Raw genomic sequence first — 71,193 nt, 5'->3', positions numbered from 1 at the left:
GGTTTGATTTTGTTTTATCTGTTCCTTTGCTTGGTTTCTGTATATTACACATATGAATCATATCATCTGTTATTTGTGGTTCTCCTGATTTATTTCACTTAGCATGGTTTTACCCATTTCCGTCCATGTTGTTGTAAATTCAAGATTTCCTCATTTTTCACAGCTGAGTAGTATTGCATTGTATACGTGCCACAATAGTTCCACTCATCTCTTGTGCACATAAATTGTTTCCATAATTTGGCTATTGTAAATATTGCTGCAATGAACACAGAGTGCCTAGATCCCTTGAAATGAGCTTTTGCATTTTTTTGATAAAACCCAACGAGTGGAATGCTGTGACGTCTGGCAGAGGCAGACCTCTGGGACCTCTGATATTTTGAGGAAACTCCATACTGCTTTCTGTAGGGGCTGCATCAATTCCCACAACAGTATATGAAGGTTCCTTTCCCCCCACACCTTGCCAACATTTGTTGTCTCTGGACTTTTTAATATGAGCCACTTCACAGGTGCGAGGTGGTGTCTCATTGTGGTTCTGCATCCCCTGATGACGTGTGATGGGAGCATTTTCCATGTGCCTGTGGCCATCTGTATCTTCTTTGGAGAAGTGTCCACTTAGCTCCTCTCCCCATTTTTGATTGGGTTGTTTTCTGGTCATTGAGTTTTATGTATTATTCGTATATCTTGGATATATGATATGCAAGTTATTTCTTCCTCCCCATCGGGTGTCTTTACATGTAATGACAGTTTCCTTCCCTGGGCAGGAGCTTGCAGTTTCATGTGGCTCCACTGGTCTATTGTTGCTTCTGTTTCCTTGGAGCACAGAAGATATCGAGGGCAGTGAGTCTACTGTGTAGGACACAATATGGTATCCATGTCATTGTACATTTGTCTAAAACCCACAGCACGGACACCACCAAGAGTGACCCCAACCTGCAGCCACAAGCCGTGAGAGATAATGATGTGCAGGTTCATCATGTGGCGGACATGCCGCTCTGTGCTTAGCATGTGATTAGGATACAATCCGTGAAGTGTTATGCAGGTGAAGGGATTTTAGTAGGATTTAATTTTCAAAGTATTATTTCATGAGCACAGAAGAAAATTTTAAACGCAAGATTTTACGTAGCTAAATGAATAACACCCCCTTCCCACCACAGCCCTACAGTGAGTCAGATCATCTGTTCAAAACCAGTTAGCAATTTATCATTTCTCTTTCCAGAAAAATATATCTATGCCTGTATCTAGTCACTAGTGTATACTACTGTATGAGTACAAGAGTGTAAGACACAGAGTGGGAGAGATGATTGCAAATCAAATCATGTATCTGATAAAGGACTTGTATCTAGAATTGATATTGTAAATGAAGCGACCCCTCATCACTGCTGGCAGGATAGGATGACCCAGTCACGAGGGAGGATCTGACAGTCTCTTTTAAAGCCAAACACAGACTGACCATACAGTCCAGTGAGCACTGTCCCTGCTATTTACCCAACTAATCTGAAAACTTGTATTTGCAAGAGAAACAAAACCAAAAAACCCTGCATGGAAGTAAATGTTTATAGCAGAACCCCCACGAAGTGTGAGCCGCCCATAGTGATTCCTTCCAAAGACAACAGTAACTAAAGACAGGAAAAATGAAAGTGCATGTGTGTGCACCTGATGTGCTGCTGGAGAACGACCTCAAATGGAGGCCATTGTGCCTGAGCAGCTCTGCTCACAGATGTCATCAGCAGAGGAAAGTTTGAGGAACTGTCAGCCAGAGGCACTAAGGAGACGTGGTTGGAACTTCATGTGGTGTCCCTGGGTGGGATGTCGGAGCATGAAAAGAGCATTAGGGAAATTGATGAAATCCAAATACAGCGCAGAGTTTAGTGAAAGTACATCCATATTTCTTCCTCAGCTGCTCAAATGCACTGTGGTCACATGAGATGTAAACAACTTGGAAATGATGTGGATTATATAGGAGTTCTACTAGCTTTGCCATTTTTCTGTACATCTAACAGTATTTTTTAATGTTGTTTAAAATTTAAATTTTAAATTAAAATGGTATTTTAAAAATAGCTTTCAACAAGTTTTAGGTTGTAGGAGGAGAAATGATGAACTGCCCAGTTTCCCCAGGTATTGCTTTCAAGGGACTGGAGACAGGGGTTCTGGGGAGAAAAGCTGGACACCTCACACACAGGGCAGGCTCCGGAGTCTCCTCTCCTCTGAGCCCTGTTTCTCTGACTCCTCACAGAGCATCTCAGCCCCAGGACGCCGCACTCCAGGACCCCCAACTCTGCCCACCTCAGCCCCCGCCCCGTCCTGGCGGCACCACCAGAATCCGGAGCAGCGCGGCAGCGCCCCCGTGTGGCCACAGGCCTGAGCACAGGAGACCAGAGCTGCCCTTTCTCCTGCTCAGCCAGGCCCTCCCCAGGCTCCCTGGCCCCCCAGCGGCAGGACAAGGTCCACTGTCAGGTTAGGGGTCCTCAAATTTCACCCTTACTGAGTAACTATGGGTACAGGCCTCAGGGAAGAGCCAGGTGTCTAGGTCCTAACAGTTGCTCCCCCAGTTCTGGGTCCCCATTTTATACAGGTTTGCTCATCTCCTTGGATGGGAACCTGAACTCCAGAGTCCCTGTTATTCATTCCTGCTTCTAGGGAAGGAAGTGCCTCTTCCAGAGAGTCAGCCCTAAATTCTCCATCCCTAGGGTGAGGGGAGGGGCCAAGTAATAGACTCTCAGACTCTGTTCTAGACCTTCTGAGTCTTTATGAGTGTCCTGGTGACTCCTGAGCTCACTGAAGTGGGGGATCCCTGGTCTCTGTGTCTTCTCCATGTGGGGTCAGACTGTGCAGTTGGCTCTGGGGGGCATCTGCTCAGATTGCTCATCATTGTGGAATCTGGGGTTCAATTCTCCTTTCTCTTGCTTAGTCATCTTTTTCTGGGTGCCCCTTACATGCTCAAGACTTTAAATATCTTATCATCAAATCACCTCCCAGGTTCTATTTCTTAACTTAGGCATGTCACCTGTACCCCAGACTTGTCTGTCCAACTGCCAACATCACTTTCAATTCTTTTTTTTTTTTTTTAATAATAAATTTTATTTTTATATTCCCCATACAATTGCAGCCCCCCCATTCTGACCCCAATCCCTCCCCTCCCACCCCCGCCCCTAAAAGTGTCTCTGGTTCGTAGTTTTTTGTTGATTTTGCTTTTCACTTTCTTATAGTTATTCGTTTCCTGGTCCCTTATTTAAGTTTTCTAGATTCCTGCTATGAGTGAGACCATCCGGTATTTTTCTTTTTCTTTTTGGCTTATTTCGCTGAGCATGATCCCTTCCAGTGCCATCCATGTTGCTGCAAATTGCATGTGTTTATCTTTTTTGAATGCTGAGTAATATTCCATGGTATATATGTAACACATCTTCTTGATCCAGTCATCTATTTTTGGGCATTTGGGTTGTTTCCAAAGCTTAGCTATTGTAAACAATGCTGCTATAAACATAGGGGTGCAGGTGTTCTTTGGAATGGATGTTTCTGTGTCCTTTGGGTAAATACCTAGGAGTGGAATTGCTGGATCATATGGAAGCTCTATGTTTAGTAGGTCCAGAAATCTCCACACAGCTCTCCACAGTGGTTGGACCAGTTTGCACTCCCACCAACAGTGCAGAAGAGTTCCTTTTTCTCCACACCCTCGCCAACATTTGTTGTTGCTAGTTTTTTAAATATGTGCCATTCTCACTGGTGTAAGATGGTATCTCATGGTAGTTTTGATTTGCATTTCCCTGATTACAAGTGATGTTGAACATTTTTTCATATGCCTGTTGGCCATTTGCATTTCCTCTTCAGAGAAGTTTCTTTTTAGCTCTTCTGCCCATTTTTTGACTGGATTCTTTTCTTTGTTGTTGTTAAGTCTCATCAGCTCTTTGCAGATTTTTGTGATCAGTCCTTTATCATTAGTGTTGGGTGCAAAAATGTTCTCCCAGTTGGTGGGGTTTCTCTTTGTTTTTGTTATTGTCTCTTTTGCTGTGCAGAAGCTCTTTAATTTGATGTAGTCCCAGCTGTTTATCTTCGCCTTCACTATCACTGCTTTGGGTGATGTGTCTGTAAAGATGTCTTTGATGTGCAAATCACACGCCTATATTTCCTTCTATATATTTTATGGTTTCAGGTCTTATGTCTAGCTCTTTAATCCTTTTGAGTTGATTTTTGTGTATGGTGTGAGGTAGTGGTCAAGCTTCATTCTTTTGCATGTAGCGACCCAGTTTTCCCAGCACCATTTATTGAACAAACTTTCTTTGCTCCAATGCATAGTCTTTGCTCCTTTGTCAAAGATTAGTTGACCATAAATCTGTGGGTTTATTTCTGGATTTTCTATTCGATTCCATTGGTCTGTATGTCTGTTCTTGTTCCAATACCATGCAGTTTTGATGATTATGGCTTTGTAGTAGAGTTTGAAGTCTGGGAGTGTGATGCCTCCATTCCTTCTTTTTTTTTCAGGAGAGCTTTGGCTATTCGGGGTTTTTTGTGATTCCATATGAATTTCATCAATAATTGTTCTATTTCTTTGAAGAATGACTTTGAAATTTTGATTGGAATAGCATTGAATCTGTATATTGCTTTTGGAAGGATGGCCATTTTAATAATGTTTATTCTTCCAATCCATGAGCAGGGGATGTCTTTCCATTTCTTTGTGTCTTCTTCTATTTCTTTTAACAGTGTTTTATAGTTTTCTTTGTATAGGTCCTTTACCTCTTTTGTTAGATTTATTCCCAAATATTTGATTTTTTTTGTTTCAATAAAAAAAGGGATGTTTTTTTGATTTCTTCTTCTTCAGATTTATTGTTTGTGTATAGGAAGGCTACTGACTTTTGCGTGTTGATTTTGTATCCTGCCACTTTACTGAACTGATTGATGAGTTGAATTAGTTTTTTGTGTGGACTTTTTGGGGTTCTCTATGTATATTATCATATCATCTGCAAATAGTGATAGTTTGACTTCTTCTTTTCCTATTTGGATTCCTTGGATGTCTTTCTCTTGTCTTATTGCTCTGGCTAGGACTTCCAGTATTATATTGAAAAGCAGTGGTGAGAGTGGACATCCTTGTCTTGTTCCAGATCTTAATGGAATTGCTTTCAGCTTTTCACCATTGAGAATGATACTGGCTGTTGGCTTGTCATAGATGGCCTTTATGATGTTGAGGTATGTTCCTTGTATCCCAAGAATTTCAAGGGCTTTTATCATGAATGGGTGTTGCACTTTGTCGAAAGCTTTCTCAGCATCTATTGATATTATCACATGGTTTTTATATTTCTTTTTGTTGATGTGTTGGATAACGTTGATTGATTTCGGATGTTAAACCATCCTTGTGTCCCTGGAATGAATCCTACTTGGTCGTGGTGAATTATCTTATGGATGCATTGTTGGATTCTGATAGCTAAAATTTTATTGAGGATTTTTGCATCAGTGTTCATTAGGGAGATTGGCCTGTAGTTTTCCTTTTTTGTGTTGTCCTTGTTTGGTTTTGGTATTAGTGTAATGTTGGCTTCATAGAACGTGTTTGGTATTGTCCCTTCCTTCTCAATTTTTTGGAAGAGTTTGTGAAGGATAGGCACTAATTCGTCTCTGAATGTTTGGTAGAATTCATTTGTAAATCCATCAGGTCCTGGGCTTTTGTTTTTGGGGAGGTTTTTGATTACCATTTCAATTTCGCTGCTTGTAATTGGTCTGTTTAGGTGTTCTATTTCTTCTTTATCTAGCTTTGGGTGATTGTAGAGTTGTAGGAATTTGTCCATCTCCTCTAGATTGTTAAACTTGTTTCCATATAACTGTTCATAGTAGTTACTGATTATTCTTTTGATTTCTGCTGTGTCCGTTGTGATTTCTCCTCTTTCATTGATGATCCTGTTTATTTGTGCTTTCTCCCTTTTTTCCTTTGTGAGCCTGGCTAGGGGTTTGTCTATTTTATTGATTTTTTCAAAGAACCAGCTCTTGGTTTCATTGATCTTTTGGATTGTTTTTTTTAGTTTCAATTTCATTTATTTCTGCTTTTGTTTTATTATTTCTTTTCTTCTACTGGTTTTGGGGTTTTTTTGTTGTTCTTTTTCTAGATCTTTGAGCTTCGAGATTAGGTTGTTTCTTTGAGTTCTTTCTTGTTTCTTGACGTGAGCTTCTATTGCTATATATTTTCCTCTTATTACTGCTTTTGCTGCATCCCATACATTTAGGATATTGGTGTCCTCCTTGTCGTTCAATTCAAAGAATTTTTTAATTTCTTCTTTGATCTCCTCATTAGTCCAGTGGTCTTCCAGTAGTGTGGTTTTTAATCTCCATGAGGTAGGAAAGTTCCTTGCCTTCTTTTTATGGTTTATTTCTAGTTTGATGCCTTCATGGTCAGAAAAGATGGTTGATATGATTTCAATCTTGGTGTATCTGTTGATGTTTGTCTTGTGCCCCAGTATGTGATCGATCCTGGAGAATGATCCGTGTGCGCTTGAGAAAAATGTGTACTCCGTTTTTTTGGGGTTTAGTGTTCTATAGATGTCTGTTAAGCCCAATTGCACTAGGTCCTTATTTAGAGCTTTGGTTTCTTTACTTATTTTTTGTCTTGTTGATCTATCCATTGTTGATAGTGGTGTGTTGAAGTCTCCACTACGTATGTGTTTTCTCTGATGTCTGTTTTCAGAGAGGGTAACAGTTGTCTGATATATTTTGGTGCTCCTTCGTTTGGTGAGTATATGTTAATGAGTGTTATTTCTTCTTGAAGTATTGTCCCCTTGATCATAATGTAGTGACCATTGGGGTCTCTTTTTATCTTTTTGAGTTTGAAATCTGTTTTATCTGATATAAGTATAGCTGTTCCTGCTTTCTTTTTTGGTCCATTTGCTTGTAGGATTGTTTTCCATCCTTTAACTTTGAGCCTATTTTTATCTTTTGTAGCTAAATGTGTTTCCTGGAGACAGCAAAAGGTTGGGTTTTGTTTCTTAATCCAGGCTGCAACTCTGTGTCTTTTTATTGAAGAGTTTAGTCCATTTACATTTAGAGTTAATATTGATATGTTAGCATCTGTATTTGCCATTGTGTTTGTCTTTCCTTTGATTTTATTTATTTATTCTTTTAATAACTTTTTTTTTTTTTTGGCCTTCTTTCATTGTTATTCGTCCCTCTGAGGTTCTGGCTTTAAGACTCCTTGTAGTATTTTTTGGAGTGGGGGTTTAGTTGCAATGAAATTCCGGAGTTTCTGTTTGTCTGGGAAGGTCCATACTCTTTCTTCAAAGAGAAAGGAGAGCTTTGCGGGATAGAGAATTCTTGGTTGGCATCTGTTTTCTTGGAGTCTGTTGACTATGTCCCTCCATTCTCTCCTTGCCCGTAGTGTTTCTTTGGAGTAGTCTGATGTCAGCCTGATTGGCTTTCCTTTGAATGTTATCTGTTTTTCCCTCTTGCCAGCTTCATTATTTTTTCCTTGTCCTGGATTCTTGGGAGCTTTACTATTATGTGTCTTGCTGTATTTTTCCTTTCATCGTGGAAGTTTGGTGTTCTTCTTGCTTCTTGTATATCAATTTTCAGCTCCTTCTTCACATTTGGGAAGTTCTCTTCAATTATCTCTTTGAATATTTTCTCTGTTCCTACATCTCTCTCCTCTCCTTCTGGTATTCCTATAACTCTTATATTTCCTTTCCTCATGGAGTCAGATAGTTCCCGAAGTCTTTCTTCATTCTTTTTCCTTCGTACTTCTCTTTCCTTTTCTGTTTTGGTTCTTTTTATTTCTGTGTCTTCAAGATTACTTATTCGTTCTTCCATTTCATCTATTCTGCTTTCATTGCTTTTCCCAGAATTCTTTAGTTCTTCCATTAATTCTTTGATTTCCTGCATTTCTTTTACTTCCCTCTTTAGGGACTCAATTTCATTCTTCTGACCATTGTTTTCCCTCTCTAGGGACTCAATTGCATTCTTCTGATCGTTGATTATTTTTCCCTTATCATTGTTTTCCTTTATGACTTCTGTCAGTTTTTTAATCACGGCAATTTTAAATTCTCTTTCTGGAAGGCTCAGAAGTTCTTCCAAGTTACTGTCGTTGCAATCTGGGGGCTGCTTTTCTTTTTGTGGTGTGCTTTTTCCCTGGGGAGTTGCTAGGTTGCGTGTGGTTCTTCTCCTCCCTACTGTCTGTTTTCTAATTTGCCGTATGCGTTGGGACACTGTGTAGTTGGGACTGGCCGGCATCTTGGGTGAGCTTCTCTGCTCTCCTCTGGTTCCTCCAGGAGTCATCTGTCAGTTTCAAGCAGTCTTTACTGGAGAAAGGTCCCTGTTCTAAAATGCCGATGTGGGGACACACTCCCCTGTGCGCCTGGTCTGCCCCGGCGGTGGGTTCCTGCTCCCCCTCTGGGCTTGGACTGCAGGCCAGAGGGGGTCTGGCGTGGGCGAACTTCCCCGCTCACCTCTGGCTCCTGAGGAAGCCTTCTGCAGGTAGTCTTTACTGAAGAAATGTCCCTGTTCTAAGATGGTGATGTGGGACACACTCCCTGTGCGTCCGGTCTCAGGCACACTCTTCTGCGCGCCTGGTCTGCCCCGGCTGTGGGTGCTCGCTCCCCCTGTGGGCTCAGACTACTGGTCGGAAGGGGCCCGGCGTGGGCTAACTCCCCAGCTGGCCACTGGCTCCTCTAGGCGCCTCTGCTGGCTTCAAGTCGCTAGGTGGCACCAGAGATCTCTCCTGGAGCCCTTGGGGAGCTGATTTTCCACCCCGTGGGACAGGGAATAGAGCGGGAATGGTAGTGTAAACCTCAATGGCTTTGGGGTGCTGTGTCTGCCTTGTGCCCCACCATCGTGGGGAACCCACGCCCCTAGTTTCGTGCCCCGGGTGTCAGTTCCAAAGCCCTCAGTTCCAGGACTCAGGCTGTAGCCCAGTTCAGTGGCGCGGGAATGGCGCCTTTTGAATCCCGCTCCCGTGCCTGGGCGCCTGGGCCTGCTCACTCAGTGAGGGCCTCCGCGCGTCTCCCCGCAATCCTAGGTTGCAGGCGCAGGGACCTGGGCAGCTGCGATCTGGATCCGCGTTTGCTTTTCAACTGCACTGCTTTTCCGCGCGCGATCCCGATCCGCACTTGGTTTTCCAGCGCGCCGCTGTTCCGCGCAATCCTGACCGCGATCCGTGCCTGTTTTTCCAGCGCGCCCGCCTTTCCGCGCAGGCTTACCGGGCAGCCCGGGGCTGTGTGCTGGTGCTGGTCTCCTCCCCGGGGGCGGGGCTCTCTTCAATGGCCCCCGGAGCCGTTCGCTCACCTCCGCGGCGGATCCTGCGGGGTTCTCCACAGCTCCCGTTCACGGGGTGTGGTGGCTGAAATAGTTCCTTTCCACTCACAGTCCCGCTTGCTGCGTCGTTTGTTCTTGTTGGCCGTTTTGGTTTGTTGTTTCCCTCCTCTCTGCGGGTCGGAGAGTGCCGCCTCTGTGGGCGGGGGAGGGGAGCAGGGTTCTGCGCTTTCCTCCCTTCTCGTCCTCTTTTATGGCCACTTTCTTCTTTGGGCAGTTCGCTGGAGTCACCCGTTTATCTTCCGTGTCCCAGTTCTCACTGGGACCTGCCGCTTTCCCTCCCTATTAACTTTTTTTAATGGGAGATCTTACTCGCAGCGTCTCCTCGCCGCCATGTTGCTCCGCCCCCCCACTTTCAATTCTAATAGAGCTCATTCAACTTCCTAAATTGAATTCCTGGGATGCCCACATATGGGTCTTCTGGGGTCTTCCCCATGTCACTGAGGCTCCACCTCTCTGCCTGCACAGTCTGAAACACTGAGTGTCATCCTTGACCCCTTTCTCACAGCCCAGCAGTAGGAAACACTGTAAATTCCATGTCTAAATACGCACAGTCCTGTCACTTCCTATTATATCCCTGCTCAGCCCCCAACGAAGCCACCAACCTCTCTGGCCTGGGACCTGCACTGGTTTCCTCCATTTCTCTTCCCACCTCTCACCCTTCCATGCTGCACAGCAGCCAGACTGAGGCTACCAGAGAGAAGTCCCATAGGTGTGTATCTGTTCAGAAGTTCTTGTCACCCCACATCTTACTCAGAGAGTCAAACCCTCCCAACATCCTCAAGGCCTGCATGATCTGGGTGCACAGATCCCATCTCAAATGGCCTCTGCTGCAGCAGCTGGCCTCTGTGCTCATGTCAGTCACACAGACACATTCCTGCTCAGGCATCTGCACTGGAGGTTGTCCTGTCTGGACTGAATTCCCTGCACATCACATCCCTGTGGGTAACGTGTCCATTAAACTTTTTCTCAAAGGTCACTTTAGTGAGACCCACGCTGACCATCCTGGGAAAATAAACGAACGAGTCAGTGTCCCCACACACTGACTTGGTCACCTTCCCACATTCCCTACCCACTTCTAACCAGACACGAGTGGTTGACTGTTTGATTTACAGTCCATAATCCTCAGTCTTCCCTCCCCATTAGGACACACTCTCCACAGGCTGCAAGTTGTGCATGTTTTTAGTTCGTTGAGTTTTCCTAGTTGCATAAACAGTCACACATCTTGTGCAACAGTAATCAGTTGTGTCATCAGTGTAGAGCACCTCCTGTTCTAGAGACAGTGTTTTTACTAATGGGCACATTACATAGTTCTTTTGAAAAGAGGTTCCTAGGGGTTTTTTGTTCTTGTTAAGATTTATTTTTGCGTAGAACTTGGGTATAGGTCAGAAGTGTGGGGGTGGGTGTGGTGAAAGGATAAACCAGAGACAGAGTGGGGAGCAGAACAGGCGGATTTACTGAAATACACTGCTAAGGGGAGCAGCAGGAGAAATAGGAGACCTCTGCTGGGCCATATGTGGGTTATTTCCCTGGCTAGGGATTGAACTGGGAGTGCAGAGGTGATAGCACTGAGACTTAACCCCTGGGCCACCAGGGAGGCCTGGGTTCCTAAGCTTATGAGTCCTATTTTTCAGTCAACTATGAAGGTAACTGACTCCATCAACCCATGGGTCTCGATTAGCACCAGCACTGGGGTTACTACATTTAAGGGCAGGGTTACAGGGAGATATTGTAGGGAAAAACATAAATCTATTAGGAACTTCTCTAAATCCATCAGGATATTATCAAATCCTCCTCTCTAGTAATACCAAGATTTTGTTCTTTCAAAAAGAGTTGGAAAAGATGGAACTAATAATGTAGAAAACATTCCTAAAATGAGGCCAAAAAGTAGATGAGTCTGGAAATTTATCAGACTTCTATGTGCAGGGGCCCCCCTGGGCCTTGTGGGGACGACAGGTGCCTCTTGCTGCTATCAGAGACAGGGACTAACAGCACATGAGGCCTGGTCTCTAAACATGAAAATGAACAGGCATAAAGCAAAATAAAAACCAAAGAATCAAAATAGAAATAGAGAGAAATTTGAGGGCAGAAGGCTAGACCCTAAGCTGAGCCTGGGCTGACCGGGCCACACAAGCACTCCCTGCCCAGACATGAGCACAAGGCCAGGTGGGGTCTGAGTCCCTGTGATCACAGGCCCTGCTGGGACAGGTGCTCCTGAAGGACAAGGACAAAGGAGCAGAGAGATGACCCCTGAGGAGTGACCACGTCAAAGCCCACAATGCACTGAGCACTGACTGGACACAGGCCTCATCCCCCTCAGCTCCTCACAGCCTCTCCTGTCCCCACCTGCAGACTCAGCACAGCAAACACGTGATTGTGAAAGGTTCCCATTTATTTCATCTCAAATTTCAGGAATCATTTTTATTAGCCCTCAAACCCATCAGACAAGTTCACAGAAAGTAATTTCAGAACTCAATTATTATTTCCAGAAGGAAGTAGTTACTGTTCTTGAGGAAAACACAAAGACAGGGGTAGATGCAGACTAAGCTGCCTTTGCTGGAACAGGAAAATCATCAAGGAGAGACACAGGTCAGTGTGGGGAGGGGTCTGGTGGGCAGGGCTGGGCCAGTCTCCCCACCTCCTCACATTATCTCATAAGAACAGAGACACATTCTGATGCCTTTTGCAGCAAAAGAAACCGGCATATCTTGAAGTTACAAAGTGGGGATGAGAAGACATCCTGCATCACTCAGTCCCCACAAGGCAGCTGCTCACACTGTGTAGGAAAAGGATCATAAAAAATTTCAAGAAACACATAAATGTTGACATTCTCCATAGTCCACTGCATCCTCAGAATGTCCCTCTCAAAGCTTCCCCATAACCTGGTGGCATCCTCTCTGCCCCAGCTCCTCCCCCCAGCTCCTCCTACCTCAGGCCCCCAGGGTCTCACCTTTAGCAGCTATGAGAGACACATCAAAGCCCTGGGAACTGTGGCCACCTGGGGGAGAACAAAACAGAACCTGGTCAGAGCCATGAGAGATGAGCACACAGGAGGGACTGATGGGGGTGACTCCACATGGGCTCCATTTACACTGTCTCCAGGGGCTCAGGGACCAAACCCCTGATCCACACTTACCTGCAGCCTGAGTGTAGCTTCCTCCTTGTCCACCTGAGGGAAGAAACATTATATTGAGACCAGGGAGGAATCAGGCCATTAAATCCTAAAGGCATCTCCTAGTCCTGGGCCACAGGGAAGTTTCCAGAAAAGTGACTGGACACTTAGGGCAAGACCAGGATAGATGAAGAGAGGAGATGAGAGGGGACTGGACCAACTGCATCCTGGGGTTTGCCCTTAGCAGAGACCTTCCCCTGTGCCATTTGCTGGAATCAGGGCCCCATCACCAGAATTATCAAGGTGAACAACTTGTGATTCATTTTCAAAAATGCTTTACAAAAGAGGGTTAACAATAAGCTCCAGACTGGGAAACACAAGTGTGTGGGTGGTACTTCCCCTTACCAGGCAGGGCAAGTTCTATCTGTGGCCTGAAAGTCCCTAGTAGACAAGATGCCCCACTCCTTTCCCCACCTGAGCGCTTCTTCCTCCACATCACAGCTGCAGCCACCGCAGCTCCAGTGAGCACAGCTCCAAGGACAACCAGGCCAGCAACGATGCCCACAGTGGGGATGGAGGACTGAAGAGGGGGCTCTGGAGGGGAAGGGAAAGTGAGACCCTGAGCCCCAGGCCTCCATCTGATGCTCTAAAGGTCTCCAGAGGGGCTCCTGATGCTCCTGAGAAGCTCTGTGCCCACCCCCCTCCTTACCCCAAGTCAGGACTCGGGTCTCCAGCAGCTCCTCATGCTGCACATGGCACGTGTATCTCTGCTCCTCTCCAGAAGGCACCACCACAGCCGCCCACTTCTGGAAGTTTCTGTCCCCCCCAGGCCTGGTCTCCACCAGCACCGTGTCCTGAGTCAGGTCCTCCCCATCTCGCTGCCAGGTCAGGGTGATGTCCGCAGGGTAGAAGCCCAGGGCCCAGCACCTCAAGGTGACCTCATGGTCAGAGGTGGGGTGGTGGGTCACCTGTGTCTTTGGGGCCTCTGAGGAGAAGGGTGAGAACTTACACACTTTGGTTTTTCCCCTCATGGACCTGAAAAAAACTCCTATGACCAGCCTCAGAATGGACAGGGCAGTGGGGTTAGAAGAGGAAGCACAAAATCTAGAAAGCCTGGTCTGGGATAATCTCTTATTCCTTAGATCTAGAATTAGGGCGACAGCTCTGGATAGGAGGAGGCAGTTCTCTAAGGAGGAGAGCACAGACGTTTGGGGACAGACCTAGTCACTCAGAAAAGCAGGAGTCAGATTCCCTGCTCTGTCTCTGGTGAATCCCGTTGTCCTCCACACCTCTGGCCTGTACCCCAGTTCTTGTATGTATAAATAAATAAATCTTAAAAAAAGAAAAGAAAAGAAAAATGTCCTCCGACCAGTAACAAGACCCTGAGAGAGACACTGATGGTTCCCAAGAGGGCGGCTGGTGAAAAGGATCTAGTGAAGGGAGATTCCAGGGCTGGTCTCCCCTCATGCTCAGGAGACACTGGATTCCTTAACTGTTCTGAGGAAAGGTGGGGTCCTCTGGGGAGTCAGGAAACCCAGGGGCTCCTCCTCCCCTGACCAGAGAGGGGGCGCTGCTGTGACCCTGACTCCACCCTCCCCGCGGTGCCGGCCTGAGGTGGGTGGGGAGACGTCGCGGCCCCTCTCACCTGAGCGCTGCAGCGTCTCCTTCCCGCGCTCCAAGTCTCTGCGCAGCCCCTCCACGCACCTGCCCTCCAGGTAGTGCCTGACGCGCTCCGCCTCTCCTTCCTCCTCCCACTTGCGCCGGGTGATCTGCGCTGCTGTGTCCGCCGCGGTCCAGGAGCGCAGGTCCCCGCTCAGGGCCATGTAATCGGCGCCGTCGTAGGCGACCTGACTGTACCCGCGGAGGAGGCGCCCGTCGGGCCCCACGTCGCAGCCAGACATCCCCTGGAGGGTGTGAGAGCCTGTCCCCGCCCGTCACCCCGCGTCACCCCGCGGTCACCCCGCCCGCCCCCCCCCCCGGAATAAACCGAAACTGACGCGGGAACCCCGCGGGGAACGTCCCGGGGCTCGTCCCGGGTCGAGGGTCCGGCGAGTCCCCCTGCCTCGGGGGACGCTCGGGCCCGGGGTCTGGGGTCCCCGCCCGCCCGCGGGGTGGGGTCGTGAGCGCCCCGGGCCCGCCCCGCTCACCTGCCGCGCTCTGGTTGTAGTAGCGGAGCGCGCTGCCCAGGTTCGCTCGGAACGTCTGTGCGGCGCCCTTCGCCTTCCTAGTCTGCCGCGCCCAGTACCCCGGCCCCTCCTGCGCCATCCAGGGCGCCCGCGGCTTCACCCTCCCCCCGGGGGAGTCGCTGTCGAACCGCCCGAACTGCGTGTCGTCCACGTAGCCCACGGCGATGAAGCGGGGCTCCCCGGGGCCGGGCCGGGACATCGCGGTGTGGAAATACCTCAGGGAGTGGGAGCCTGGGGCGGGAGGGAGACCCGGGCTGGGGAGACTGAGCGGGAGGGGAGGGGGCGAGGGGGGTCCTGAGATTTTAAGGGGTGGCGGGACAAGAAGGGCCGAGACTCAGGGGACAAAAGCAGGCGGGAGGCTGGGAGGGACAGAAAGGGGTCAGGACAAGGTGGGGTGACGGGGCACAAAAAGGCCAGCGATGGCGGGGACGCGACTTTCCCGGGGTCCTGCACCCCCGCCCGGGGTTCCTCTACTTCCCCCTCCACACTGACCTTTTTCCTCCCGAGCCCGCACTCACCTGCCCAGGTCTCTGTCAGCGCCAGAGCCCAGGAGAGCAGCAGCAGGAGAGTTGGGGGCATCACCTGTGTCCCAGAGGTGGCTGAGCATTTGAATCTTGGCGGGTCAGTGGAGACTTGTAACTTGGAGCCAGGGTGATGCTGATTGGCTGCTCTGGACCCTCCAGGCAATGGGGAGGGAGAACTGGGGTGAGTCACCCTATCCAGGAATGAGGACCCAAGGCAGCTTGTGAGAGAGAAGAGAAACTGTGGGGAGATGGGGAATATCCAACAGTAACCTTCCCTGCCCCAGACACAGCCCTGGGTGCTGAGACCCTGAGAACCACACCTGATACCTGGGACTTTGCTGCCCCCTCCTCTCCTGCTTCAAGGCCTTTGTCACACCATGACCCTGAGGCCAGGCCAGGGGACTGGATCAGATTTTCAAGCATTTTGCTTTCAGGATCTCTGCACAGTTATACAAATTAGCGAGAGCCTGAACATAATTTTAGGAGGTTGTAGCTCTCAGTATTTACTACACTAGGAATAAAACCAATTTAAAGATATTTTTATTTAATTTAGAACAGTATTAATAACCCATTGTATGTTCACAAAGTGTCTTAAAGAAATAGAGGTATTTATGTAAATAATCACGGTAAATAGTGGATCTTTTACAGCTTATATTTTTGCAATTGTCTTTCTTCTCTGTGTCATTAGAAGCATGTTGGATTGTCATATTTTCTCCTGTGTTTACTTTTTGTTTTGGTTGGTCAATGAAAAACTATACAGTCTCTCTGAAATATGTGAGAATAGCATTTTAAGTACCCTTCAGGTAATTGTGAATATTCAAATTTGTTTCACTTCAACAATAAATTGAACCACTGGTGTAGCGGTGGTTTTTCAAATGTTATTTGCAAAATGAAGGGCGAAACATCATTGATTATTTTCTATTCTGTTACATTAATTCCCTAGACCTCTCTTGATTATTAATGTTGAACTAATACATGCTTTTAAAAAGTGATGCAGTTTTACTAGTTTATATGACCTTTATGTCAATTATTCTACAATTAAGTTTTGAAAATCATGTATGTTTTACGTACCAAAGATCTGAAAAGAAAAGTAAGTGGCGGTCCTCCCCGGTGGCGCAGCGGTTGAGCGCTGGGTTGCGAAGCTGCCCGCGGCCTCTGCGGTGCCGGTTCGATCCCCGGCTGCTCCCCGGACACCGGAGGAGGGTCCCACATGGCGCGCAGACCTCTCCTGCCGCCCACTGCTCCCCTCAGCAGGGTACTTAGGTCCTTCTGCCTGCTCTGCTCCCCACTCTGGCTCTGCTGAATTCTCTCACCCTCCTGCGCACTTCTGACTGTACCCAGTGCTTGTATAAACAAACAAAGAAAGCAAGAAAGAAAGAAAGAAAACATGCCTCTATTAAAAAAAAAAGAAAGAAAGAAAAAAGAAAAGTAAGTGGCTACTGGAAGTTGTCAATTTTAGAGCAATGGGACACAATTTTCCAGTATCTAGTTTTTACTTGGAGCTTGCACTTTATTAAGGCAATTAATTCCTGTCATTTGTCAACTGTCAGTTGATTTTCTTAAAGGGACAGACTCACATTCATTTTCTAGAAAGTGTGTACAGATTAACCAAACCTAAATAATGATAGTGTTTGTCATTCATCCCTTCAAGTAAAGATAGTAGTGCCCTCCCCCCCCAAAAAAAACATAGGTCTAACTCCCCTCATACAAAGTAGTTTCCTTGGGACACGGTACTTTGGATTGTAGTAGAAGTGACTTATATGTGCTCTATGTCATCAGAAACTGGGTTTACTTTGTCTCCAGATTCTCTCTCAGGTCTGAGGAGATGCTCCCTGCTTTCCTGAGCTTCCCTGGCCAGGACCCCACAGCTCTTCATACTGGACAGGGTGGTCTCTGTTCATGTCCCTGCTCCCTCCCCACCTACTCCCTCTTGTGCTGCCCTTCACCTCTAGTCTCAGGTGCAGAACCTGCCTGTGGAAGGTTGACAATGACTGGTCATCACCAAACTTGTGGCCTCATTTCAGTGTTTTTCTGTTTCTCATTGTTAACAACAGCTGACAGTGTTTTTTTACTACTTCCTGGTCTGAATATGCTTTGTCCCATTTTGTATTTTTATGGTGAACACACATTATATATATATATATATACACACACATGCACACACACACACACATCCTAAGCTGCACATACATTATATATATATATATATATACACACACACACACACAAACACACACTGTGTGTACACACACACACACACACACACACACACATCATAGCCAGAATAAATCAGGTCTTCCTAAATTTTGAGAGGGAGGGCGGGTGGTGCTCAGGCTCAGCGCAGAGCTGAAGGGCTGGGCTCCCTGTCTGCTCTGGGCAGGGCCCTCACAGCCCTTCCTCCCTCCTCAGGACGCTGCTCTCTGTGGAGCCCACGCAGGGTCTCCCCCTTCTCTTCTGGGTGTGACCATTTATTACTATATTGTAAATTCTGATGCTTTTGGCATTTCACATTGCATTTTTAATATTTTCTGTAGGAAGGTGTGTCCACCCATCCAGCCCTTTGCCAGGTGGAAATTCTAAGGCAAAATAGTTCAGTGACAAAATGGCGGGTCCTAGAGCAGAGGGTCAGAACCTGAGAACACGTGACTGAGGCTGATCTGCCAACTGTTTCATAGTGTCAGGGATTGCAATGTGACTTATTTTTGCTAATAAATGATTTTGATAATAACTGATATTTGTTATTTATGCACACACAGAGGCTTCATTAGTACTCTAGAACATACACAAATACATAAGTCACATCATCCTCTGGTCAACCAAGTTTCCTCTACTCTGAACCCACTGCAGTCAGCAACTCCTCATTTCTCTTCCCAGAAAAGTCTATGCATTGATGTGAGTGTTAGGTCTATAAAAGAGCTTGGGCCACAGGCCAGGAGAAAATATTTGCAAGACACAACTCTGATATAATACATGTTTTAGAATATGCATGGAACCCTTAAAATTCAACAAGGAACAAACAACTTTTTAAAAGTTGAGCAAAATGCTGAGCAGTTTCCAAGGAAACTAGATTGATGGCAACTAGGCCTATGAACAGATAGATACACAGTATGTTGAAAAACATACACAAATGCAAGTGCAAGTCAAAGCACCTAGGACACGCAATACACACCTATAATTTGGCCTAATCCAAATACTAGTACAGCAGCCCCCTTTATCCACGTGGGATGTATTCCAAGACTCCCAGAGGATGCCTGGACCACCTATAGTATGGAGTCCTGTAAACATGAAGATTTCTCTGCACTTACATACATATGATATGTTTACTTTATAAATTAAACAGTGTGTTGGTGGGAGTGTGAACTGGTCCAACCACTATGGAGAGCTGTGTGGAGATTTCTTGACCTACTAAACATAGAGCTTCCATATGATGCAGCAATTCCACTCCTAGGTATTTACCCAAAGGACACAGAAACATCAATTCCAAAGAGCACCTGCACCCCTATGTTTATAGCAGCACTGTTTACAATAGCTAAGCTATGGAAACAACCCAAATGCCCAAAAATAGATGACTGGATCAAGAAGATGTGGTCCATATACACCATGGAATATTGCGCAGCATTCAAAAAAGATAAACACGTGCAATTTGCAGCAACATGGATGGATGGAACTGGAAGGGATCATGCTCAGCGAAATAAGCCAGAAAGAAAAAGAAAAATACCGGATGGTCTCACTCATAGCAGGAATCTAGAAAACTTAAATAAGGGACCAGGAAAAAGAATAACTATAAGAAAGAAAAAATCAAAATCAACAAACAACTATGAACCAAGACACTCTATGGGGGGTGGGGGGCGGGGAAAGGAGGGCTTGGGGGTCAAAATAAGGGGGTTGTAATTTTATGGGGAATATAAAAATAAAATTAAAATTTAAAAAATTAATTAAACACAGTGTGATTAATAACAATAACATATTAAAACAAGACAATCAAAATCACAACAATGTACTGTAATAAACGTGTGGATGTGATCTCTCTCTAAATATCTTCTTATGAAAAAACTTTGCATCTAGGTTAATTGCAGGAAAATGAAGGCTTAGAAAGTGAAACCTCAGATAAGGGGGGACACCGTGCTGAGCAAGATGGGGAGCAACAGGGACCGCCATTCAATGCCAGGAGAAATGAAAAATAGTACAGTCACTATGGAAGAGATTTGGCATTTTCAATTTCTTATTAAGTGAAACACAGATTTACCCTAAAACCTGCTGATCGCTCTCCTGGTTATTCACCCAATTCACTTGAAAACTTTTATTTACACAAAACCTGCACACAAATGTTTATAGCAGAGCACCCCTTAAGTGCGGGCTCCACATGATGACTCCTTCCAACGACTACTGTGTGGAAAGGGACACAGGAAAGAAAGATCTTCCCAGGGAAGAAGTGGAGACCCAACCTCAGCTAGGTGGGGAAGGTGACATCATCAGTAACTATCAGGTGCAGGTGATTCTCCAGGGCATTGTGCTGAGAAGGACCCTTCATGTGTGTGATCTCTTCCACAACCCCATCGCCCCAGTCAACATACCTCAACTCGAGGGCCCTTCTACAACACACCTGAGCAGTGCTCCCCTAAATGTCAACACCATCAAAACCAAGGAGAGCCTGAGAGACTGACTCAGCCAGAGGAGCCTCAGGAGACACCACTGGGACTAAATGTGACATCAGGATGGGAGCCTGGAAAGGTCAAAAGAAATACTGACACCCAAATCAGGTATGGGGATTATTCATAACATGTGACTGTTGCTCCATTAGCTGTACAGATAAGACGGGGATATCCATGTTAACAGAGAAACGGACTGTGAGATATATAGGAACCTGTACCAATTTTTACATAAATTAAATTATTTTAAAATAAAAACATTAAAACATAGCCCTCAGGAAAAGCACAGGGAGTGGAAGGGAAAAGCATCTGCTTTGCAGTCTCCAGGGTGGTATTGTCAAGGGGCTGCAGAAAGAGGCTGTGGGGACAGAAGGTGGGGACAGAAGACGGCGCCTCAGACACCGGGCAGCTCCAGAGCCTCCTCTCCTCTCTTCCACTGCCCCCACCCCAGCCTGGTGCCAGGGCTGCTCACAGGGCATCTCACCCCCTCCCCCCAGTGATGCTCAGCCCCAGCTCACCCTCCCAGCCTGAGTCGCACACACCCAGCCTCTCCCCTGGCTGCCAGACCGGGACAGCGCCGCAGCGCCCCCGTGTGGCCACGGGGCTGAGGACGGCGGGCGAGAACACCCTTAGGTCTCCCCGGATTCTCCTGGAGCTCCCAGAGGGACAGAACTGTGCACACAAGGGGGAGCCCCATCCAGAGTCAGGTTCAGTGTCTGAATCGTTTCCTAACACATGCTGACGTGATGGTCCCTGTCAACTAATCACCACAGACTTTGGTTCAGGCAGGAGCAGATTCCCAGGCCATAACAGCTAGATAAAGACCAGGGTGGGCCCCACAAACATACCAGGTGCCCTCAGTCTCCTGGGAAGAGACCTTGACCCAGAGTCCCTGTCACTTGTTCCAGCTGCTGACTCCAGGGACGAAGGCTCCTTCCCCAGGGAATCAACACTAAACTCTCCATCCCCAGGATGGGCTGGAAGAGGGGCAGGGGAGAGAGCTGCAGTGTCATGGGCTAGGAAGAGGGGAGGCTCCTGGAGGAGTGAGGAGAGGAGGATATAGGGGAGGGAGGCCAACGGGAGGGGAGGGGGGAAGAGCCAGAGCATGGGGGCAGGGAAGGGCCAGCTTAGGGGACTTGGGTGGGAGGGATGGTCTGTGTGGGGAGAAGCCCAGGGGCCCTGGCTGGGGCTGGGAGAGTTTCTCTTGTCAGTTGGGTGTAACCTCACAGCGGTCACTCTGTGATTACCTGGGAAACTGTGCTTAAGTGTAAGGCCTTCTCCATGCAGAGACATATGGTATGATTCAAACACACAGGGAAGAAAGAGAAAAGAAGATAAAGGGGGTATTATAGGGGCCCCCTCTTCCAGAACAAAGCGCCCTTATGCTGGGGTGACAAGAAGAATCAGGGAGCCCAGAGAAGGAGAGCACAAGGCCTGTGCCACCTGGTGGGGCAGCCCAGATTCCAGAGCCCCCTCCCTGTGCTGGGACCTCACAGCCCAGTCTGAGTCCATCTCAGCTCACAGCCCTCAGCCCCTGGACACTGTCCAGGTACCAGGAGCCCTTGCATCAGGAGGAGTGGCCCAGGCCTTGGACTCCATGTTCTGGAGCACAGAGGGCAGGGGTGGGAGGAGCCTGGAGTCTGAGGTGGCCACAAGGGGATCAGCCAAGAGAAGGAGCCTTGACTGCTGACTCACTTCTCCCTAAAGGGGAATGTGTCTCCACTCCCCATGCTCCAGGGCAGGTGTCTATACACCCAGGTGTCTATATACCTGGGCTTCTATACTCAAGAAGCCCAGGGAGGACCCTCCTGCTGAGGATGAGACCACCCACCCTTTGGAGCCCCGAAGGTGGTTCCTTCCCTCCTTTCCATGCCTGGGAGCCAGAACCTGGTGTCCTCTCTCTTCGTCCCCTTCCTGTGCCAAAGAAAAGCCCTCTGGATCCCTCAGGCCTCGCTCCCTGTACTCCTGACTCTGAAATTAAAGGCCTGGTGATCCTGTACCCAAGTCAACTTTTTGATCTTCAATATTGACCTAGGGGTTAAGGGTCAGGGGAGCAGTTCCCAGAACCCCATAGGTGGCAGGTGAACCAGGTCTTCCAGCAGGGCAGAATCATTGGAATCTGGACATAAGACTGGGGCCAGAAGGACTTCAGTGCTTAACATACCAACTAGCTGGCCAGGGCGCCCTCCCCAATGCAAGAATCTACAGAGGCTGGTGGTCTATCTGAGATTGACTCCTTGAACTTTAAAAAAAAAAAATTATTAAATATTTATTTATTTTCTTACACCATTAATTTTTGTACAGTATTTGATTTTTCCTCTCAGGCGTAGTCCCCATAGTTTTTCCACCACTGTGATCCATTGTCACAGTCCCTTTGTTCTTGCTTTTTCTGTTTTGACCCCCTCCCTCAAACCTCCTCTGCTGATACCTTAGACCTATGGTCAGCTTACAAGTTTTGTCTTTTTCCTGACCCTTTATTGAGGTCTCTATATTCCACATATAAGTGAAACCAAATGATATTTCTCTTTTTCCTTCTAACTTATTTTGCTTAGCAAATCCCTTCTAGCTCCATCCATGTTGCCACAAATGGCATGAGATTATTTTGTTTGATAGTTTAGTATTCCATTGTATAAATATACCATAACTTTTTGATCCATTCCTCTGTTTGGGGGCATTTGGGTAGTTTTTATATCTTAGCTATTATAAATAATGCTACAATAAACATAGGGGTGCAGGTTTCCTTTTGAGTTAGTACTTTTGTGTCTTTGGGGTAGAATCCTAGGAGTGAAATTGCTGGGTCATGTGGTAGCTCCATTTTTAATAATTTGAGGAACCTCCACACAGCTTTCTGCCAGCAATGTAAGAAGATACCTTTTTCTCCATATCTTCATCAGCATTTGTTGTTTCCAAGGTTTTTTTTTTTTTTTTTTTAAATATGGGCTTTTCTCACAGGTGTGATGTAGTATCTCATTGTAGTTTTGATTTGAATTTCCCTGATGACAAGTGATGTTGAACATTTTTCTTTATGCCTGTTGGCCATTTGCATTTCCTCTTTAGAGAAGTATTTTTTTAGCTCTTATGCCCTTTTTTTGACTGGGTTTTTAACTTTGTTTTTGTCCAGTTGTATAAGCTTTTTGTATATATTTTCTGTAAGTCTCTTATCAGTTGTATGATGTGCAAATATTTTCTCCCATTAAATAGGATGTCTCTTCATTTGAGTTAGTGTCTCTTCTGCTGTGCAGTAATTTGTTGTTTGATCTAGTCCCTGTTGTTTCTCTTCTCCTTGTTTCCCTTGCTTCCTGAGACTAGTCCTTAAAGATGTTTCTGAAGTCACAGAGTGTTTTGCCAATGTTTCTTCCATATAGCTTTATGGTTGCAGGTCTTACATTCAAGTCTCATCCATTTTGAGTTGATATTTTTGTATGGTGTGAGAGAGTAGTCTAGTTTCATTCTTTTGCATGTAGCAGTTCAGTTTTCCCAGCACCATTTATTGAAGAGACTTTCCCTATTCCAGTGTATAGTCTTTGTCCCTTTGTCATAGATTAGTGTGGTTTTATTTCTGGGCTTTCAATTCCATTCCATTGGTCTGTGTGTCTGTTTTTGTTTCAGTACTATTCTGTTTTTATTATAACAGTTTGTAGTATAGTTTGGAGTCTAGGAGTGTAATGCCTCTACTCTCCTCCCTTCTAGTCAGGAGAGCTTTTGCTATTTGGAGTTTTTTTTTGTGTCTGTGTGGTTCCATATGAATTTCATGAATATTTGTTCCATTTCTTTGAAGAATGTCATTGAGATTTTTATTGGAATTGCATTGAATCTGTAAATTGCTTTTGATAGGATGGCCATTTTGATGTCTTCTCCTATTTCTTTTAAAAGAGTTTTGTAGTTTTCCTTCTAAAGGTCTTTACCTCTTTTGTTAGGTTTTTTCCTCAGTATTTATTTATATATTGGGGTACAATTGTAGATGAGATGATTTTCTTAACTTCTTCCTCTTGAGATTGGTTGATTGATTGCATGTAGGAAGGCTACCGATTTTTGCGTGTTGATTTTGTAATCTGCTAGTTCACTAAACTGGTTTGTTTTAATTAGTTTTTATGTGGAATTTTTAGGAATCTCTCTCTACATTATCATATCATCTGCATATAGTGATAGTTTTATTTTTTCTTTCCCTATTTGGGCTTTTATGTCTTTGTCTTGTCTAATTTCCCTAGCTAGGACTTCCAGTGCTATAATAAAAAACAGTAGTGAGAGTGGACATCCTTGTCTCATTCCAGATCTTAATGGGAAGGCTTTCAATTTTTCACCATTGAGAATGATGTTAGCTGTGGGTTTGTCACATATGGCTTTTTATTATTTTAAGATCTGTCCTTTTTTTTAAGATTTATTTATCTATACATACAAGAACTGGGGTAGGCCAGAGTTGGGGGTGGGGGGTGAGAGGATTCACCAGTGACAGAGTGGAGAACAGAACAGACAGATGGACTGAAATAGACTGCTGAAGGGAGCAGTGGACAAGTCAAGAGAGGTCTGCTGCGCCATGTGGGTAGCTCCCTGGCTGGGGATCGAACTCGTGCTGCAGTGGCTGTGGCAAGATCCATAGGTTGAGTCCTAATGCCCTGTGCCACCAGGGAGGCACAGCTTTTTATATTTATTTATTTATTTATTTATGCATGTAAGGGGCACGGGCCAGAGGTGCGGCAGGTGGTGGTGGTGGTGGTGGTGGTGGTAGTGGTGTGCATGTGTGTGTGTGTGTGTGTGTGTGTGTGAGAGAGAGAGAGAGAGAGAGAGAGAGAGAGAGAGAGAGAGGATTCACCAAGGAGTGGGGAACAGAATAGGCAGACTGAAATACAGTGCTGAGGGGAGCAGCAGAGTGGTCTGCTGTGCCATGTGGGTTGCTCCCTGGCTGGCTGGGGATCCAACTCATGCTGCAGAGGCTGCGGATTGCTTCATAGTTCTTGCACCCCCAGGAAGCCCCTACCCTTTAACCCAAGTTTTTTTGAGGGCCTTCATCAAAAATGGATGTTGGACTTTATCAAATGCTTTCTCAGCATCTATTGATATGATCATATGGTTTCTATTTACTTTTCGCTGATGTGGTGGATTAATTACATTAATTGATTTTTGGATGTTGAACCATCCTTGTGTCTCTGGTTGTGACATATAATCCTTTTGAAGCATTGTTGAATTCAGTTTGCTAAGATTTTGTTGAGGATTTTTATATCTGTGGTCATTAGGCAGTTTGGTCTGTATTTTTCTATTTTTGTGCTGTCTTTGTTTGGTTTTGGTATTAATGTAATGTTTTGTAGAATTTGGTAGTTCTCCTTCTTCCTGATTTTTTGTAGGACAACTAAAAAGATGGCAAGAGACAACAAAGGGCACTATATAATGATCAAGGGGACAATACACCAGAAAGACATAACACACATCAGTATATACTCACCAAATGAGGGAGCACCAAAATACATTAGACAAGTAGTATCAGCTCTGAAAACATATGTGGTAGGAAACTTCAAACTGCACTCATCTTTGAATGTTTTGTAGAAGTTGTTTGTGAAACCATCTGATCCTGGGCTTTTGTGTTTTGGGAGGGTTTTTATCACTGCTTCAATTTCACTGCTTGTAATTGGTTTTTTAGTTTATTCTTTGTTCAGCTTTGGGTGATTGTATAGTTCTAAGAATTTGTCCAACTCATCTAGATTGTTGAACTTGTTTGCATATATATGTTTGTAGTTAGCTCTAATTATCCTCCAGATTTCTACTGAGTCTGTTGTAATTTCTCCTCTTTCATTCATAGTCCTACTTATTTGGATTTTCTTCCTTTTTTCTTTGTGAATCTTGCTAGGGATTTGTCTATTTCATTAATTTTTTTTTGAATAACCAGCTTTTGGTTTCATTGATTTGGAATGTCTTTTTCATTTCTATTGCATTTATTTCTGTATGAATTTTTATTATTTCATTTTTTCTACTGACTTTTGTTTTTTTTTTGTTTTTTTTGTTGTTGTTGTTCTTTCTCTAGTTCCTCAAAATGGAGATTAGGTTGTTTCTTTGGATTATTTCTTGCCTCTTGATGTGGCCTGTATTGCTATATACTTTCCTCTTAATACCACTTTTGCTGAATCCATACATTCTGGAATGTGTGTCATATTGGTCATTTGCCTCATGGTATTTTTAAATTTCTTCTTTGATTCCCTCTTTAACCCAATGGTCTCTCAGTAGCATGTTGTTCAGTCTCCATGTAGTGGACTATTTCCTTGCTTTCTTTTCATAGTTTATTTCTAATTTGATACCTTTATCATCTGAGAGAGACTTGGTATGATTTCAGTCTTCATGTATTTGTTGATGTTTGTTGTGACCCAGTATGTGGTTGACACTGGAGAATGGTCCATTTGTATTTGAGAAAAATGTGTATTCAGTTTTTGGGGGAAGGTGGGGGGCAGTGTCCTATAGATGTGTATAGTTCCATGTGGTCTAGATCTTCCTTTAGGCTATTGTATCCCTTGTTTATTTTCTGTCTTGTTGCTCTGTCCCTTGGTGAGAGTGCAGTATTGAAGTCCAACTGTTATGGAGCAGCCCTGATATAAAATGGGTTGCCTGGCTGTGGGTCCTCACCCGCGCACTTATAAAGGACTTATTAATACTCCACTACAGGCACACACAAAAGGTTAATAAAAGGTTTATTTACAAGGGAAAGGGAATTGAGGAAATGTACAACTCAGGGAGAAAATAGGGAAATAAAGTCTTTAATGTATCCTACCCTATCCGCCGACCTGGAAACCCAAAGGCACTCTCAGATCTGGCCAAGCACTGCGAGCTGGTGGAGAGCCAAAAAGGGGATTCCCCAAAGCCCACGTGTCTGGTTTTGTACCAAACCTGGTGGCTTAACCCCACCCTCAGGTCCCAGCCACCTTCCCTTTGGTGGTGATGGGATTTGGAGTTCCCAGTGTCTTTGGCTTTGGCCTGGGGTGGGGGTGGAGTCCACAAAGCCTGTATGGAATTAGTTTTAGGACATCCTTTTCCCCCTAACACTACCACATATGTTTTCAGAGCTCATAGTAAATATCTAATGTATTTTGGTGCTCCCTCATTTGGTGAGTATATACTGATGAGTGTTATGTCTTTCTGGTGTATTGTCCCCTTGATCATTATACAGTGTCCTTTGGTGTCTCTTGCCACCATTTTTAGTTTGAAGTCTGTTTTATCTGCTCTATTAGTATGACTACCCCTGCCTTCTTTTTTTTTTTTTTTTTTTTTTTTGTATAGAGGCATGCTTTATTTATTTGTTTGCTGGTCTGTTTGTTTGTTTTGTTTATACATGCACTGGGTACAGTCAGAAGCGCGGGAGGGTGAGAGAATTCACCAGAGCCAGAGCGGGGAGCAGAGCAGGCAGAAGGACCGAAGTACACTGCTGAGGGGAGCAGCGGGCGGCAGGAGAGGTCTGCGCGCCATGTGGGACCCTCCTCCGGTAGCCGGGGAGCACCCGGGGATCGAACCGGCGCCGCAGAGGCCGCGGGCAGCTTCGCAACCCAGCGCTCAACCGCTGTGCCACCGGGAGGCCCTACCCCTGCCTTCTTTTGAGGTCATTTGTTTGTAGAATTGTTTTCCAACCCTTTACTTTCAATCTATGCTTATCTTTAGAGCATAAGTGTATTTCCTGGAGGCAGCAGAAGTTTGGGTTTTGTTTCTTAATCCAGTATGCTACTGTGTCTTTTTATTGGTGAGTTTAATCCATTAACACTTAGGGTGATTACTATTGTGTGGAGGCCTATTTTTGCCATTTGGTGATTGTTTCATGATTTTCTTCACTACCTTGTTCAGTTCTTCCTGTTCATTCCTCTGTTGGTTTAGATTTTAAGGCTTCTTGTGAAGCAAAAATATATTATGGAGCAAATGAATATAAAGAACATTCCAGAAGAACTTCCAGCCCAGGTGCAATGAACATTCCAATGCAGGGATAATTAACAAGTTTGCTGACTTACAGCTCCTTCCCTTTCAAGATTCATGGCAAGGGCCTCAGCACTCTTATCTACAAGGTCAGGCAGCCAACTAGCTGGTCTCTCTCTCCAAGGCCATCCCCCAATGCCTGCAGCTAACCCCCTTTACCTTGCCCCCTTGTGTGGGGACTTCCCCACAAATGGCTGTGCCTGCTGAAAAACAATGTCATGAATGTAACAGATATGGACACAGTTGTGTATAAAAGGAACCCTTGGTCTTTAAACCAGTGCTCAGACCTCAAGGGGCTACCCAGGTCAGGGACCTCAGGCATGAGTCATAAAGCTTCTCCTCTCCTCACCATTCCTGAAGTACCGCTTGTTCTTCCTCTGCCTGGGTAAAAGGCTAGAACTTATTTCTACAACACTTGTAATATTTGTTGGAGTAGGGGTTTAATAATAATGCATTTCTAAGATTTGTGTTTGTATTTTTCCCTTATAAAGGAAAGAGATTTTTAGGATAAAGTATTCTTGGCTGGCATCTGTTACCCTGCAGTTTTTTTTTTTTTAATACGTTGCTCCATTCTCTCTTGCCTGCAGTGTTTCTTCAGAGAAGCCTGGTATCAGCCTTGCTGGCTTTCCTTTATAGGTTATCTGTTGTTTTTCCCTCATCAGCTTCATTAGTTTTTCTTTGTCTGTACTCTTGGAAGCTTTCCTATTATGTGTCTTGCTGTAGTTTCCTTTTCATTACAGTAGTTTGGGTTCTTCTAGCTTCCTATATGTCTATTTTCCTTTCCTTCTTCAGGTTTGGGAAGTTCTCTTCCATTATTTCCTTGAGTAGTTTTTCAGTCCCCTCATCTCTCTTGTGTCCTTCTGGGATTCCTATAATTTTTTTCATTGTTTCAGAAAATTCTTGAAGTGTTTCTTCATTCTCTTTCCATTTTTGGTTTGTTTTATATCTGTTCAAAAGTACAATTCATTCTTCCATTCCATCTGTTCTTTTTTTATGACTTTTCCCAGAAATTTTTAGCTCCTCTGTTGATCTTTTAACATCCTCCAGTTCCTTCACTTTCTTATTTAAAGATTCAACCCCATTCTTCTGTTCATGAATTATGTTTTTCATAGCATTCTGTTCCTTTTCTGCTTTTTTTAAAAATTTATTTATTTTTTAAATTAAGGTGATTCTGAAATCTTTATCTGTCAGGCAGACAAATTCTTCCAAATCAGTGTGTTAGGTTCTAGAGGCTGATTTTCTTCTTTCTGTGGTGTATTGTTCTCAGGAGGGCTTGATTGACCACTTGTATATTTTTTTTCCTCATTTTTTGCTTTCATGTTTGTTCTTGGGTAGAGCCATGTGGCCACTGGTGCCCGCTGACATGACCTCCGTGTGCTTTTACCAGGGCGCATATGGACCTGCCTGGAGTTCGGGCTGCTCTGGGTGGCAGGTGGATGCTGATGCTCCTGCTGCTCGCCCTTCAGCTCCCACCTACTGGGCCTTTCTGGTGGCCATTGGGCGGGTCTACACGCTTCGGGCCTGCTGGTGCATCTGGGTGGGTTCGGGTGGGGTTCCCACAGTATTTGGTGACCCCACAGCTGCTGCTGGAAGGCAGAATTTCCCAGCACTCTTACCTTGGTGTGGGCAGATCTACGCACAGTCTGTGCCTCTGTGGCAGCTGGGCAGGGGAATCCTGTGGCTTCCTAAGATCAGACTGCTTGGGGTATCCAAAGGCCCCTCATGCAGGGCCCACCACTGTGAGTCTCAGTTGTGGGCCTGTCTGCAGGCGGGTGCACTTCCTGGTGTAGCTGGGGTCAGCTGGTGTTCCCTAGTGCAGGGCAAGGCAACTGTGAAGTTCTGTTTTTCACCTGTTCCACTTGAAAGCGTGGGCTGGTTGAGTGATGTGGCTGGTGCCTGGTCTTTCAAGATTGCGGCTCAGTGCACAATTGCTGGTAGCTGGTGTTTTGACCCTCTTCACTAGGTAGTGCCAGAGGGTTGAGTGGGCTGCACCTCCCAAAAGGCCACTACTCCTTAGTTGAGTCGCAGGGGAGAAAAAAAAAAAAGGTTAAAATAAAGTTCTGACCACTCCTGTGGATCTGGCAACCATTCCTGAGACCTGGGTTGCTCACCTGTGGGTATCTGACAGTTCTAGCTATATAGAGTGGGGTACTGGGTTTTCCAAACCGAACCCAGTTTGGCCTTTAAGATGTCGGCTGACTTGGTGGCTGGGCTTCCCTGTTCTGCCAGGTGCCTGTTGTGAATGGACGCCTAAATTTTTTGCCCCCATTTTCTTCTTGAGTGTCCTGGAGAATTGCTGGTGTCATATAGCTGGTTCAGTGCACCTGGGTTTTGCAAAATTGCTCATTATCAGTCCTTTTTTAAGTTAATTTTAGGAGAGAGGTTGATCCAGCCTCTCTATTCTGCCATGTTGTTGACATGATTCTTCCAAACCTAATAAATTAAAAAGGACATAAGTGATATAACATATGTTCACTCACAGGGCAGGAAATTCAATAACTAAAAGAAATGTGAGAAACTCACAAATATGTGGAAAATGCTCTTCTACATAACCAAAAGATCAAAAAGAATCAAAAGGGAAAGTAGAAAATACTTTGAGAATAATGGAAATGAAGAAAAAGCATGCCAAAATGTATTGGATGTAAAATAGGGCTTAGAGGGAAGTTTATAGCTGTAAGTGACTACATTAATAATGAAAATTCTTTAATCAATGACCAAAATTTCCACTTTAAATCAAAGGAAAAAGAGGAGCAAGCTAAATCCATAACAAGCAAAGGAAGGAAAAAATAAAATAGGTCAGAAATGAATAAAATAGAGAAAAGAGACACAATATGTTAAAATAACTAAGTTAGGTCCTCCCCTGGTGGAGCAGCGGTTGAGCCCTGGGCTGCAAAGCTGCCCCCAGCCTCTGCAGCACCGGTTCGATCCCCAGCCACCCACGAGGGTCCCACATGGTGTGTGGACCTCTCCTGCCGTGCCCGCTGCTCCCCTCAGCAGTGTATTTCGTCAGTGTGCCTGTTCTGTTCCCCGCTCTGGCTCTGGTGAATTCTCTCACCCTCCCGCGCTTCTAACTGTACCCAGTGCTTGCATAAATAAATAAATAAATCTTTAAAAAAAAAAAAAACTAAGTTAAATGTGTTTTTTGGAAAGTTCAATTAAACTCACAAATTTTCAAATACACACACTAAGAGGATCAAGTAAAGAGAATTAAAAGAACTCTATGATAAAGGATATGCCAAGAATTACAGAACTTAGATAAAAAGCAGATTCATAGAAAAATCAACTACTAAAGTAGTTCAAGATGAAGTAGACAATCTGAACATACCTATAATAAATTAAAGGATTGAATCTGTTATAAAAAACTACCCATGTATAAAACTCTGGCCCAAATGTCCAATTGGATCAAATGTTTAAAGAATAAATAGTAATTCTTTACAAATACTTCCAAAGAGTAGAGGAGGTAACACTACCCAATTCATTATGTGACGCCAATATTATTCAGATACCAGAACAGACCAAGTTATCACAAGAGAAGAAAACTGCAGGCCAATATCTCTTTGGATGTAGGTTCAAAAAATACTCAACAAAACAGAGCAAATCCAATCCAGCAACATATAAAAAGAATAATGCAGAATAACTAAGTAGAATTTATTCCAGTAAATCACGCTTGCATTAACATCCAACTCAATTACTGTAATACACCAAACTAATATAATAAAAACAAAAACCTCAAGCTTATCTCAGAATGTGTCGTAACGGATTTGATAAGAAGAGCCTGGCAAGTTGGCATCAGAGTGAAGATACCGGACTCCCCTCCTTCATATGTTCACTCTAAATTACAGCAGAACAAAATCATATCCCATGAAAGATAAACCAACATCTGCACCATGCAACAGGTGCAGAAGTCCAGCAGAATGGGATGGGGAGATCTTTAATTGAACTGTGTGTGCAGTGATACTGGGGATACCACTCATGCGGGGGTCGGGGGGGCAGCTGCTGTTCAGACTCTCCACAGGGGCTTAACAGGTCTCCACAGAGACCCTCTAGAGGGCCTTAACCACACTGGGGACTCTGAACATCCAGCTCTGGGGACTTTGGTGGGGGTGCACAGAGTTGGCCTTCAGGACAGTGGGTGCACTATTGGAGAACCACAGGGAAAGGGAGCAGAGTGATGACTGATGACACTGATGCTCCCAATATAGAACAGCTGGAGCCCAAACTGGGGGGAAGAGCCAGATGGGATCACCAGTCTCTCCTATAAGAGGCTGTTATTTGTAGTGAGAGGGTGTGATACTCTAAACATCTGCCATCACACAATCTCCTTACTCCCCCTACTCACCTACTCCTACCCTTCCTTGCCCCAACACCCACACCCCATCCCACCTGCTACAAACAGGGTCAAAGCACAACTAAACACATCTGCTAACTGGTATTTAATATCAATTAACCCCAGGAGAAAGCAACCCAGAAAGCAACCCAGCTGTGTACTGGAAAGCCCAGTGTGTGTCCAGTGCTAAATTAAGTTCTCAGATACAGCCTAGAGGTTAAGGTTCGCATAAGGCTATTCAAGATATTTAGGGTGAGGAGTTGACCTAGAGGAGGGGATCACTGTGGACCCCTCCCCACCACTCTGGTACCTACAGCACAGGAGGAAGCTTGGGTCCCTGACTCTCACTGGAGCTGATTCTTCAGGCCTCCTGCCCTGGGTCCTTTCCCCCTATTACTCCTTGTCAGTGACAGTTCTCCTGTCACCCGAACAAGGGGGGCAGTCTGCAGTTTAAACCTGGTCCCTGCTATAAACACTACAATGAAGAGACAGAAGAACAAATCACTAATGGAGCAAACAACCCTGAGAGAAGCCTCAGTCCAGCAGAGCCGTGGCACCTGCCCCAAGAGGAGTTCAAGGAAACAGTTCTCACAAAGCCACCTGTAGGGTAAAGAAAATATCAGGCTTTTCTGCCCTTCCGCCATCAGGATAGATGATGGATCCTTGTCCTGAATGCATGCCTGATGGTGGGCACCTGGAATAGGGTGTGGGCATAGGTAGATGGGATTCAGCTGAGCTAAGACTGTGCTTTTAAGGGCGGCGTCACGGGGGGACGCCAGCAGCACCAGCACCAGCACCAGCAGCAGCCGCAGCCGAAGCCGAGAAGCAGCAGAACGAACGCTAGAGAGCCCAGATAGAGTGAGGACTTGCTGGGGGCTGGGAGGCCTGCCAGCCTCCCAGCCCCCCAGCCAGCACCCCTGCCTGCCATATGCCTGGTGAACCCCAAATAAAAAACCTGCAAAACTACTGAGGACTCTGACTCCTCCTTTACCCGATCTGCATGGGATCAGAAAACCTGCACTGTGTCCTGTCCTGCCCTTACACCACCGAACTTAAAAATAAATAAAATAAAATGGATGATGTAAAACAGGAACAGAATAAAGACTGAGGAAATATAACTATAGTTAGAACCAGTGGATCAAAAATATTAGCACCAAATTAAAAATACAGGGCTTCAAAAACAGAGAAACAGGGCCTCCCCGGTGGCGCAGTGGTTGAGTGCTGGATTGCAAAGCTGCCCGCAGCCTCTGCAGCACCGCTTCAATCCCTGGCCACCAGCTGAGTGTCCCACATGGCGCACAGACCTCTTCTGCCGCCCGCTGCTCCCCTCAGCAGTATACTTCATCAGTCTGCCTGTTCCGCTCTCCGATCTGACTCTGGTGAATTTTCTTGCCCTCCCGCGCTTCTGACTGTACCCAGTGCTTGTATAAATAAATAAATAAATAAATAAATAAATAAATAAATCTTTAAAAAAAAAAACAAAAACAGAGAAACATAAGTAATGGAGAAAATGAATGAACTCAAAAAGCACAAGTCAGAGAAAATAAAAGAACTAGTGAAAAAAATTTAAATGAAAATAGTGTAGGAACCCTTTGGGATTACTTAAAGAGAAATAATATCCATACAATGGGAGTCCCAGAAAGAAAAGAGAAAGACTAAGTTGTAGAAAATTTATTTAAAGAAATAATTGCTTAGAAGATTCTTAGCTGCCGGAGACCAGCTTTCAGCAAAAAGTCGTGTCAGGAGTCCCTGAAAGGAGGAGACGGCCTAGGTGAAGCAAAAGGGGCTGAGGGAAAGGGAATGAGGCAGTGAGGAGACACTGACACTGGATGAGGTGCAAGTATCTTCTGCCGAGAGACTCAGCAGGTCTTTATTTATTCATTTTTAGCAAGCAGAAAAATTACATCATCATATGCAAAGCAGAAACAATTAGTGTATTTTATTCCCATGGACTACTGGCTCCTACGGGTCTCAGCTAGACAGTAGCCTTCAAGGTTAATAGATAAAAAACCAAACCTAACACTAAAACTTATTATTTCAGCTAGACAATTACCTAAGACAGTGGATAGCCGCCAGTGCATCCCTATCAGCTAAAGCCTAAGCATCAAAAGACTCTTCTATTCATATGGCCTTCAGCCGGAGACCAGCTGCTTCTCAGCTATCAGAACTTTTTCTACCTAGAAACTTCTTAACACAGTTAACTTCATTTAAAAACTTTCCTAAAAAACTTCTTAAAAAAAAAGGAAAACTTCTAAAAAAGCAAAAGAAGGACTTACTATAATAGTTGTGCTGGATTTCTTGTCAGATATATACAATAAATTGTCTCCTATTGTCAAGTGGGCCAAATTGTTTAATAACTAATTTCTAAGCACATAATTTTCCGTGCCATTTACTTACAGTATGCTGCTACATATAATTTATTGCCTAATGTACTTTCTGAGATATTTTTCTCTTTTTATGACCAAGAACAAAAAATAAAAGGATGTTAGATCTTCAGCCCCAAGGTGTGAGGCTCTTTAGCTTCAGCCCCACGGTGTGAGGCCCTTTACCTTATCTGCTTGCCAGTGTCTTATGTAGCTGGGGGAGCAAGGCCCCCTGCAGCACTTAGTCTGGAAAACGGATGTTCCGATGAAACAAAATACACAAGACCAACACACATCCAGAAACATATCGAACCTGTTGGAAAACTAAGGAGAACAGAATACTAACAACACGAAGAGTAAAACCATGTAACCGATCAGACTGTCAGAGGATTTCAGCAGAAATATTACAGCCAAAAGGGAATAAGAGGTATTTTGCAAGTACTCAGAGATAAAGATTTCCAGCCTAGAATACTTTACCCTGCAAAATTAACATTCAAGACAGACAAGTAAGGATCTTCAGTGGGAAGAAAAAAAAGCTCAATTTATTAATACCACTTGCATATGAAAGAAGTGCAAAAGGGATGATAATAAAGAAACAAAACATCAAATACAGAAGTCCCGGATCCCTAAAGCACGTAACAGGAGGAAACGAGGGAAACACTGCGGCCCATCAGAACACACTAAAACCAGATAGACCAACGGGCCACACAAATATCCTCCATAAGCTAACCTCAGTAGGACCAAAATCAAAAATCAACAGAAGTAACATATAAGACAATGGAAGTGAAATCTAAAGAAAACATAAAAGAAAGAGGCCAACAAAAAAGACAAGACAAACCAAAAAAAAAAAAAAAAAAAAAAACCCCAAAAAATGAAAATAAACTGACAATAATCACTTAATCAAATAACCATCTTAAATAAGCAGCCAGAATTCACCATTTAAAAGGCACAAGTTGGGTCTCCTTTGGTGGCGCAGGTGGTTGAGCTCAGCACTGTGAAGCTGTCCACAGCCTCAGCAGCACGGGTTCCATCCCGGCCAGCCAGTGAGAATCCCACATGGCGAGCAGACCTCTCCTGTCTAGCCTGTTGCTCCCCTCAGCAGTGTATTTCAGTAGATCTGCCTGTTCTGCTCTCTGCTCTGTCTCTGGTGAATCCTCTCACCCTCCTGTGCATCTGGACTATACCCCAGTTCTTGTATGCATGAATGAATAAATCTAAATGTGGTAGGCGGCGCTACCCATGCTGTCTCTTGACAAGGTCTGGGCATTGGGGGAGACTCCCAAGAAGAGGGGAGTTCCTGCACTTCCTAGAAGATCTGAATAAGGGAGTCTCCATGGCAATGCCTGCTAATACTTCTCTGTTTGTTCTTGGTTAATGCAAAAGTAAGTTATTTATAAACTGGCTTGTGAAAACCTAGTTCAGACCTAGACGCTCATTGGTCTATTCTTCTTACGCTTGAATCATTACTAGAGAAAGTAAAAAATGCTAAAGGTATAGCCAGGAAAGAAATGTTTTGGCCCTGAGAACTATGGAGAACAAGCTGCCCTGAACCAGCTGTGCTTGGAAACGTAGCCTAACCCAGGGGTACGTGTTGCGGCAGCAGTACATTTCCTGGTGTGTGCAAATGGTCAATAGTTTGCAGCTGTGTGGAGGTTCGGTAAGAGCTAGACTTCAGTAGAGCTAACATAGATTTGATGAGTTGCTTTAGGCCACTTTGAAGTTATTGATAAATTAGCCAAGTTAATCGAGTGCTAAGGAGATAGGTTGATTTCAGTAATAGAATATAGAAAAGGATTTTCACGCCCATTCTGAAACTAGGAAAGTTTAATAGAATGATTAACTGTTACCAAATGTTGTGCTGTCTTAAATAATTGATTATGTTAGAAAATGAGCTGTACCTAGGAAACTAATTGTCCCTGATGTTTTTCGTAAAGTAACCAAAGAAATGCCCTTTTGATATGAGACCATATGTTCATGAGAAAATATGTAATGATTGTCTTTGTTCTGCTTGAATGCTTATGCTGATGTAATCTCACCTCTCGCCTTAAGGTATAAATAAAGACCCACTGAGACCCTCAGTAGGAGATACTTGCATCAATATAAGAGTGTCTGGGTCTGCCTCATCTCTACTTCCCCTCAGCCCCCCAAGATTTCGCCAACACAGTCCTCTCCTTTCTAGGACCCCTGACACAACATTCTGCTGAAGTGGGCTTCCAGCATCTAAAAATAAAATAAAATAAAAGGCACAAGTTGATTGAATGGATTTCGTAACAAACTACAACCTTTGACTGCTTACAGGAAACCATTTTACCAACAATGTTAAGCACAAACTTAAAGGCAAGAAGACAAGTCTACACACAAATGATAATCATGAAATATCAGGAACTACAGTCAGATCAAGAACAATAGCCTTGGGTCTCCCCTGGTGGTGCAGGCAGTTGAGTCCAGCGCTGTGAAGCTGTCTGCAGCCTCTGCAGCATGGGTTCCATCCCAGCCAGCCAGCAAGAATCCCACATGGCCAGCAGACCTCTCATGTCTCACCCGCTGCTCCCCTCAGCAGTGTATTTCATCAGTCTGCCTGTTCTGTTCCCTGCTCTGCCTCTGGTGAATCTTCTCACCCTCTTGTGCATCTGGCCCGTACCCTGGTTCTTGTGTAAATGAATAAATCTATCTTAAAAAAAAAAAACAAACAATAGCTCTAAATGAAGAGCTTGACTTAATAGGCTAAATGGACATCTACAGAACACTCCACCCCAAGAGAGCTGTGTGCACATCTTTTTTTTCAAGTGCATTTTGATACATTTTCAATAATAGACCAAAACAGGGACACAAATCAAGGTTCACAAAATGACAAAGTTGGGATTTGGACCTGGTACTCTTTTGGACCATAGGACCATAAAGCTAGAAATCAACCATTAAAAAGGAGAAACTATAAATACTCAGAGACTAAGCGATATGCTGCTTAGTAGCTAGTGGATAAAAGCAGAACTAAAAAAGAAATCACAAATTCCTTGAGAGTAATGAAAATGACAAATGAGCTATTAGAAACTAAAGGATGCAACAAAAACTGCTTGAAGAGGGAGGATAATTGCAATATAGACCCACATTAATAAGAAGAAAAATCCCAAATTCAAACTTTAAAGTAACACTGAAAGCATCTTCAAAAAATGAATAAGCAAGACACAAAATTACTAGAAAGAAGGAAATTGTAATAATAATAGCAGACATAAACTAAATAGAGATCAAAAAGACTATACAAAAATCAACAAAACCAGGAATTAGTTCTTTTAGAGATAAACAAAATAGGAAAAACCTCTAGCTGGTATAAAAAGAAGACGTGAAAAAACATTAATAGGCAAAATGGAAGAGGAGAAATTACCACAGATAGCACAGAAATACAAAGGATTATAAGAGATCACTATTAACAAGTATATGCCAAAAAATTGATAGCCTTTCCGGATCAATAGATCTTAGACACCTTTCTAGATCAATATAGTTTACCAAGATTTAATCAGGAATAAACAGATGAGTCAAATAAACTAATCACAAGCATGGAAATTGAAACCAAATTTTTAAAAAAGTTCCCCAAATCAAAAGTCCCAGGTCAGACAGCATTGCTGATAGTTTGGGAGTTCCCTTGTATATAAAAAGTCATTTTTGTTCTTTTGCTTATTATTTTTTATTGTCTTATCTTTGACAATTTCACTATATTGTGTCTTGGTATGGGACTCTTTGGAAATCTCTCACCTTCCTGGTACTAGATGTCTTAATATTTTCCCAGGTCAGGAGGTTTTCTTTCTACCCCTCTCTCTTCCTCTCTTCTTCTGAGACCCCTATAATGTGAATCTTGTCCACATGATGGAGTTTCATGAGTCCCTTAATTTAGCTTTCATCTTTTAAAATTTTCTTTTCTTTTTGCTGGGTACACTATAGTTTATTGATCATACATGACAAGGCAGAGTGCCCCAAGTCCTTTCCATTCTCCGGGGGGTCTGGGATGGAGCAGTGATGAGTCAGGAGATTCTTGGTGTGTTGGGTGAGTGGGGGAAGGACTCCTCAGCAGCTGAGGGCCTCTCTCTTCCTCTTGTGCTGTAGCTGTAGCTGATGGTCCAGGAGGCTCTTATTCCTTGGAGGCCATGTGGACCAGGAGGTCCACCACCCTGGTGCTATGGACAAATTCATTGTAATACTGATACAGGGCAGCAATGGGCACTAAAACTAGACATGGACACTGCCCAAATAGTTTACCGGTCACTGTCTGAATTCTTCACCTGCTTGCATGCAAGACTATTCAGGCTCAGGGAACAAAGCAATTAGATTGATATAACAAACCAGGGGAAAACAAAGAGTTACTGAGGCCAAAAATGGTCATTTACCTCACCTGAAGCCATATCCAGTGTTTTTCGGCCCTAAACAAAAAGCAGCTAAGATAGCATCTTCCCTTGACTGAGTACTCGGAGCTCCTATACCAAACAATTGGCCATTTGCCCAAGATGGACTCTTCCAGCCTCTGCCAATCTGGAGCACTTGGAAGCCAGACTCTAGGCCAGCTTCCAACTCACTAAGACAACAGAAGACATGACAGGAAATGCTCCTGGAGCTGCTGTGATGCCCCAGCACAGCACCAGACAAGCAACAGTCAAAGCAGCAGCTGCAGTGGCTGAAGGACCCTACAAACAACCACACTCACAGCTCAGTGAAGCGCCCAGCTCTGGGTCTTCGCCTTCTTTACCAGACTGTAACAGCAGCAAAACTGGGAACATTTTCAGGGGCTTAACTCCTTGAAAAGTGTATGAACTTTTCCTCTTGAGGTTGGCTGCTGGAAGTCCCCATCTTCAGAGGCCCACAACAGCCTTCTGGAAGATTGATGCAGTGGGGGCAGTAATCTACTGACCCCAAATGCTGAATCTGGAAGACTGAATGAATCTGGAAGACTGAATGAATCTGCGCCCCCTTCTGCAGTCCCTTATGTTTCTTATCAGTTTCCCCACCCCATAATCTAATGCTTTTTAGCATTTTCCCTGGGGCTATCTAGCCTCACAAGCAAGCCCCTCCAGGGGGCACCCACCTATAATAGTCTATGGCTTCAGCACCAGTTATAATACCAGGAAATAAGCTTGACAAAATGGCCATTGAGGGCAACACCAGCCCCAGCATCAAAGGTGGAGGAGTGGGTGACACTGTTAACGATGTTTGGACGACCTGGTCCTCAGTGTAGCCCAGGATACCCTTGAGGGGGCCCTGAGATACCTGCTTCAACACCTTCCTGATATCATCATATATGGCAGATTTCTCCAGCTGGAGGTCAGATCCACAACCAACATGTTGGAGGTGGGCACACAGAAGGTCCTGCCAGTCAGGTCCCTGTTCTGCTCAGGAATGGCTTTGCCCACAGTCTTTATGGCACCAGTACAATTGGGGATGATGTTCTGGGGCATTTAGCCATCACATCACAGCTTCCCAGAAGGACAATCCACAGTCTTATGGGTGGCAGAGGTGTCGTGGATCATGGTCATGAGTCCCTCCAAGATACTAAAGTTGTGGGTGACCCTGGTTGGGGGGACAAGCAGCTGGTGGTGCAGATGGCATTGCTGACAATGTTGAGGGAGGTGCTGTAGAGAATTCTCATGGTTCCCGCCCATCACAAACATGGGGGCATCAGCAAAAGGGACAGAGATGATGATCCTTTTGGCCCCAACCTTTAGGTGAGCCCGGCCTTCTCCAGGTGTTGTACAACCATCCCAAGCCAGGCAGATTTGCTGCTGATTTGGGCAAACAGAAAAAGAATCAGCAAGTGACCCTATTTTCCTTGGATTGTATCCTTGGATGTAAAATAGATGCTTTCATGTTGATCATCACATCAGATATTTTTTAGGACCTCCCTGGTGGCGCAAGGGGTTAAGACTCAACCTATGAAGCTATCTGCAGCCACTGCAGCACGTGTTCGATCCCTGGTCCGGGAGCTACCCACATGGCACAGCAGACCTCTCCTGACTCGCCTGTTGCTCCCCTCAGCAGTGTATTTCAGTCTGCCTGTTCTGCTCCCCACTCTGTCTCTAGTGAATCCTCTCACCCCACACACCTGTGGCCTGTACCCCAGTTCTTGTATGCATAAATAAATGAAATCTTTACAAAAAAGATATTTTTTAAATGTGGAATGAGAATGATGATTTAGAGAAGATAATATTCAGTGGTTCAACCAAGGCATTTTAAAATGAAACTGGAGTTGGCTTTGCCTTTTTTGTAGTTAAGTGGTGAAAAATAACTACTAGTTCAGTTGGAACCACAACCTCCATTGTTACTAAGCTTTACCTGAGTGCAAATGTCAATATAGTAAAAAGGCAAATGATGTCTAAGTAATCTGTAAAAACAGTTTTGATCTCATGAATCCATGAAAAGGGATCTCATTGATGTCCTATAGACCATACTTTGAGAACTGCTGTTCTGAAAAAAACAGGGAGAATCTCCAACTGGCCCAACTTGGTCTCCTCTGCATTTCTGAGAATCTCCCTCTGACCTGGGCTCTGCCTCCCAAGAGTTTGCTTAGAGCTTTGTCCCTGGGCTCCTCTAGAAAATAACTCACCCCCTGAAAATTTGATCCCAGGAGAGTCCTCAGTGTAGGGAGGGGGTGGAGGGACATGGATTCCCTTCAGGAACTGGGAACCACTTGTGGGGGGATGGGGAGGGCTGATGGGTGGGAAGGTGGGGAAGTAAGGGGGTGGCTGGGGGGTGTTTGGGGGAGCCTCAGTATGACTGGGTTTGGAAGAACACAGTCCCTGGGTGAATGACTGTGGAAGTGGGGTTCACTCTAGATTGGGCTTTATCTGCAATTTGGGAGAGTGAATGATCGCGCATCTCAATGAATCTTTTTAAAAAAAAAAAAGATTTATTTATACAAGCACTGGGTACAGTCAGAAGTGCGGGAGGGCAAGAGAATTCACCAGAGTCAGAGCAGAGAGCAGAACAGGCAGATTGACGAAACACACCGCTGAGGGGAGCAGCGGGAGACAGGAGAGGTCTGCGTGCCATGTGGGACCCTCCCCTGAAGGCCAGGGATCAAACCGGCGCTGCAGAGGCTGCGGGCAGCTTCGCGCCACCGGGGAGGCCCAATGAGGGACACGTGGAGTGAAGGTAAGGCTACGTTTGTAGAGAAACAGCATCACTCAATTTATGTAGCAGGGCGGGTGTTTCCTACTTGCGACATGGACAGTGCTGCGTGTTTCTTATGTTACACAAAACGGTGTCGTGGTCTTGCGTGTCTCACTGTGTGGTGACCTCTGAGCGTCCTTCTCTGCTGGTCTGTGGAGGACTCCTGTCCTGGGGGAGGCACAGGGCAGGGCCTCGGGGCATGGCGGCTCCTGACAGACCCGGGACCAGCTCAGTGTCAGACCACGTCTGGGTGGTGGGGCAGCTCTAACTGCTTTCTTAAATTCAACATTTTAAAAGAAGCATATCCCAATAAAAAAAATTTAAATGATATTGAAAACAATTTTAAAAAAATCAATGAAAATGTCAAACATGTTAATAGTGAATATAAATGAATGTGAGAATGTGGGAGAGGGGAATAAAATGACAAACTGTTCCCTTGATAATGAAGAACGTTATTGACAGGAGAATCCACTAGGGGGCAGCAAAAACATGCTGGCATAAGGACTGATGGGATTAAAAAGGTCAGCTTTGCAAAATGTCTCGGCAATTTAAATGTTTTGATATTTTGTAAAAATAATCCATCTTTTTTAATTTATCATCAGATAATCTTATCCAAAAATATATGTTCAAGGGTGTTTCTTAAATTGAAACTTACAAAGCAAAAGAGTGGAGCTTATTAAAATGCCATGGTCACTGCAGTGTTGGTAACTGACAGTGGGACACAGCACCTCAGGGAATAATCCCACGCACTTTACACACCGGTCACACTTCCTCTTCAAAGCAAACCCATGAGAAACCCAGATGTGTCCCTTTGTGCAAATGAGAAGAGGCTGTCAGAGAGGCAGAGGAGGTGGAGCTGGGGTCCCACCTGGGGGTCTCCTGAGTTTATTGGCTCCTCCTCCATTGGTTCCTGTGCACCAGGCAGGCAGGGTGACTCCACACCCCCTGCTGTGAACGGCTTCACAGTTCAGAATGTTCTATGACAGGAGGCCACGAGGACACAGCTCAGGGGGACATGGAAGGACCGTGAGACTAACCTGCCCATTACCTGGGGTATCTTTTCAGACCCCCAGTACATCAGGGCTCCTCTAGACACTGCAGACATGATGAGCAGAGCCAGACCCTGGTGATGTGACACCGTCACTGTAAGAGAGGGACATCTAGCAGAAATGACAAAGGTAAATGTTAAGCACGATGGAGCTAGTGCTCTGAGATCAGAGTTCATGATCTCATGAAAGCAGGAAGCAGGGGACCTACCAGACCCTCTACCACTTTTGTCAATAATAGCTAAGAGGTGAAAATTATATGGGACATAAATCATAAATGGGATTATCTGCAGTTACGTAGAAAGACAGAACAAGAAAGTTTTACAAATTAAAAATATCAGAGATATGATGAATTCAATAGATGAATTGAAAGATTTAAGCCACACCCTGCTCAGGAGTACAGATAGGAGAGTGAGGGAGAGAGAGGGAAGAGCTGTAGGATATTTTTCTATCAGTCAATGTTCCAAAATGTTATTAAAATTATTTTTAAAATGCAGCACAGGACATGATTTACATATTTCAAAAAATGTCTCAGTATTTACAGATAAAATTTTACATTTTCACTGCCCTAACCAAATCCCTGCTACAACAGGCCACACCCAGATAGATCAGAATGAAATTTCAGAAAAAGGGTGGAGATGAAGGACCTTGAAAAGTTCAACTTGCCACACACACAGGCCTGCAGCCAGAGACACTGACCCAGGCCGCCCCACTTCTCAGGGAAAGATAGTCCAAAGCACAGCACAGCAAAGAGCCCCACACCAAGTCAGGACCCACCTGCTGCCTGGGAGCTAAGTCCCGCCATGCTGGGAGCCTCAGTGTCTTCCTTCTCATGCCCCTTCATGGGGACCCCAGGGGACAAAGAGCATCCAAGCTGAGGGCGGCCTCAGACACAACCTGGGTCTCCCTCCTCACTGCTTGAAGTCAGAGGGGACAGGTGAGATGTGGGGGTGGCAGGGGCTGATGATGCAGTTCTCACCTGAGTCCTGCTTCTGATTCTGAGGAATAAAGGAAATAAACTCATCAGCCCTGAGTGGGAGTGGGAGGAGTTGAAGGGACTGAACAGAGAGGAGGAAGGAGGAAGTGCCCTCTCAGGAGGGGTGGGGGAGCTGACTGGGCAGTGGCATCTGGAGGTGGGCTCTAGGCTCATAGATAGAAAGAGAGAGAGAGAGAGAGAAATTCACACTCAGGCAGCAGCAACATATGCAGTAGTCTAGGAGAAATTGCAACAAGTGTGTGGATTTGTTTTTCTTTATCATTTATCTACTGTAACATATTGTACTGTAGTGAACATATACATATACATTATATATTATACATGTACATCATAATCAGAATAGGCAGGTCTTTCTAAATTCTAAAAGGACGGCAGGTGATGGTCATCAGGCTCAGCAGAGCTGAAGGGCTGGGCTCTGTGTCTGCTCTGGGTGGGGCCTTCCCAGCCCTTCTTCCCTCCTTAGGACGCTGCTCTCTGTGGGGCCCACGCAGCTTCTCCCCCTTCATTATAAGGTGAGGCAATTTATTAATAGCTTTTCAGCTCTGTCAGGTTGAAGGTGATGCCTTTGTAATTTACAGGATATCTTTAGTTAATTTTAGTAGAAATATTTGTTCATACAAATTAGTCTGGCTATTACAGAAATGGGAATTCTTGTTTATGAGTTAAATTACTTGTATTGAGGTAACATTAGTTTACAACATTGTATATGTTTTAGGGGTACAGGGACATACCTTCTCAATGAATGTCATCACACCACACCCAGCATCAAGGCAGAAATGGAAATTTTAAGGCAAATATTTCAGCTCAGAGGTGATGGATCTCAGAGTAGAGGATCAGAATCTAAGTATCAACATATTATCTGAGCGTGATCTGCAAAGTGTTTAACAAGTGTAGGAATTGTAATGCAATGTAATTTTGTGAATACTCATGTGCACAAGAGAATTCAAAAGATCAGAAATATGCAAAAATCAATGTACATTGTCCCTTGTTAGAAGCTATGCTTCTAACTAGACATTAATGTATAATGTTATATCTGTAAAAGAGTCTGGGTCAAAGCTTGGGGGATGTATTTGCAATTCAATCTGATATGGGATTTGTTTTAGAATTTGCATACACTCCTCAAAACCCAACAATAAAAAAAACAAATAACTCGATTAAAAATAAGCCAATCTGAACAGGCACCTCACCAAAAAAGATGTGCCAGTGGCAAATAAGCTTCTGCAAAGATTCTCAACATCCTATGTCACTGGAAAAATGAAAATGAGGATAGCAATGACATGCCATCAAATACCTATGAGAATGGCCAAATTAAAAAGTGGTGCCTGTAATACCTAGTGCAGATCAGGAACCTGAGCAACGGAGACCCTCACCCCAGGTAGGATACAAAATAGCACCAAAACTAGGAAAGATTCAACAGTTTCTTACAAAGACTCACCCTGCAATCTACTGACCACTCTCCTAAATATGATCCAACTCAATGGAAAAACTATATTTGCACAGAAACCCGCACCCAATGTTTACAGCAGATCACCCTCACTCTGGGCTGCACAGAGTGACTCCTTCAAAGATGGCAGTGTGGATAGGAGAAAAGAACTTCACAGGGAGCAGCTGGGAAACAGCCCTCAGCCTGGTGGGGAAGGTGAACACCGCGAGTTGACAGTCATGCGGATCGTCTGCCCTGGTGTGTGGGGCTGAGAATGGCTCCTGGGTGTGGTCTTCCCTAAACCTGTGTCTCAGTCAACCAAACTCAAAGTGAGACATTCCACAATACACCCGAGAAACACTTCTTTAAAAATGTCCAGAGCATCAAGAAGAAGGAAAGTCTGGATCCTGGAGCACAAAAAAGAAAAACAAGTGAAATCTGAGTAACGTGTGAGTTCAGTTGTCATGTATTCATGCTGGTTCACAAGCTGTACAGATACATGACAGTGACATGTTGGCAGTGAGAAACTGAGTGTGAGATAATATATAGGAATTCTCATAAATTTTTTACTTTTTGTATATTTTATTTTATTTTTTAAAGATTTATTTTTATTTATTTATACAAGCATTGGGTACAGTCAGAAGCGCAGGAGGGTGAGAGAATTCACCAGAGCCAGAGCGGGTAGCAGAACGGGCAGATTGACAAAATACACTGCTGAGGGGAGTGCGGGTGTGGCAGGAGAAGTCTGTGCGCCATGGGGGACCCTCGAACAGCGGCCCGGCCTGGGATTGAACAAGCTCTGCAGAGGCTGCGGGCAGCTTCGCAGCCCAGCGCTCAACCACTGAGCCACCAGGGGAGGCCCTATTTTAAATATTCTAAAATAAAAATTTGATTTGAAGAAACAGCCCCCAGAAAAGCAGTAGGGAATGGTGGAATAAATTAACCATTTTGTGGTTTCCACAGTGTTGTCAGCAAGGGACTAGAGAGAAAGGCTGAGGAAAAGAAGATGGCACCTCAGACACGCAGGAGACTCTAGAGCTCTCTCCTCCAACACTGCCATGCCCAGTGCCCACCCCAGGTGCCCACCCCCAGGGCGCCCTAGTCCTAGCACTTAGGTTCAGCCTCCAGGTCAGCCCCGCTCAGCCTAGTCACAGCCTCTCCCCCGGTGGCTCAGAAGGTGGGGGGGGGCGCAGCGCCCCCGTGTGACCGCGGGCTAAGGACAGAGGCTCTGACCCTCTTCCTCCCCCAGGTTCTTCGGGACTCCCAGCAGCAAGACAGGACTGTGCACATGAGGAGGCGTCCCCACCCAGGTCAGCTTCTGGATCTGAACTGTTTCCCAAAATAGATACTGACATTGGGAGGGACTGAGACTGGGGGACCGGGGAACGGGAAAGGCTGAGACACGGGGCAGTGATTTTACACAATATAGGAACAGGAGGAACAAAACAGCTCCCAGGAAAACAGACGTGTTCTGCTGACATGCTGCTGAGCGGGCCACCGCCTAGATAAGATCCGGCTACAGGATAATGAGGGAACAGAAAAACCACCACCAGGAAACTCCCCGACCACCGAGAGCCTGATCAACAGTCTGACACGCTGGACAGCAGGAGTCTGACGTCTGTAGTCACGGGCAGGCTGCAGGGAACGGGCGTCCTCCCTGGGCCCTCCTGCTGCCAGGAGCTCTTGCCTCTTGCTGCAGTAACCCACACTTGCTGCTCTCACGTGGGGTGTGGCGGCTGCTATTCCTCAACCGGAGACACACCTGGACCCACGAGCATCTGCTCTCCTAACAACATGCACAGACTCTGACTTCAGGGAGCCTAGATCTATAACAAGATGCCCCGGTCATAACAACTGACTCCCAGGACCAGGGTGGGCCCCACAAACATACCAGGTGCCCTCAGTCTCCTGGGATGACACCTTGACCCAGAGTCCCTGTCACTTTTTCCTGCTGCTGACTCCAGGGATGAAGCCTCCTCCTCCAGGGAATCAACTCTAATCCCTCCATCCCCAGGATGGGATGGAAGAGGGTCAGGGGAGAGACCCCTAGGGTCATGGGTTAGGAAGAGGGGAGGCTCCTGGAGGAGTGAGGAGAGGAGGAAATATGGGTTTTAGGGGAGGGAGGACAACAGGAGTGGAGGGGGAGGAGCCAGAGGGTGGGGTAGGGAAGGGTCAGCTTAGAGGGCACCTGGTGGGAGGGCTGGCCTGTGTAGGGAGGGTCCAGGGGCTCTGGCTGGGGTCTGGGAGAGTCTCTGTTTTCACCTGGGTGGTGATCACACAGGTGTCTCTAGAAATGTTTGGCCAACTGTACCCTAGTTTTAGGCATTTTTCTGGACTGCAGGTGTGGTGTCATTCAAATATATGGTGGAAAGGGGAAAAATGGAGAGAGGGAATATTTAAGGGGCTTCCCCTTTTTCAAGAACTCCTCCTCACCTTATGCTGGAGTGACAAGGAGAATGGAAGGACCCAGAGTGGGGGGAGAGAAAAGCCCATGCTGGCCTGACAGGCAAAGGTGTTGAATATTTAAAATGCCTTTTCCAAATGGAGATGACCCTGTGGGTATTCTTGAGTCTATAAATGTGATACATTAGATTTATTTCTATATATTCATCCAAGACTTTGGTTTTTGTGTCAGTGAACCACAACTAGCCTCATGACATGAGAAGAAAGTGTTTCTTCTTCCTCTATTTTCTCCAAGGCTTGGCAGGACTGGTGGTGATACTTACTGACATGCTCAATAGATCTGCCAGTGAAGCCCTCTGAGCCTTGAGTTTTCTTTGTGGACTATTTTTAAATTATGAATTTAACTAATTGAATTCATCCAGGATTATTTAAGATTCTTATTTCTTCTTTCATTTTGGGATTTGTGTCTTAAGGGAATTGATCCATTTCATATCAGTTATCAAATTTATTTGATTTTTGGCCATCACATTTTCTTTTTTATCCATTTAATCCTATAAAATTTCCTTAAACAATGGTTTGTTGCAGCCTACAAGTTTTGATGACATTTTCACAGCTTTTGAAAACTATGAATATGTGGCTTAAGGTATATCAGTCATTTTCCAAACATTTGGGGGTTTTCCAGAGCTTCCGGCTATGGAATTTTAACACAATGTCATTGTGGTCAGAGAATATAGTCTATAAATTTCAATCCCTTTAATAGCCACGATATGGAAACAACTTAACTCTCAAGTACTTATGGGTCGTTCAAGAAGACATGGCATATATACTCAATGGAATAGTACTCAATGATCAAAAAAAAGTTAAACTCATGCCATTTGCAGCAACATGGATGGAGCTGGAAAGGATGATTCTAAGAGATGTGAGCGAGAAGGATAAAGAAAAATAACAGATTGTGTCACTTAATGTGGACTAAAGAGAAACTAAACAAAGGATCAAAGACAAACAGTAAGTCTGACCCTAGAAATCAGACCTCAGATCTGACACACAGTCAGGAGGAGAAGAGGAAGGAGAGGTGGTGGGGGAGAGAGCGGTGGTAAAGGCTGTGGGAACTTTGCTGGTGGAAAAACTGTATGAGACTAGCTGAGGGGAGAATTCCTGTATTGTGAAAAAATAAGGATGATTAGCTAACTAAAAAAAAAGAAGAAAAGAAAAACAGGCTGTAAGGTATGATGCAGCAAAGCACATGATCTCAAATAAAGAAACGCCAAGATTGAATCCTAGTTCTGTTCCCAATTGCGTAGCCTTGAAATAAGTGTTATAATTTTTCTAGGCTCAGTTTTAAATAAGGGGCAGTAAGTCATGTGAGCCTATTGAGGACACAGCTATGGGAGTGGAAACTGCACCCCCTTCCACCTGAGGGAAAGAAGGTCAGTCATCTGGTGACCCCTACTCACCCCTTCTCAGGGTCAGGGGTCCTCAAGCCTGGGAGAACCCCCTCCTGTTATCTAGGAGGGGCCTTTGATAATGCAGGTATTTATGTTCACAAATAATTTGTAACAATACAATCAGATTCAAAGAGATTCTAGTGTTGCCAGCAGTTTGATTGGAGAATGGAGGAGTTTATCTCTCTAGGATAGTGCCTGGTAATTGATAGTAGAACAAGCCACCAAGACTTTCAAATTTAAAAATTCAGAATAATAGTCACAGAGGTTACCATTCACAGAAGACCTAGAACCTTCCACCTCTGCAGCACTGGGTGACATTCATGTTTGAGGTCTTTGCAAACCACACCCTCCTGGCAGCTGGACATGGAAAATGTCCTCTTCCTGTGCTGCCCACAGACCCCCATTTCCTGTCTGGGTTCTCTCCCCTGAGCTCCAGAGCTGGGGCCGGAGCACAGACTGACCAGGACCCAGCGGGACTGCTGTCCCCTCTCAGGTGGCTCCTGGCAGCGTGGACAGCACGTGGCCCCTCCGTAGGTCTGGGAGTGACTTGGTTGTGACAGACCTGGCAGAAGCTGTGGCCACAGGAGGTGTTTCCCGGGCCCCTGTCTCCAGGCAGACGCTGCAGGTCCCCTCTGCCAGGAGGGTCCAGTCGTGGCCCTGAGGTCATGACTGTCCTGCAGGGTGGGTGAGGAAGGGGAAGAAATGGAGGGCAGAGGAGACAGTCAGGGAGGAGGTGACCACACCTGCCCTGGTCAGGCCGCAGGAGCCTCCTCCCTGCCCCACACACTCTCCCCCTCTCCAGCCTCCACTCCCCACAGCGCCCCAGGCCTTTCTCAACATGGACCCTCACCTGCCTTCTCTGCTCCCCACACCAAGCAAGGGGTGCTCACAGGGCCTGGCATCACCTCCACTTTCTCCCCCACCTCCTTTCCTTCAGCCAGGAGAGCAGACAGGGCCTGAGTGTCCATGATGTGCCAGGCCCGGAGCTGAGACTCACAGGCATCAGCTCACTGTTCTCACCACGTCCCTAACCTCACCACACACAGGTGAGGAAACTGAGGCTCTGGGGGGGTGTCTCTGTGCGGGTCCCACCCGTGTGCTGGGGGGACAGGCTGGAGTCCAGGCCCAGGGCAAGGCCCACGCTCCTCAGCACCCGCTGCAGTGGCTCCAACTCCTGCCCGTACCCAGCCCTGGACCCGTCCAGGACTCAACACCCAGGACTCTCACTGCTGTCTCCTCGGGGTTACTCACCTCCCTGTCACCTCCTGCTCCCCCTGGAGCTCAGGTCAGCTGTCACGCCCACAGGGAGGAGGCCCAGCAGCTCCTGGTCAGGGGCCCCTTGCTCTGTGCTCCCTGGGCCCATCTCCAGCTGAACTCTGAGTTACAGAAACACAGAGTCCTGGCAAGGCTCACTCTGTGCCCCAGTGCCTGACAGAGGGCACCCCAAATACAGGTCATTTGAATTAAGAAATTAATACAGCTATGCAAAAAGCAGCTCAGGAGGAATTTTTGTTCCCAGTAATTACTGGTTGGGACATTTCCATCAAACACATACTGAAAACAATGTCTATTGGTGACATTTACCCTCCTTAACACGCAAAGATTTCAAATATTTCAAGGGCTATTATATAAAGATTTATATTTATTCTGTTTGAACCCAGAGGTCAGAACCTGGTCACTTTGCAGCAGTCTCAGGCCCAGCCTCTGTCATCACCTCCTCTCTCCCCTCATCTCCCTCCATCACAAGAGCAGCATCAGGAGGAATTTTTAACTTCAACTTAATGACATATGGCTGCCTGGGCTGGTAGTGGGCGCCGTCACTAAGAGGACCCAACCCTCACCCTGGATGTTTCCAGTGGATGTCACCACACTGAGGCCTCAGCCCCCTCAGCCCTGAGACCCTTCCTCACTGCAGCCCCACAGCAGGGGGCCCTGAGGCAAAGTGTTTGTTTTGTTTCATTTTTGCCTTTTGTCCTGCTTTTATTGTTTGCTTGGTTTAACATTTTCTCCCTCTCCCACAATTTTCTATTTCACATCATTTATATTTATTTTGTTTGAACCCAGAGGTCAGAACCTGGTCACGTCTGCAGCAGTCTCAGGGCACAGCCTCTGTCATCACCTCCCCTCTCTCCCACCTCATCTCCCTCCATCACAAGAGCAACATCATTATAACCACAAAAAATAATAGAACTTTTACAGTAAAAAAGAAAACACTTACCTTCAATCCTGGTGGCTAATGTGGTAACAACACTCTTTTTCTGCCTCCTTTTCCAGTGAGGACCAGGACAGTCATCCTGAGCACAGCAGTGAGGAAGGGAAGGAAGGAGGTGGGGGAACCAGCCTGAGATCCTCTCCCTGGTGCACATGGAGGGTGACCTTGGTGAGGTGGGAGAGCCCCAGAAATGAAAAACAATCATTTCACCCACTCCCACATTACACCTTCCTCCAGGAGCTGAGGCAGACCCTGCTCCATCTCTCCCTCCCTTCCTGGACTGTGGACAAAGGCTCAGCTCAGTAACTGGGGTGACCTGGGCTAATCCTGCCCCTGGGCCAGGCCAGCAGGGCACACACTCCTCCCTCCCCCTGTGGGACTCCCTCCAGCTCTGGTCTAGACAGAAAGAAGCTGCAGGCCACAGAGGAAGTGACCTCCTGGGAAACAGAGAGGTTGCCAGGCTGGAGCTGCCTGACACCAAAGGAGATGAGCCTGGAGTTAGCATTAGAGGAGGAAAGAAGGAGCTGTTGGGGCGGGGGACTGCCCCCACAGCCCAGTCCCATACCTTCTCCTGTCTCCAGATCCTCTGCTGCCTCAGATCCTGCTCCAAACCTGCTTCTCCATGGAACTGTACTTATTGGGGTGTTGCCTGACACTCTTCACTCTGTGGGATTTGAATTCATTTATGCTGGAGCTTGATGTATGATCATCCTCCCATTGCCTTATAGTGTGCCCTGTCTCTCCTGTCACACACACACACACACACACACACACACACACACACACACACACCCTTCTCCTTGGGAACCAGATCCTCACTCAGGATTACTCTGACCCTCTGTCTCTGGTCCCCTCAGAGCCGCCCTCTCTGCAGTGTCTCTACTCAGCGGTGTCTGAGCAGCCCCAGGAGTCCCTGCACCTCCTGCCTCTGACCTTGAGGGAAACCAGCCCCTCACCCTGCATGACAGTGAGGAGGTGAGGGCAAAGTCCTGAGGTCAGTGATTGATGGAGAGCACAAGGCATTTTTTTCTCTTGGTTTATAAGAGTTTTTTTATTACTGTATTTTTGAGGTAACACACGTTTACACACTGCACATGACTCAGAGTCGGAGACTCACCTCTTCAGATGCAGGTTTCCTCACCCCCCCTCACCTCCAGTGCACCCAGAGTCCTCCACTGTGTTCCTCTGGGCCTTCTTACTCCTTTGTCCCCACCCTAAACTCCGTCTGGTGCCTCAGTTCTGCAGCAGACTCCAAGGGTTTAGTTAGGTTTTATCTGATCCTTTGCTGGGTTTCTGTATATTACACATATGAGTCATGGCACCTGGAATCTGTGGTTCTCCTGATTTATTTCACTTAGCATAATTTTACCCATTTCCATCCATGTTGTTGTAAATTCAAGATTTCATCATTTTTCACAGCTGAGTAGTATTCCATTGTGTACATGCCACAATAGTTCCACTCATCTATTTTATGCACATAGATTGTTTACATAATTTGGCTATTGTGACTATTGTTGCAATGAGCACAAGACTGCCTATATCCCTTGAAATGAGTTTTGCATTCTTGGGATAAATCCCAAGGAAGGGACTGCTGGGTCCTCTGGCAGATCTATTTTTAATATTTAGAGGAAACTCCATACTGTTTTCTGTAGGGGCTGGATCAATTCCCACAATAGTTTATGAAGGTTCCTTTTCCCCACACCTTGCCAACACTTGCTGTCTCTGTTTGTTTTTGTTTATTACTGTGCAATCTGAGGTTTAGTTCTGCTCCTTTCTAGATGTTACAGGGCAACCCTGATATAAAACAGGTTGCCTGACTGTGGGTCCTCACCTGTACGCTTAAAAGGGACTTATACTGAAGACACACAAAAAAAGGTTAACAAAAGGTTTATTTACAAGAGAAAGGGAAATGAGGAAATGTACAACTCAGGGAGAAAAGAGGAAGATAAAATCTTAAATGTGTCCTACCTGTTCCACCGACCTGGAATCCCAATGACCCAATGAGACCAAACCTGCCTGGCGGAGAGCATGAGCCAAGTACACCCAGACCTACTAAGATGGCTGGTTTTCTTTTCTTTTTTTTTCCTTTTTTTTTAAAGATTTATTTATTTATTTATACTGGGTACAGTCAGAAGCACAGGAGGGTGAGAGAATTCACCAGAGCCAGAGCGGGGAACAGAACAGGCAGACTGATGAAATACACTGCTGAGGGGAGCAGCGGGCGCAGCAGGAGCGGTGTCGCGCCATGTGGGAACCTCGCTGGTGGCCAGGGATGGAACCAGCGCTGCAGAGGCTGCGGGCAGCTTCACAGTCCAGCACTCAACCACTGCGCCACCAGGGGAGGCCCTGGTTTTATTTTCAACAGAGAAAATGGCTTCTTAATTCTGCCCTTAGGTCCTTGCAATTTCCCTTTGGGGATCATGGGATTTGTAGTTCCCAGTGTCTTGATGGAGTCAGGGTGGCATCCACAAAGCCTGTATGGAATTAGCTCAGGGCATTCTTTCCCCCTAACAATTCTTTCTCCCTAACAATTCCCCCCTTTCACTTTTTGCCACCATTTCCACGGTGATGAAGATCAAATATATGGATGCTGGTGTACAGCCTCAGATGAAAATTTTTCTCAGGGGTCCAGTTTGAAAGAAAACCAGTCTCTCCAGGTATTGTCCATTGTGGGAAGTAAAAGTCCTCCACTTCTGGAAAAGTTTATTAGTCCAAGCCAAAAAAACACCTGGGGACATTAGCCAAAACAAAACAGCAAAGATATCACATCGCAGGAAAAAAAAAAAATCTTAAAATTGGCTCAACTTATGTAAAAACAACTTCTCTCAACCTTGATCCCAAATTGTTTTAACAGCATAGCAAAAGTTCGCAAACTAAATCTAGTTTTTTTCTGGCAACCCGCTCCAGCAGAATGTCATGTCAGGAGTCCCTGAAAGGAGAGGGCGGTGTTGGTGAAATCTTGTGGGGTTGAGGGGAAGTGGAGTGAGGCAGACACAGACACCCCCTCTGGTGTAAGTATCTCCTACTGAGGGTCTCAGTGGGTCTTTATTTAAGCGGTGAGATTACATCAGCATAAGCGTTGAAGCAGAACAAAGACAATCATTACATATTTTCTCATGAACATATAGAGACTTCCTTGGTCTCATACCAAAAGGGCACTTCTTTGATTACCTTAAGAAAAACATCAAAGACAATTCGTTTTCTTGGTACAGCTCATTTTCCATCATGATCAATTATTTAAGATAGGACAACATTCAGTAACAATTAATCATTCTATTAAACTTTCCTAGTTTTGGAGTGGGCGTGAAAGTCCTATTCTATATTCTATTACTGGAGTCAACCTATCTCCCTAGCACTCAATTAATCTAGCTAATTTATCAATTACTTCAAGCCTAAAGTAACTCATCAAATCTATGTTAGTTCTACTGAAGTCTAACTCTTAACTAGAAATACCTAACCTTCACACAGCCTGCAAACTACTGACTTTTGCATACACCAGGAAATGTACTGCTGCCACAAAAACGTACCCCCTGGTCCGAATTAGGTTTTCACAAGCCAATTAATAACTAACTTATTTCTGCATTAACCAAGAACAGGAGAGCATTAGCAGGTGTTGCCATGGAGACTCCCTAGTTCAGATCTTCTGGGAAATGCAGGAACTCCCCTCTTCTTGGGAGTCTCCCCCAATGCCCAGAACTTGTCAAGAGACAGCATGGGTAGCGCAGCCTGCCAAAACTTTTAAACCATTTTACCCTATTTTTGCATAAAATCAAAGGGCAGAATAACTAAACAGCAATTTTAGCTGGCTTAGTTGGAACACTCCATATAGGATCAGAGCGAACTCTTGACATTGGTCCATGTAGGCTTCAAGACCAAAGCTGGTCTCATCAGACTCTACCTGGGCTTTCCACTTCTCAAGGGTACCAGAACTTTTTCGTTTGCCGGGTCGTCTAGTCCTGCCCATGGAGGTAGCTTCCTCACCTTCCTTGGGGGGTCTCTGGAGCCTACGGACAAAGCAACAGGTTCTCCTCTTCTTGGTTCAGGTCTGTTTCAACTTCCTGGAAGATTCCATTCATAGCCACACAATGACACTCATGTCCAATTTTTTTTTTTTAAATAATAAATTTTATTTTTATATTCCCCCATACAACTGCACATGCCCCATTCTGACCCCAATCCCTCCCCTCCCAACCCCACCCCCCAAAAAGTGTCTCTGGTTCATAGTTTTTGGTTGATTTTGATTTTCACTTTCTTATAGTTATTCATTTTCCTGATTGCCGGGGACCAGCCTCCGGCAAAACGTCGTGTCAGGGTTCCTGAAAGGATGAGACGGCCTAGGCGAAAACGAAAGAACTGAAACATAGGGGCTGAGGGGAAGGGGATGAGGTAGTGAGGAGACACTAACACTTGGATGAGGTGCAAGTATCTTCTGCTGAGAGACTCAGCAGGTCTTTATTCATTTTTAGTAAGCAGAAAAAAAAATACATTGTCATGTGTAAAACAGAAACAATTAGTGTATTTTATTCCCATGGGCTACTGGCTCCTACAGGTCCAGCTAGACGGTAGCCTTCAAGGTTAATAGATAAAAAACCAAACCTAACATTAAAGCTACTTATTTTTTCATTTAGACAATTATTTAAAACAGTGAATAACTGCCAGTGCATCCCTATCAGCTAAAGCCTAAGCATCAAAGGACTATTCTATTCACATGACCTTCAGCCGGAGACCAGCTGCAGTTCAGCTATCAGAACTTTTTCTACCTAGAAATTCCTTAACTCAAATAGCTTCATATTAAAAACTTTCCCAAGAAACTTCAAGAGAAAACAAAATAGAAGGACCTACTATGATTATTGTATTGTAATGCTTGTCAGGCATGCTCAATAAGTTGTCTTCCATTGTCAAGTAGGCCAAATCATTTAATAATTAGTTTCTAATTTTCCATGCCGTTTATTTGCAATATACTGATGCATATAATATAGCGCCTAATGTACTTTTTTGGGAAATTTTTTTCTTATTTATGACCAAGAACAAAAAGTGAAGGAATGTTAGATCTTCAACCTCACGGTGTGAGGCACAAGGAATCTTCAGCCCCACGGTGTGAGGCCCTTTGGCTTCGGCCCCATGGTGTGAGGCCCTTTGGGCTTTGCTGCTTGCCAGTGTCTTATCTGGCTGGGGCATCAAGGCCTCCTGCAGCACCTGATCCCTTATTTAAGTTTTCTAGATTCCTGTTATGAGTGAGACCATCCGGTATTTTTCTTTTTCTTTTTGGCTTATTTCACTGAGCATGATCCCTTCCAGCGCCATCCATGTTGCTTCAAATTGCATGTGTTTATCTTTTTTGAATGCTGAGTAATAGTCCATGGTGTATATGTACCACATCTTCTTGATCCAGTCATATATTTTTGGGCATTTGGGCTGTTTCCAAAGCTTAGCTATTGTAAATAGTGCTGCTATAAACATAGGGGTGCAGGTGTTCTTTGGAATTGATGTTTCTGTGTCCTTTGGGTAAATACCTAGGAGTGGAATTGCTGGATCATATGGAAGCTCTATGTTTAGTAGGTCCAGAAATCTCCACACAGCTCTCCATAGTGGTTGGACCAGTTTGCATTCCCACCAACAGTGCAGGAGAGTTCCTTTTTCTCCACACCCTCGCCAACATTTGTTGTTGCTAGTTTTTTTAATATGTGCCATTCTCACTGGTGTGAGATGGTATCTCATGGTAGTTTTGATTTGCATTTCCCTGATTACAAGTGATGTCGAACATTTTTTCATATGTCTGTTGGCCATTTGCATTTCCTCTTCAGAGAAGTTTCTTTTTAGCTCTTCTGCCCATTTTTTGACTGGGTTATTTTCTTTGTTGTTGTTGAGTCTCATCAGCTCTTTGCAGATTTTTGTGATCAGTCCTTTATCATTAGTGTTGGGTGCAAAAATGTTCTCCCAGTTGGTGGGGTTTCTCTTTGTTTTTGTTATTGTCTCTTTCGCTGTGCAGAAGCTCTTTAATTTGATGCAGTCCCAGCTGTTTATCTTTGCCTTCACTATCACTGCTTTGGGTGATGTGTCTGTAAAGATGTCTTTGATATGCAAATCACGTAGTGTTTCACCTATATTTCCTTCTATGTATTTTATGGTTTCAGGTCTTATGTCTAGTTCTTTAATCCATTTTGAGTTGATTTTTGTGTACGGTGTGAGGTAGTGTTCAAGCTTCATTCTTTTGCATGTAGCGACCCAGTTTTCCCAGCACCATTTATTGAACAAACTTTCTTTGCTCCAATGCATAGTCTTTGCTCCTTTGTCAAAGATTAGTTGACCATAAATCTGTGGGTTTGTTTCTGGATTTTCTATTCGATTCCATTGGTCTGTATGTCTGTTCTTGTTGCAATACCATGCAGTTTTGATGATTATGGCTTTGTAGTATAGTTTGAAGTCTGGGAGTGTGATGCCTCCATTTCCTTCTTTTTTTTTCAGTAGAGCTTTGGCTTTTCAGGGTTTTTGGTGATTCCATATGAATTTCATCAATAATTGTTCTATTTCTTTGAAGAATGACATTGAAATTTTGATTGGAATAGCATTGAATCGGTATATTGCTTTTGGTAGGATGGCCATTTTAATAATGTTTATTCTTCCAATCCATGAGCAGGGGATGTCTTTCCATTTCTTTGTGTCTTCTTCTATTTCTTTTAACAGTGTTTTATAGTTTTCTTTGTATAGGTCCTTTACCTCTTGTGTTAGATTTATTCCCAAATATTTGATTTTTTTTGTTTCGATAATAAAAGGGATGGTTTTTTTTATTTCTTCTTCTTCAGATTTATTGTTTGTGTATAGGAAGGCTACTGACTTTTGCGTGTTGATTTTGTATCCTGCCACTTTACTGAATTGATTGATAAGTTGAATTAGTTTTTCTGTGGAGTTTTTGGGGTTCTCTATGTATATTATCATATCATCTGCAAATAGTGATAGTTTGACTTCTTCTTTTCCTATTTGGATTCCTTGGATGTCTTTCTCTTGTCTTATTGCTCTGGCTAGGACTTCCAGTATTATATTGAAAAGCAGTGGTGAGAGTGGACATCCTTGTCTTGTTCCAGATCTTAATGGAATTGCTTTCAGCTTTTCACCATTGAGGATGATACTGGCTGTTGGCTTGTCATAGATGGCCCTTATGATGTTGAGGTATGTATCTCGTATTCCAAGAATTTCAAGGGCTTTTATCATGAATGGGTGATGCACTTTGTCAAAAGCTTTCTCAGCATCTATTGATATTATCATATGGTTTTTATATTTCTTTTTGTTGATGTGTTGGATAACTTTGATTGATTTTCGGATGTTAAACCATCCTTGTATCCCTGGAATGAATCCTATTTGGTCGTGATGAATTATCTTATGGATACATTGTTGGATTCTGATAGCTAAAATTTTATTGAGGATTTTTGCATCAGTGTTCATTAGGGAGATTGGCCTGTAGTTTTCCTTTTTTGTGTTGTCCTTATTCGGTTTTGGTATTAGTGTAATGTTGGCTTCATAGAACGTGTTTGGTATTATCCCTTCCTTCTCAATTTTTTGGAAAAGTTTGTGAAGGATAGGCACTAATTCCTCTCTGAATCTTTGGTAGAATTCATTTGTAAATCCATCAGGTCCTGGGCTTTTGTTTTTGGGAAGGTTTTTGATTACCATTTCAATTTCGCTGCTTGTAATTGGTCTGCTAGGTGTTCTATTTCTTCTTTATCTAGCTTTAGGTGATTGTAGAGTTGTAGGAATTTGTCCATCTCCTCTAGATTGTTGAACTTGTTTCCATATAATTGTTCATAGTAGTTACTGATTATTCTTTTGATTTCTGCTGTGTCCGTTGTGATTTCTCCTCTTTCATTGATGATCCTGTTTATTTGTGCTTTCTCCCTTTTTTCCTTTGTGAGCCTGGCTAGGGGTTTGTCTATTTTATTGATTTTTCGAAGAACCAGCTCTTGGTTTCATTGATCTTTTGGATTGTTTTTTTAGTTTCAATTTCATTTATTTCTGCTTTGGTTTTTATTATTTCTTTTCTTCTACTGGTTTTGGGGTTTTTTGTTGTTCTTTTTCTAGATCTCTGAGGTTCGAGATTAGGTTGTTTCTTTGAGTTCTTTCTTGTTTTTTGATGTGAGCTTCTATTGCTATATATTTTCCTCTTATTACTGCTTTTGCTGCATCCCATACATTTAGGATATTAGTGTCCTCCTTGTCATTCAATTCAAAGAATTTTTTAATTTCTTCTTTGATCTCCTCGTTAGTCCAGTGGTCTTCCAGTAGTGTGGTTTTTAATCTCCATGAGGTAGGATAGTTCCTTGCCTTCTTTTTATGGTTTATTTCTAGTTTGATGCCTTCATGGTCAGAAAAAATGGTTGGTATGATTTCAATCTTGGTGTATCTGTTGATGTTTGTCTTGTGCCCCAGTATGTGATCGATCCTGGAGAATGATACATGTGTGCTTGAGAAAAATGTGTACTCAGTTTTTTTTGGGTTTAGTGTTCTATAGATGTCTGTTAAGCCCAAATGCTCTAGGTCCTTATTTAGAGCTTTAGTTTCTTTACTTATTTTTTGTCTTGTTGATCTATCCATTGTTGATAGTGGTGTGTTGAAGTCTCCCACTACGTATGTGTTTTCTCTGATGTCTGTTTTCAGAGAGGGTAACAGTTGTCTGATATATTTTGGTGCTCCTTCGTTTGGTGAGTATATGTTAATGAGTGTTATTTCTTCTTGAAGTATTGTCCCCTTGATCATAATGTAGTGACCATTGAGGTCTCTTTCTATTTTTTTGAGTTTGAAGTCTGTTTTATCTGATATATGTATAGCTGTTCCTGCTTTCTTTTTTGGTCCATTTGCTTGTAGGATTGTTTTCCATCCTTTAACTTTGAGCCTATTTTTATCTTTTGTAGCTAAATGTGTTTCCTGGAGACAGCAAAAGGTTGGGTTTTGTTTCTTAATCCAGGCTGCAACTCTGTGTCTTTTTATTGAAGAGTTTAGTCCATTTACATTTAGAGTTAATATTGATATGTTAGCATCTGTATTTGCCATTGTGTTTGTCTTTCCTTTGATTTTATTTATTTATTCTTTTAATAACTTTTTTTTTTTTTGGTCTTCTTTCGTTGTTATTCGTCCCTCTGAGGTTCTGGCTTTAGGATTCCTTGTAGTATTTTTTGGAGTGGGGGTTTAGTCGTAATGAAATTCCAGAGTTTCTCTTTGTCTGGGAAGGTCCATATTCTTTCTTCATAGAGGAAGGAGAGCTTTGCGGGATAGAGTATTCTTGGTTGGCATCTGTTTTCTTGGAGTCTGTTGACTATGTCCCTCCACTCTCTCCTTGCCCGTAGTGTTTCTTCAGAGAAGTCTGATGTCAGCCTGATTGGTTTTCCTTTGAATGTTATCTGTTTCTTCCCTCTTGTCAGCTTCGTTATTTTTTCCTTGTCCTGGATTCTTGGGAGCTTTACTATTATGTGTCTTGCTGTATTTTTCCTTTCGTCGTGGAAGTTTGGTGTTCTTCTTGCTTCTTGTATATCAATTATCAGCTCCTTCTTCGCATTCGGGAAGTTCTCTTCAATTATCTCCTTGAATATTTTCTCTGTTCCTACATCTCTCTCCTCTCCTTCTGGAATTCCTATAACTCTTATATTTCCTTTCCTCATGGAGTCAGATAGTTCCCAAAGTCTTTCTTCGTTCTTTTTCCTTCGTACTTCTCTTTCCTTTTCTGTTTTGGTTCTTTTTATTTCTGTGTCTTCAAGAGTACTTATTCGTTCTTCCATTTCATCTATTCTGCTTTCATTGCTTTTCCCAGAGTTCTTTAGTTCCTCCATTAATTCTTTGATCTCTTGCATTTCTTTTACTTCCCTCTTTAGGGACTCAATTTCATTCTTCTGACCATTGTTTTCCCTCTTTAGGGACTCAATTTCATTCTTCTGACCATTGTTTTCCCTCTTTAGGGACTCAATTTCCTTCTTCTGATCATTGTTTTCCTTTATGACTTCTGTCACTTTTTTAATCAGGGCAATTTTAAATTCTCTTTCTGGAAGGCTCAGAAGTTCTTCCAAGTTACTGTCGTTGCAATCTGGAGGGTGGTTTTCTTTTTGTGGTGTGCTTCTTTCCTGAGGCGTTGTTAGGTTGTGTGTGGTTCTTCTACTCCCTACTGTCTGTTTTCTAATTTGTCGTATGCATTGGGACACTGTGTTGCTTGGGCTGGCCGGCATCTTGGTTGAACTTCTCCGCTCCCCTCTGGCTCCTCCAGGAACCATCTCTGGCTTCTGGGGGAGCTTTCTGCTGGTTTTAGGCAGTCTTTACTGAAGAAATGTCCCTGTTCTAAACTGGCGAAGCGGGACGCAGTCCCTGCGCATCCGGTCTCAGGCACACTCTTCTGCGTGCTCGGTCTGCCCCGGACGTGGGTGCCTGCTCCCTCTGTGGGCTCAGACTGCTGGTTGGAAGGGGCCTGGCGTGGGCTAACTTCCCAGCTGGACACTGGGTCCTCCAGAAGCCTTCTGCCCTTTCCAAGAAGTCTTAAGAAATTTCCCTGTTCTATGGGGTGTTAGTGACTTTTTTTCTAGTCGCTAGGTGGCGCCAGAGATCTCTCCTATTGTCCTTGGGGGGCTGTTTTTCAACCCCCCCACCCCCGTGGGACAGGGAACAGAGAGCGAGAATGGTAGGGTAAACCTCAACGGCTTTGGGGTGCTGTCTGCCTTGTGCCCCACCATCGTGGAGAACCCACACCCAGAATTTCGTGCCCCGGGTCTCAGTTCAAAGCCCTCAGGTCCAGGACGGGGGCTGTAGCCCAGTTCAGTGGCGCGGGAATGGTGCCTTTTGCACCCAGCTCCAGTGCCTGGGCTCCTGGTTCCTGCTTACTCAGTGAGGGACTTTCACCCCCGTGAGGGCCTCCGCGTGTCTCCCCGCAAGCCTAGGTCGCAGGCGCGGGGACCTGGGCAGCCGCGATCCTGATCTGCCTTTGCTTTTCAAGCACGCCAAGCGCGCCGCTTTTCCACGCAAGCTTACCGGCCGGCCTGGGGCTGTGTGCGCGTCTCCAGAGTCTCTTTGTTCTTCTCTAATGGCGCCTGGAGCCGTTTGCTCACCGCTGCGGCAAATCCTGCAGGGTTCTCCACAGCTCCCGTTCACAGGGTGTGGTGGCTGCAATAGTTCCTTTCCACTCACAGTCCCGCTTGCTGCATAGTTTGTTCTTGTTGGTCGTTTTAGTTTGTTGTTTTCCTCCTCTCTGTTGGTCAGAGAGTGCAGACTCTGTGGGCGGGGGAGGGGAGCAGGGTTCTGCGCTTTCCTCCCTTCTAGTCCTCTTTTATGGCCACTTTCTTCTTCGAGTAGTTTGCTGGAGTCATCCATTTATCTTCCGTGTCCCAGTTCTCACTGGGACCTGCCGCTTTTCCTCCCTATTAACTTTTTTTAATGGGAGATCTTACTCGCAGTGTCTCCTCGCCGCCATATTGCTCCCTCATGTCCAATTTTTTAGTTTAAGCAGACAAAATCCCTATGGAAGTTATGTAAAAACAGACTCTGAGATAAGTAGTAAAAAAATTACTACCACTATTTTTATGCTGTATTGGTACCTACGGAAGAGAAAATGCAAACACAAGTTAAGTTAGCTTTGCGGGAGAAAAAAATGCAACATTGCTACAGACCCTGGTCACTCAAAAGAAGAAAACTTTGTGGATTCAGAACAAAATGCAAAAAAACAAAAAACCCCAGTATTATGTCAAAGAAAACTTAGTAAAAATCAGGTGTATCTCCAGGTCTCTTCAGTTCTTTGTAGGAAATTTTTACCCTCAACGGTTCCATCATAGGAATCTGTTGAGGCCTTTTCTCCCTATTTTCTCTAGAAACAATTTCTGTACTATATAATATTTCAAGGCAACAATCACCATGGACAATTTTACAGACATATCAGGTACTGAGGGGTTGTATACACATTTTAGAAAATCAATGTGAACATTTCTGTATATGTCAAAGTGATACCCATTTTCCCAAGTGACAATGCTTCCTTTCTAGTTTTACTTTACTCGGTAAGCTAAATAGGACAAATTCATCTAATGCCTTTCCCAGGAAGAAAGGGAGAAATCTTGCGGAGTGTCTCAGGAGCTCTACTGAAGTTCCAAAAAATTTCCTTCTATCAACCAAATGATAGATTACCAAATTTTTTACTTGAATTTAGATTTCTGGGAAGCTTTGCCATAAATATCAGAAAACAGCAGAAACAACAATATTCAATCTCTATGAAGGCACCAGCTTAGTTCAGTAGTACAATGCTGACAATCAAAACGTAACCTTTAATTTTTTTTCAATATCTATAGGCACCATGTATACAAATTTATCAACCACTAGAGATCAAGACAAGGACACAAGGAAAGGACATACAGACATACAACATAAAGACACAAAGAGCTCTTTAGTTACCATTTATCATGTGTGGGATATCTCATACAACTGCAGTTTCATTCATAGGCCAAAATGAAGTTAAAATTGGCTCAACTTATGTAAAAACAACTTCTCTCAACCTTGATTCCAAATTGTTTTAACAGCATAGCAAAAGTTTGCAAACTAAATCTAGTTTTTTCTGGCAACCTGCTCTAGCAGAATGTCATGTCAGGAGTCCCTGAAAGGAGAGGACGGTGTCAGTGAAATCTTGTGGGGTTGAGGGGAATGGAGTGAGGCAGACACAGACACCCTCAAAAGCCTTTCTGTGCAAAAAAAAAATAATAATAATAACTGCCAGCATACGCGTGACTCTAGATGTTATTTCATGCTCCTAAACTTTGAAAGAAAAGATTGGTTAGAGCATGTTAGTCATCTCAGGTTTTCTTCAAAAAGTGAATCCTTGGGTATCCTGCAACAATAACTAGAAGTCAGTAACATTGAAGTTTTTGTCTTTTTCTTAAATAAATATCTCAAGTCCTCGATGTTCACAAAACCAATGGGATTTTGTCTCTAGGTCAGTTCCTTCTGGGGCTTTCTTAACTCTGGAGAAGGATGTCCTGTGCAAATTCATGGATGCCAACCCCACTCCATAAAGACACTGGGAACTACAAATCCCATGATCCCCAAAGGGAAGTTGCAAGGACCTAAGGGCGGAGTTAAGCAGCCATTTTCTCTGTCTGTAAATAAAAACCAGTCATGTTAGAGGGGTCTCAGGCACTTGGCTCATGCTCTCAGCCAGGCAGGTTTGGGCTCAGTGGGTCATTTGGGATTCCAGGTTGGCAGAATGGGTAGGACGCATTTAAGAATTTATCTCTCTCTTTTCTCCCTGAGTTGTACATTTCCTCATTTCCCTTCCCTTGTAAATAAACGGTTTGTTAACCTTTTGTGTGTGCCTGCAGTGTAAGTCCCTTTAATGTGCACAGGTGAGGACCCACAGTCAGGCAACCTATTTTATATCAGGGTTGCCCTGTAATACTTTCTCTTCTCTTCCTTAATCATCACTTCCTAGGTGACCTTTTCATGCTTAAGGCTGTAAATATCATTTACATCACATCACCTCCTAAATGTATTTCTTACCTCGACATTTCACCTGTGCCCCAGTAATGCTTGTCAGGCATGTTCAATAAATTGTCTCCCACTGTCAAGTGGGTCAAGTTGTTCAATAACTAATTTCTAAACAGATAATTTTCTGTGCCATTTACTTACAGTCTGCTGATACATATAATTTATTCCCTAATATACTTTCTAATAAATTTTTCTCCTTTTGTGACCAAGAACAAAAAGCAAAGGGATGTTAGAGCTTCAGCCCCATGGTGTGAGGCCCCTTTTTCTTAGCTGCTTGTCAGTATCTTATCTGGCTGGGGCAGCAAGACCCCCTGCAGCATGATTCAACGTTCCTAAATTGAATGCCTAGGAAGCCCACATATGGTTCTTCTGGGGTCTTCCCCATGTCACTGAGGCTCCACCTCTCTGCCTGCACAGTCTGAAATACTGAGTGTCATCCTTGACCCCTTTCTCACAGCCCAACTTAGGAAACACTGTGAAGTCCATGCCTAAATATGCACAGTCCTATCACTTCCTATTATTTCCCTGTCACTCCCCAACAAACCTATCAATCTCTCTGTCCTGGAACCTGCACTGGTTTCTCCATTTCTCTTCCCACCTCTCACCCTTCCATGCTGCACAGCAGCCAGACTGGTTACTAGAGAGAAATCACATTGAGCTCTGTTCAGAAGGTCTTGTCACCCTACATCTTTTTTTAAAAGATTTATTTATTTATTATATAAGAACTGGGGTACACGTCAAAAGCGCAGAGGGTGAGAGCATTCACCAGAGCCAGAGCGGGGGGCAGAATAGGCAGACCGATGAAATACACTGCTGAGGGGAGCAGTGGGCAAGACAGGAGACATCTGCTGCACCATGTGAGGTTCTTCCTGGCTGGCGGGGAATCGAACCGGCACTGCAGAGGCTGTGAACAGCTTGGCAGCACGGCACTCAATCGCTGTGCCGTCACCCCACATCTTAGTCAGAGTCAAATCCTCCCAACATCGTCATGGCCTGCATGATCTGGATGCATACAGATCCCATCTCCATTGGCCTCTGTTCCAGCCCTTGGCCTCCTTGCTCATGTCAATCACACAGTCACATTCCTGCTTGGGCATCTGGAGGCTGTCCATCTGGACTGATGTTCCCTGCAGATCACATCCCTGTGGGCAACGTGTCCATCAGACTTTTTATCAAAGGCGACTTTAGTGAGGACCACACTAACCACGCTGGGAAGAAAGCCATCCTCCCTGTCCCCACACACTGACTCTGGGTCACCTTCCCACACTTATAACCAGACATATCCCTTATTTACTGTCACAGTCTCCAGTCTCGCCTCCCCACCAGGACACACTCTCCACAGGCCACAAGCTGTACATGGTTTTAGTTCACTGAAGCTTCCTAGATGCAGGAACAGCCTGTCACATATCTGGTGCCACCGTTATCAGTTGATCACTGACCACCGTGATCAGTGTAGAGCACCTCCCTGTTCTACAGAGTCTTTACTAACGTGGCACATTTCACAGGTGTATATCTTTTGAAAAGAAGTTTCCTAGGTAGAATATTTTTAAAAGATTTCTTTTAGTATGGAAGAGCAGAGGTGTAGGCCAGAGGTGTGGGGAGGAGGGTGAGAGCATTCACCAGAGAAAGAGAGTGGGGAGCAGTACAGGCAGATTTACTGAAATACACTGCTAGGGCAGCAGTGAGAGAGAAAGGAGAGGTCTGCCGTGCCATGTGGGTCACCTCCCTGGCCAGGGATCAAACTTGGGTTATAGAAGTGAATGCGTTGAGACTTAACTCCTAGGCCACCAGGGTGGCCTGGGTTCCTAGGTTTATGGATCTTATTTTTCAGCCAACTATGAAGCTAACTGACTCCATCAACCCAAAGGTCTTGATTAGCACCAGCACTGGGGTTACTACATTTAAGGGCAGGGTTACAGGGAGAAATTGTAGGGGAAAATAGAAATCCATCAGAAACTCTCTAAATTCATCAGGAAATTATCAAATCCTTCTCTCTAGTAATACCAGAATTTTGTTCTTTAAAAAAGAGTTGGGGGCCTCCCCGGTGGCGCAGTGGTTGAGCGCTGGGCTGCGAAGCTGCCCGCAGCCTCTGCAGTGCCGGTTCGATCCCTGGGCCGCCGGGCGAGGGTCCCACATGGCGTGCAGACCTCTTCTGCCGCCCACTGCTCCCCTCAGCAGTGTACTTCATCAGTCTGCCTGCTCTGCTCCCCTCTCTGGCTCTGGTGAATTCTCTTACCCTCCTGCACTTTTGACTATACTCAGTGCTTGTATAAATAAATAAATAAATGTTAAAAAAAATAAAAAAATAAAAAGAGTTGGAAAAGATGGCAAGAATCATGCAGAAAACAGTCCTAGAATGAGGCCAAAAATTAGATGAGTTTGGAAATTCATCTCTTATTAGACTCCTGTGTGCAAGGGACGCCCTGGGCCTTGTGGGGACAATGACAGATGCCTCCTACTGCTGTCAGAGACAGGAACTAAGAGGACATAAGGCCTCATCTCTAAACATGAAAAAGAATAGGTTCAAAGCAATAAAAACCAAAGAAGAAACATACAAATACACAGAAATTTGAGGGCAGAAGGCTAGACCCTGAGCTGAGCCAGGGCTGACCCGGCCACACAAGTACCCAGTCATGACAGCACAAGGCCAGTTGGGGTGTGAGTCCCTGTGATCACAGGCCCTTCTGGGATAGGTGCTACTGAGGACAAGGACAAAGGAGCAGAGAGATGACCCCTGAGGAGTGACCATGTCAAAGCCCATGACGCACTGAGCACCGACTGGACACAGGCCCCATCCCCCTAAACTATGATTGAAGATCCAGGGCAGGACTGGGCAATATGAAGAAAGGAGATAAGGGGAGACTTGAGCAACCACCTCTAGTAATTACTAGAATTACTAGGTCTGCCCTCAACAGGGACCTTCCTCTCTGCCATTTGCTGGAATCAGGGCCTCATCACCAGAATTATCAAGGTGAACAATCTGATTCATTTAAAAAATTCTTTACAAAAGAGGGTTAGCAATCAGCTCCACACTAGGCAAGACATGTATGTGGATGGTAATTCTTTTCACCTGGTAGGTAAGTTCTGCCTAGAGCTTGAAAAGCCCCCAGTGGACAAGATTCCCCACTCCCTTCCCTACCTGAGCGATTCTTCATTCATGCTACAACTTCAACTCCAATCAGCACAGCTACAGTGAGCAAAGCTCCAAAGAAACTAGGCCAGCAGTGATGCCACCAATGATGCCCATGGTGGGGAAGAAGGATTGAGGAGGAGGGGCCACTGGAAGTGAAGGGAAGGTGAGACCCTGAGTCACAGGCCTCTATCCTGACCCTCTGAAGGCCTCCAGGAGGGCTCCTGATACCCCTGGGAAGAGCCTCTATGCTTACGTCCCCCTCCTCACCTCACCTCATCTCAGGAGTCTGGGCTCCAACAGACCCTCATGTTGCAGATGGCACCACCCACTTCTGGAAGGTTCCCTCCCCCTCAGGCCTGGTCTCCACCAGCTCTGTGTTCGGGTTAGGTCCTCACCATCATGCTGCCCAGTCAGGATATTCTCAGGGTGGAAGCCCAGGGGCATCCCTTCAGGGTGACCTTGTGTTCAGAGGGAGGTTGGAGGGAGGGTGTGGATCTGTAGGGGTTCTTAGGTGAAGGGTCAGAACATTCACAACTTGGGTTTTTCCTTATGGATGCTACAGTAGCCTCTCTGACCAGCCTCAGAATGGACAGAGCAATGGGTTTGGAAAGAAGAAGCACAAATCCTAAAAAGCCTGGTCTGGGAAGTTTGGGATAATCTATTCCTTAGAAAGTTCTAGAATTAGGGCTGGAGCTCCGGCTATTAGGAGGCTGTTCTCTAAGGGAGAGCACAGACTTTTGTTCTTGATCTGGGGACTCAAAATCAGGAGTCAGATCAGAGAAATGTCCTCAGACCCAAAACAAGACCTTGAGAGAGAAACTGATGGTTCCCAACGTAGCTGCTGGGTCAAAAGGACCCGGTAAAGGGCTGTTTTTCATAGATGACCTCCCCTACTGCTCAGCAGAGATGGGATTCCTTAAGTGTTCCAGATGGAAAGCAGCATCCTCTGGGCAAGTGTCTCTCCAGGGAGAACAAGACACCCAGGGGTGCTCCTCCCTCTGGGACTAGAAGCAGGTGCTGCTCTGACCAGCCTTCCATTCTCCCCGCGGGTGCCGGCCTGAGGGAGGTTGGGAGACCTCGCGGCCCCTTTCCCGGGCGCTGAGGCTTCTCCCAGCACTGCAGGGGTCCGGGCGGCCCCGCCTGGTGCTTCCCCTTCAGGTAGTTCTTCCGCAGCTCCGGGGAGCAGCCGCCTTCCAGCGCCGGGAGATCTGAGCGGCCGTGTCCGCCGCGGTCCAGGAGCGCAGGTCCCAGTTCAGGGCCAGGTAATCGGCGCCGTCGTAGGCGGACTGACTGTACCCGCGGAGGAGGCGCCCGTCGGGCCCACGTCGCAGCCAGACATCCTCTGGAGGGTGTGAGAGCCTGTCCCCGCCCCGTCACCCCGCGGTCACCCCGCGGTCACCCCGGCCGCCCCCGCCGGGAATAAACCGAAACTGACGCCGGAACCCCGCGGGAACGTCCCGGGGCTCGTCCCGGGTCGAGGGTCCGGCGGGTCCCCCTGCCTCGGGGACGCTCGGGCCCGGGGTCTGGGGTCCCCGCCCGCCCGCGGGGTGGGGTCGTGAGCGCCCCGGGCCCGCCCCGCTCACCGGCCGCGCTCTGGTTGTAGTAGCCGCGCAGGGCGCGCAGGTTCTCCGGGAGAAGCCGTGCGTTGTCCTTCGCGTCCTGCGTCTCCCCCTCCCAGTACTCCGGCCCCTCCTGCTCCATCCAGGGCGCCCGCGGCTCCATCCTCTGGCCCGGGGAGTCGCTGTCGAACCGCACGAACTGCGTGTCGTCCACGGAGCCCACGGCGATGAAGCGGGGCTCCCCGGGGCCGGGCCGGGACATCGCGGTGTAGAAAAGCCTCAGGGAGTGGGAGCCTGGGGCGGGAGGGAGACCCGGGCTGACCCTCCTCCTGCGGGTCCTGGGGAGACGGGGCGGGAGGGAAGGGGCGAGGGGGCTCCTGAGATTGAAATTGGGCGGCGGGACGAGAGGGGCCGAGACTTGGGGGGCAAGAGGAGGCGGAGGGTGCCGGGACCGAAGGGGGCCAGGGCAGGGCGGGGTCTAGGAGGACAACCCGGCGGGCTGTGGGTGAGACCAGCCTTTCCCGGGCTTGTGCGCCCGCGCCGGGCGTCTTCTTGCCGCTCTCGCCTCAAAGGCCTTTTCCCTCCAGAGTCCCGCTCACCCGCTCACGCCTCAGGTCCAGGGCCGCAGGTGCAGCAGGGGTGTGGGGTCTTTTAGTCTGTGAGGAGTCGTCCAGGTCGGTGGGTGGAGACTGTGTCGGAGCCGCAGGTGATGCCCACTGGCTTCTCTGGAAACCTCCGGGCAGTGGGGAGTGTGAAGTGGGGGTGAGTCAGGAGCATCCAGGTTGGAGAGAGGAGAGAAACTGTGGCGAGGAATCTTTCCTGGCTGGAGACACCGATCTGACCCGGGGGCCAAAACCCCGAGAGCCACACCCTGGGAGCTGTTCCGCTTCTCTCCCGGGGGTGGGCGCTCACTGCTGTATTGCAAATTCTGATACTTTTAAGAAAATGGTTTCTCTCCCACATGGCATTTGTAGCTATTTTAGTGGTTAGTTTTGTGTGTACATCTAGTCCATCTTCTTCAGATGGGAATTTAAAAAAAAAATTTTTTTGGTTGGAACAGAATCAACGTGTGGCGGAGAAATGCTACCAGTAAGTTCTCCCATAAAAACAATTAACAGGGAGGAAAAGCGGCAGGTGCCTGTGAGAACCGGGACAGGTAAGATAAACTGGAGACGCTGTCAAACTGCCGGAAGAGTAAAGTTGCAATAAAAGAGGAGAGGAAAGCAGCAGAACCCTGCGACCTTCCCCCACCCACAAAGCCTGCTCACTCAGATCTACAGAAAGGAGGAAAAAACAAAACAAGAACAAACTAGACATCAAGCGGGACAGTGAGTGGAAAGGAACTACTGCAGGCAGCACCTCACCGCCCCCCCCCCAACAGGAAATGCGGAGAACCGGGCGGGAATGGGGAATTGCGGTGGAGGTGAGCAAATGGCACCAGGGAATAACAAATTGGCGCCATTAGAGGAAGAAAAGGACTCAGCGCAGAGACCTGCAAAGACCCAAGGCCAGCGGGTAAGCTTGTGTGGAAAAGCACATGGGTACTTGAAAAGCATACATGGATCGCAGCTGCCCAGATGCACGTGCCTACCACCTAAGGTTGTGGGGAGACACAAGGGAGCCTTCACTGAGGTGAATGTCCCTCACTGGGTAATCAAAAACCAGGCGCCCAGGCACAGGAGCAGGGTGCAAAAGTTACCATCTCTGCAGACACTGAAATGGGCTACAGCCAGTGTCCCGGATCTGAGGGCTTCGGAACTGAGACCCGGGGCCCGAAATTCAGGGTGTGGGAGCCCCAGGACTGTGGGGCACAGGGTAGAGACAGCACCCTCACACTGTTGAAGTGATTCATGCCACCCCCTTTCTATTCCCCGGAAACTCTGCAAAAAGCACAGCTCTGGAAGGATACTAGGAGAGATCTATGGCGCCACCTAGTGATCATAACAAAATCACCAACTCCCTG

The 71,193-nt window shown here is 45.5% G+C and overlaps 1 protein-coding gene and 1 pseudogene across 3 annotated transcripts; both read right to left on the bottom strand.

The window, feature by feature from the left end:
• Positions 1–11,655: 11,655 nt before the first annotated feature.
• Positions 11,656–38,145, bottom strand: LOC119251974 (patr class I histocompatibility antigen, B-1 alpha chain-like). Of its 3 annotated transcripts, none has more exons than XM_054698463.1 (9): positions 38,120–38,145; positions 15,090–15,313; positions 14,533–14,802; positions 14,031–14,306; positions 13,095–13,370; positions 12,860–12,979; positions 12,410–12,442; positions 12,224–12,271; positions 11,656–12,049 (listed from the first exon to the last, which is right to left on the bottom strand). In XM_054698463.1, exons 2-9 carry the CDS (start codon positions 15,148–15,150, stop codon positions 12,045–12,047), a joined length of 1,089 nt encoding a protein of 362 aa, XP_054554438.1. In that variant the 5' UTR covers positions 15,151–15,313; positions 38,120–38,145; the 3' UTR covers positions 11,656–12,044. The 3 variants fall into 3 exon arrangements, with proteins under 3 accessions (XP_054554438.1, XP_054554439.1, XP_054554437.1); XM_054698464.1 differs by lacking the exon at positions 38,120–38,145 and adding an exon at positions 16,167–16,186; XM_054698462.1 differs by lacking the exons at positions 12,860–12,979; positions 38,120–38,145 and having other exon boundaries at positions 15,090–15,198.
• A 23,830-nt stretch (positions 38,146–61,975) lies between these two features.
• Positions 61,976–69,519, bottom strand: LOC119251119 (DLA class I histocompatibility antigen, A9/A9 alpha chain-like; annotated as a pseudogene).
• Between the last annotated feature and the right edge of the window lie 1,674 nt (positions 69,520–71,193).

This window comes from Talpa occidentalis, unplaced genomic scaffold (assembly GCF_014898055.3).
Source record: "Talpa occidentalis isolate TD23 unplaced genomic scaffold, MPIMG_talOcc4v2.1 talOcc4.2, whole genome shotgun sequence".
NCBI lineage: Eukaryota > Metazoa > Chordata > Mammalia > Eulipotyphla > Talpidae > Talpa > Talpa occidentalis.
The sequence above is the reverse complement of the archived record's forward strand: the minus strand, read 5'-3'. Positions and strand labels throughout refer to the sequence as shown.

Excerpts from the sequence above, each read along its gene's own strand:
- LOC119251974 (XM_054698463.1), bottom strand. The coding sequence starts at position 15,150 with ATGCCCCCAACTCTCCTGCTGCTGCTCTCCTGGGCTCTGGCGCTGACA. Across the intron at positions 14,803-15,089 it reads GCTGACAGAGACCTGGGCAG|GCTCCCACTCCCTGAGGTAT; the intron begins GTGAGTGCGGGC and ends CTCCCGCCCCAG. Across the intron at positions 12,443-12,859 it reads GTGGAGGAAGAAGCGCTCAG|GTGGACAAGGAGGAAGCTAC; the intron begins GTGGGGAAAGGA and ends TTCTTCCCTCAG.